The following is a 72,089-nucleotide window of genomic DNA, read 5'->3' on the forward strand; positions in this document are numbered from 1 at the left end:
TGAATTCTGGTTGAACTCTGTAGCTTTCCTTGGGCATGTAATTTTAACTGAAGGTATCAGGGGTTATATAAAAAAGATTGAAAAGGTAAAGACATGGCCTAGACCCACGACACCGACGGAGGTTCGTAGCTTTCTTGGTTTGGTAGGTTATTATATGAGATTTGTAAAGGGTTTTTCTTCTCTTTCAGTGGACTGAAGCTTGCGAACAGAGTTTCTAGGCATTGAAAGGCAGATTAACTTTAGCACCAGTTCTAACACTCCCAGAGGGAACCGACGGTTATGCTATCTATTGTGGCGCTTCAGGCGTTGGATTGGGTTGTGTACTCATGCAGCATGGTAAAGTTGTAGCTTATGCTTCTAGACAACTAAGAAAGTACGAGAAGGATTACCCGACCCACGATATAGATTTAACCGTAGTGATTCATGTACTAAAGATGTGGAGGCACTACTTGTATGGCATTTATGTTTATATCTATACAGATCATAAGAGCATTCAGTGTATCTTCAAGAAAAAGGAATTGAATTTACACCAAAGGAGATGGTTGGATCTACTTAAAGACTATGACATTGATATCTTATACCATCCGAGGAAGGCAAACGTAGTAGCCGACACCCTCAACCGTAGTTCTATGGGTAGCCTATAATATTTACAGTCAGAGAAGAGGGGAATAGCCCATGAGATTCATCAGCTAGCTAGTCTTGGAATTCGATTATTATATTTAGGTGATACCGAAATTACTATTCAAGACACGACAACATCCTCTTTAGTAACTGAAGTGAAGGAACGCCAATACGAGGATCTTGTGTTAGATCATTATAGAGATACAACCCCATTGAAGAAGAATACACCATTTGAAATCTCAGGAGATAGGGTCATCAAGTATCGAGGACAATTATGTGTCCTAAATGTTGCAGCGCTGCATCGACAGGTTATGGGAGAAACTCACTATTCTCGTTATTCCATCCATCTAGGAGAAACAACGATGTATCATGATATCAGGGAAGTATATTGGTGGGACAGAATGAAAAAGAATATCACGGAGTTTGTTGCTTAGTGCCCTAACTGTCGGCAGGTTAAGATTGAGCATCAAAAACCCGGTGGATTATTGGTGGCTATAGAGATTCCGACTTGGAAGTAGGAAGTAATCAATATGGATATCATTGTAGGTTTACCTCGTACCCAGCGTAAGTTCGATTCTATATAGGTGATTGTTGACAGACATACAAAATTAGCCCATTTTCTGCATGTTAGGACTACATATCCGTAGAGGATTATACAAGGCTTTCCATTAAGGAGATAGTACAAATTCATGGTATCCCTATATTTATTATCTCGAATAGAGGAGTTCAGTTTAAAGCTAATTTTTGGAGGTCCTTCCAAAAATGATTGGGGACTCAGGTAAGTCTTAGTACAACATTTCATCCCCAGACAGACGGACAAGCTAAGTGTACTATTCAGACCCTTGAGGATATGTTACGGGTTTGTGTGTTAGACTTCAAGGGCAGCTGGGATGATTATCTGCCGCTTATTGAGTTCGAAAATAATAATAGCTATCATTCCAGTATTCAGATGGCTCTATACAAAGCTCTTTATGGACGGAAGTGTAGGTCGCATATAGAATAGTTCGATGTTGGGGAAACCAAGTTAGTAGGACCAGAATTGGTATAACAGGCAATTGAGAAGATTAAGCTTATACATGAAAAGCTATTAGCAGCTCAAAGCCGTCAGAAGTCTTATGCGGATAATCGACGACGAGACTTGGAGTTTCAGGTTGACGATTGGGTATTCCTAAAGGTATCACCAATAAAAGGTGTTATGAGATTTGGTAAGAAAGGAAAACTTAATCCTCGGTACATTGGACCATATAATATTATATGCAAGGTAGGCCAGATAGCATATGAGTTAGACTTGCCTTCTGAATTGGAATATATACATCCAGTCCTTCATGTGTCTATGCTCCGTAAATGTATCGGAGATCCTTCCAGAGTTGTGTCAATTGACGATGTTCAAGTCACAGAACAACTATCATTTGAGGAAACTCCCATTACTATACTAGATAGACAGGTTCGGAGATTGAGGACTAAAGACGTAGCTTCGGTGAAGGTACTTTGGAGAAACAATAATGTGGAAGAAATAACTTGGGAAGCCGAAGAAGACATGAAGTCTAGGTATCCTCACTTCTTTCCTCTTCCAAAGAAGGATCCGACTGAGACATCACAGCCTTAAGATACGTGTATGGATTCTTGTATTAGTTATTATCATTGGTCGTGTGAAGCCATTATCGTGAGTGATAATTGTGGCAATATTTGGCGTTGAATTATTGAGTTCTCTACATGAAGGATTGATAGTAGTACTGTTACAAAGGGGACTCTGCCAAAATTTATATGGATACTGAGAAGTTAAATATTCGAGGACGAATGTTTCTAAGTGGAGAAGGATGTTACGTATCGCATTTTCGTACGTTAAAGTTTCGTCTTCAGTTTATCGACGTAGACTCGGGGATGAGATTATATTGAGGTTATAAGTATTTATGCTATTTATAACAAGCGATAAGAAAGTGTCGTGAAGGTTAAAAGGTAAACGAATCAAAGAAAGTGAGTTTTGTCGAAGTTTGTCAACGTGGGATAGAATACGGTCCGAGCTATAATACCCGGTATTTATGGACTAATGTCATACAAGGTACCCCATAACCACGATAGTAGGGTACATAAAGTGTGTTAAAAGTGAGTAGTATTTTAAGTAATTTGAGATAATTCTTAATTATATAAATAAATGGGTAATTAATTATTTTTAGTAGGAGATTAATTAAAATCTTTAGATAACTAAAGAACCCCAAACGTGGCAGCTCCCCCTTCCCATCTAATGTCTCTTAATAAAGAGTGAAAGGTGGCACATTTTAAGGAAAAAATGTGACACAAGTTGTCACGACCCGGATTTTCCACCGTCGGAATCGTGATGGTGCCTACTCTTGAAATCTAGGCAAGCCAACAGATACAGTTCTAACACATGCATTATTAACCCAAATAGTAAAGATAATGATAACTACAACTAAACAGATATAAGGTGCGGAAGTTTCATAACAGCTCAAAGTTCTAAAACAAGACTGACCCAATGATCTGGTGTCACAATTTCACAAACATCTAAGAATTTCTACAAACACTGGTTTAAAAGAAATACAACTGTTCCCTAAATGAAAAGAGACAGGAAATTCAAAACAGAAGGAAGGGGTCTCCAGGGTCTGCGAACGCTGGCAGATCTACCTCGGGTCTCCTATGGACTGAAGGCAGCCACACAAACTCTACTCACGAGGTCTGTCACCGAAATCTGCACAGAAAATGCAGAGTGCAGTATCAGTACAACCGACCCCATGTATTGGTAAGTGCCGAGCCTAACCTCGGCGAAGTAGTGACGTCGCTGGGACACGACAAACAACATAAACCTATGCAGTAATTAATATACTAACAGAATAACAATAATAGAATCTAAACAGAAATTAACGGGAAGGGGCAACATGCTATGGGGGTACCAGAATAAGGAATCACAGTAGTAACGAAAATTAAATAATTAGTGCACTTGAACCTATAACTGCAAATAATCACAGCAAACAGAAAATGCACGACATCACCCTTCGTGCTTTTACTCTCAATCCTCACCATGCAATCAATCATAGAAATGTGTACTGCATCACCCTTCGTGCTTTATCTCTCTTCCTCACCATATGAATAAATATAAATGTAAATGTGCATGGCATCACCCTTCATGCTTTATCACTCTTCCTCACCATATGCATAAGTATGAATGTGCACGGCATCACCCTTAGTGCTTTATCACTCTCCATTACCATAACAACAACAGAAACAACAACAACCCAGCAAGGGCTTCACAATCAAACAACTTGTTTCATCATTTACTTTCACAATAGAAATCTCAAATTGAGCCAATACTTGCCCAATATCCAAATCAGGAACAACATAGTAAAACTTGTTAACATGAACCATAACTAGCTTAAGCAGGAAGGATACGTATAGAAAAACACAATTGTCACAAGTATAGAACTCACTCGCATGCTATGACCCGACAACGATGTATATATACTCGTCACCACACTTATACGTCGTACTAAACATCTAACATGTAGAAAATAGGGCAAACAATACTTAATCCCTCAAGCTAAAGTTAGCCACAGCACTTACCTCGATTCCACGGCCACAATCAAACCTCTATTACCACTTTACCTCTCGATTTCACTTTCAATCCACTAGTATCTAGTCACAATTAACTTAATAACATCAATAAATGCTAGATAAATCAATTCCAGTTCTTAATTTAGGTTTCCCAACATTTTCCCCAAAAATAGTCAAAACCCGACCCCGGGTCCGCTCGGTCAAAACTCGAAGTTCGGACCAAAACCCTATTACTCATTCACCCCAGAGCTCGGATATATAATATGTTTTAGAATCCGACCTCAATTTGAGGTCTAAATCCCCAAATTTCAAAATTCCTAAATTCTACCCAAAAACACTCAATTCCCCCATGAAAATCCCTAGATTTTGTGATGAAATCTTGTAAAAAGATGAAATAGATTGAAGGAAATGAGTTAGAAATTGTTTACCTATGATTTGGGGAAGAACTCTTCTTTAGAAAATCGCCTATGGGATCTTAGGGTTTGAAAATTTGAGAAATGAAGTGAAAATCCCATCAAAACTTGTTTTTGAGCAGTTGCAGGTATTGCATTTGCGATCACAGGTTCGCAAATACGACCAATGCTTCGCAAATGCGAAGCTTGGCCTGACATGCTGGCTTTGCAAATGCGAACAAATGTTCGCAATTGCGGCCATTGTTCATGTCACATTTGCGACGATAAACTTCGCAAATGCAAAGGTCCCCTGCCCAGCCCAATCATCGCAAATGCGATGATTCTTTGCATTTGCGAGCCAGACTTCGCAATTGAGAAGTCTTTAGATCTGTAACACCAGCAAATTTCCTTAAGGCTCAAAACACTCTGTGGCCTATCCAAAACTCATTCGAGCCCTCGGGGCTCCAAATCGAACATACACACAAGTCTAAAAACATCATACGGACTTATTCGTGCTATCAAATCGCCAAAATAATATCGTAAACAACGAATTTAACACCAAAACTCATGAAATTTTAAAGATAGTTCAAACTTCCTATTTTCTCAACCAAAGGTCCGAATTGCGTCAAATTACTTCCGTTTCTCACCAAATTTTACAGATAAGGTTTAAATATTATAACGGACCTATACTAGGATCCAGAATCAAAATACGAGCCCGATACCATCAAGTTCCAACACTATTCAATTTCCATAAACTATTATATTTTACAGTTAACAATTTTCTTCAAAAATTCATTTCTCGGGCTAGGGACCTCGGAATTTGATTTCGCGCATAGGCCCAGGTCCCATATTTTACTACGGACCCTCCGGGACTGTCGAAACATGGGTTCGGGTTCGTTTACCCAAAATATTGACCAAAGTCAACAAAAATCATCTTTTAAGCCAAAATTCATTATTTCTTAAAAAAATTCACATAAGGGCTTTCCGGATATACGCTTGGACTACGCACGTAAATCGGGGAGAGACAAAGAGGAGGTTTTGTAGGCCTCGCAATACAGATTTGACTTTTAAAATAAGAAATGATCTTTTGGGTCACCACACAAGTCTTGAAAGGTGGGGCTCACACCACTAAGACATTAAAATTCATTCTCTAATTCACTTAAAGAGATGTGGATATATCTTTAGCATCTCTAATTCACTTCAGCAAATTCAAAATAAGAATTTGCATATTAGCATCTTTAGTAACATGAAATTTAGCTTCAGAAGGGATTCAAGCAAGAATTCAAGAATTCAAGCAAAAATTCCTTAAGCATCTTAGCAACGTGACTCTTTTTGCAATTCTAAAGAAGCCCGGTATAATCTTTTTTTAAGAATATCATATGGATTTTTACCTACTCTGATCTTGCCATCACGAGTTTTGTCACAATTGTCGTGTGTTAGAAGGATTGTCCAGAGAACCGGCTCAAGTATGTTAAGTTTATCCCTTCTTTTTGGCATGATCCATGCGATACAAACGAAACGAGCAAATTCACAACTTTCATAAATGACTCAATTCATAGAATTACTAAGGATGCCTATGTTCTTGATTTCCTATGTGAATTATTAATATATCTTTTGTTCATGGATCTCAGAAAAATACGTAGTTGATAAAGTTGTCTGAAAGGTATAATAATCTTATAACATTAAAATTTTATTAACGTATTTCTTATGAATTTCAATTATTTATACATGTACATTGACCCATGACCAGATAGCACTATATATGCGTATATTATATGTATATGGGATATGGAAAAAGGTTACGGTGTTATATACGCTCCACCACTTGATCAACTGGTATATATTGATGATTTTGCCCACAGTGGTCGAGATGATATGATGGGATGCCCTCAAAGGCTTGATGATGTTATGTACACATATATCTATGCATGACACGACATTTATACGCACGTGCATGACATTATAAATGTTTAAGGATTTACAAAGGTATTTAGACTTACATGCAGAATTCTTTAATTCATGCTTCATCTATGTCTTTTATGTACTAATTTTCATGCCTTACATACTCAGTAGAAAATTCATACTGACGCCCTATTTTCCGAGGCCTGCGTTTCATGCCCACAGGTGCAGGTAGACAAGCTGATGATCCCCCTTCTTAGGATCCTTGATCTGCGAGAGTTGGTGTGCTCCATTTGATTTGGAGCTGCTTTGGATTTTTGTACGATATGTTTGTATACATATATGGGTATGACGGGGCCCAGTCTCATTCTTGTACAGTACATTTTGTTAGAAGTCTGTAGAAAGTAGTGTATAGTTAGGTAGTATGTGGCCTAATCGGCTTCCAGTTTTGGATATATAGTTGTGTATAGCGGCCTTGTCGGCTCGCCCTACGTATTTCGCACATGTATGTATATACGTCTTTTGGACTATTTTCCCCCACGTATGTTATTCTTGTTGTTCAGTAGATGTTATTCATGTTTATATCTTAGACGCATGCTTAAGGGTGTTCGACAAGTAGGACTCGGGCACTCATCATGGCCCATCGGTTTGGGTCATGACAAAAGTGGTATCAGAGCAGCTCTGTCCTAGGTTGTCTACAGACCGTGTCCAATAAAGTCTTGTTCATTGGTGTGTTGTACACCACACTTTAGATAGGAGGCTACAGGACATATATGATGTTATCCTCCCTTCTTATCTTAGATCGTGCGATATAAGTGTCACGGCCCAAACCGATGGGCCGCGACGGGTGCCTGAGTACTACCTGTCAAACACCCCTAAGCATGTGTCTAAGATATGAACCTGAATAACATCTATTGCATTACGAAAATAACATACGTGAAGGAAACCTGCCATCAGGGCATATGTACGTATACATGCAGAATATAGTGGGCGAGCCGGCAAGGCTGTTATAGACAACTATACATCCAAAACTGAAAGCCGACAAGGCCACATACAACCCAACTATATATACTGTCTATATACTTATAATAGAAACATAATTGTACAAAGACGGGACTGAGCCACGTCATACCTATGTACATATATATATATATACAAACGTATCGTACCAAAATCAAAAGTAGCTCTAGATCAAGTGGAGCGCGCCAACTCTCGCTGATCGGGGATCCTAAGAAGGGGGACCGTCAACTTGCCTACCTGCACCTGCGGACATGAAACGTAGGCCCCGTAAAATAGGGCATCGAAACAAAAAATGTACTAAGTATGTAAGGTTTGAAAATTACTACGTAAAAGACATAGATGAAACATGGAATAAGGAAATACATATTTAAACCTGAATAACTTTGTAAATTCTGTAACGTTTATAATGTCATGCACGTGCGTATAAATGTCATGTCATGCATAGGTATGAGTGTACATAATATCATCAAGCCACTGAGGGAATCCCATTATATCATCTCGGCCATTGTGGGCAACATCATCAACATATACCGGCTGATCAGGTGGTGGTGCGTATATAACGCCGTAACCTTTTCCCATATCCCCCATATATATATATGTATATATATATATATATATATACATATATTTACATATATACGCGTATATAACGCCATCTGGTCATGGGTCAATGCACATGTATGAAATGCATGAAAAATACATAATAATCTCAATATTCCTTCCGGATAAACTTTTCCAACTGCGTATTATTCCGAGACCCATGAACAGAAAATAATAATACTTTTCATGGGGAATCAAGAATATAGACACCCCTAATAATTCTATGAATAGAGTAATTTATGGAAACTGTGTGTTTGCTCGTTTCTTCAGTACAATTTGGACCATGCCAAAAGAAAGAAGGGAGGGCCTTAACATACCTATTTCTGGAATTATTTGAACGAATCTGCTTCTGCGAAATTTACACACGACATTTGGCATTGAAATTTTTAGACGAAACTGCTTCTGTTTTTTTGAACCAAATGGCGTTCTGCTCTTTTTAAACCAAATGATGAAATAGGCTTCCTCTAGTTTGAGGAATTGAAATTGGAAAGATGGAGTGTGTTTCTTATCTTTGTAATTGAACGAAATGTTTCTGTTTCTGTTTCTTGGTTTCATGCCAAGGACATAAATTGAAACTAATTTAGCAAGAATTGGATAAAGTTTTACAAGTCTTTCCAAGACTTAACTTAACTCATAGGTGGCCACCTAGAATTATGACTACTTAGTCATTTTCTAGGTGTGTGGCTTCTTGCCACGTGTGGGGGGTTAATTTATTAATTTTATCCACTTATTAGTTAATCGGATAATATTCTGTTACCCGGTAATTAATTAATTACCCGCATAATTTAAAAATTACCACAAACTACTCAAAATTCTATTTATTTTTAAAATACTTCATATGTACTTTATATATTATATTACCGTGGTCATATGGTACCTTGCATGGTACTAGTTCATAATTATCGGGTATTATCGCTCGACCCATATTTTATTCCAAATTGGTCACTTTTAACGAAACTCGTTTTCTTTAATCCGTGTACCCCTTTATCCTTCATAACACTTATTTATCGCTTATTATAAATAGTGTAAGTACATTAACGTCAAGATGATCTCATCCCCAAGTCTACGTCGGTTAACTGAAAACGAAATTTTACCATACAAAAATGCGAGATGTAACATCCTTCCCCCCTTAGAAACATTTGTCCTCGAATGTTCAACTCCTCGTGATTCATATAACTTTGGCAGGGTCGCCTTTGTAACAACACTACTACCAACTCTCCCTGTAGAAGCTTAATAACCCAACGACACACAAAACCATAATTATGAATAACGACAATGGTCTCACATGACTAACGACAATAACAAACAAAAGAATTTATACTCGTACCTTATGATGATGTCTCAGTCGGACCCTTCTCTGGAGGAGAAAATAAGTAGGGATATCTAGACTTTATGTTTTCCTCGGGCTCCCAAATCATTTCTTCCACATTGTTTTTTCTCCAAAGTACTTTTACGGAGGCGACCTCCATATTCCGTAGCTTCCGGATTTGTCGGTCTAGGATGGCAACCGGAATTTCCTTGTATGATAAGTCTTCTATAATCTGTACATCATCCATGGGCACCACTCAGGTAAGATCGCCAATGCACTTCTGTAATATAGATACGTGAAAAATCGGATGGACAGAGTCCAATTCTGAGGGCAATTCTAACTCATAAGCTACTTGGCCTACTCTCCGAATGATCCTATAAGGCCCAATACACCATAGGCTAAGTTTGCCTTTCTTACCAAACCTCATCACACCCTTTATAGGTGACACCTTTAAGAATACCCAGTCATCAACCCCGAACTCTAAATCTTGTTGCCGCACATCAGAATATGACTTCTGACGACTCTGAGCTGTCAATAGTCGATCCAGGATAAGCTTTACTTTTTCTATGGCCTGTTGAACCAGGTCTGGCCCATGTAATTCAGATTCTCCAACATCGAACCACCCTATAGGCAACCTACACTTCCGTCCATAAAGAGCTTCGTATGGAGCCATCTGAATATTGGAATGGTAACTATAATTATATGTGAACTCAATAAGTGGCAGATGATCATCCCAGCTACCTTTGAAGTCTATTACACAAGCTCGTAATATATCCTCCAGTGTTTGAATAGTACTCTCAGGCTGTCCGTCTGTCTGGGGATGAAATATTGTACTAAGACTTACTTGAGTCCCCAATCCATTTTGGAAGGACCTCCAGAAGTTAGCTGTAAATTGAGCTCCTCTATCTAAGATAATAGATACATGGACAGCATGCAGTTGTACTATCTCCTTGATATAAAGCCTCGCATAATCCTATGAGGAATAAGTAGTTCTAACGGGCAGAAAATGGGCTGACTTTGTAATCCTATCAATAATCACCCATATCAAATCGAACTTACGCTGGGTACAAGGTAAGCCTACGAAGAAGTCCATATTGATTACTTCCCATTTCCAAGTCAGAATCTCCATAACTTGCAATAACCCACTAGGTTTCTGATGCTCGATTTAACCTACTGACAGTTAGGACACTGAGCAACAAACTCTGCTATATTCTTTTTCATTCCATCCCACAAATACACTTCCCTGATATCATGATACATCTTTGTTGTCCCTGGATAGATAGAATAACGAGAATAGTGAGTTTCTCCCATAACCTACCGACACAGCCCTACAACATTAGGCACACATAATCATCCTCAATAATCTGAGGACCCTATCTTCTGTAATTTCAAACGGCGTCTTCTCCTTCTGAAGGGTGGTATCCCTATAATGAACTAACACAGGATCCTCGTACTGGCGTTCCTTTATTTCAGTTACTAAAGAGGATGTTGTCGTATCCTGAAGAGTAATTCCAATGTCACCTGAGTCCAGTAACCGAACTCCAAGACTAGCTAGTTGATGAACCTCATGGGCTATTCCCCTCTTTTCTAGCTGCAAATACGACAAGCTACCCATAGATCTACGGCTAAGGGCATCGGCTACTATGTTTGCCTTCCCCAGATGGTATAAAATATCAACGTCATAGTCTTAAAGTAGCTACAACCATCTCATTAGACATAGATTCAATTCCTTTTGCTTGAAGATGTACCGGAGGCTCTTATGATCCATATAGATATCAACATGAATTCCATACAAGTAGTGCCTCCACATCTTTAGTGCATGAATCACCACGGCTAACTCTAAATCGTGGGTTGGGTAGTTCTTCTCGTGCTTTCTTAGTTGTCTAGAAGAATAAGCCACAACCTTACCATGCTGCATCAGCACACAACCTAATCCAATGCCTGAAGCATCACAATAGATAACATAACCATCGGTCCCTTCCGAAAGCGTTAGAACTGGTGCTGACGTTAATCTGTCCTTTAATGCCTGGAAACTCCATTCGCAAGCATCAGTCCATTGAAACCTTGCTCCCTTCCGAGTCAACTTTGTCAAAGGTGCTGAAAGGGAAGAAAATCCTTCCACGAATCTTCTGTAATTACCTGCCAAACCGAGAAAGCTACGAACCTCTGTCGATGTTGTAGGTCTAGGCCAAGTCTTTACTGCCTCAATCTTTTGTGTATCCACCCGGGTACCTTCACCCGAAATAATATGACCAAGGAAAGCTACAGAGTTAAACCAAAATTCACATTTAAAAAAAATTGCATACAATTTCCCTTCTTGTAGAACTCTGAGCACAGTACGCAGATGATCAGCATGCTCATCCTCTGAACGAGAATACACCAATATATAGTCGATAAATACAATTACGAACAGATCTAAAAAAGGCCTGAATACACAGTTCATCAAATCCATAAATACTGCTGGGGCATTGGTCAGACCGAATGACATAACTCGAAACTCAAAGTGCCCATATCTAGTCCTGAATATTGTCTTCGGAATATCTTCATCCTTAACCCTTACCTGATGGTACCCAGACCTCAAGTCTATCTTTGAAAAACACTTGGCACCTTGAAACTGATCAAATAAATCATCAATTCTCGGGAGCGGGTACTTATTCTTGATCTTCACCTTATTCAGCTGCCTATAATCGATACACATTCATAAGGAACCATCTTTCTTTCTCACAAAAAATAGGTGCTCCCCATGGTGACGTACTAGGTCTGATAAAACCTTTTTCAAGTAAGTCCTTTACTTGTTCTTTCAGTTCTTTCAGCTTTGCGGAGGCTATTCTATAGGGAGGAATAGATATTGGGTGAGTATCTGGTAGTAGGTCAATAGAAAACTCAATTTCTCACTCTGGCGGGAGACCCGGAAGCTCTTCAGGAAAAACGTCGGGAAACTCATTCACCACAGGGATGGACTGAATGGTTGGTGACTCCACTTCCACATCCTGAACCCGAACTAAGTGATAAATACAACCCTTTTCTAATCATCTTCCTTGCCTTAAGATAGGAAATGAATCTTCCTCTTGGCGATGCCGTATTACCTTTCCACTCCAAAATAGGCTCCCCCGAAAATTGAAATCGGACTATCTTTAATCTATAATCAACGTTGGCATGACAAGAATCCAACCAATCCATACCCATTATAACATCAAATTCTACCATATCTAACTCGATTAAGTCTGGTATGGTAGTTCAATCATGAACTACTATTATACAACCCCTATATACTTGCTTAGCAATCACCGAGTCCCCAACAGGTGTAGATACTCAAAAGGTTTAACCAATTCAGGTTTTATTCCAAACTTACCAGCAACTAGCGGAGTAACATATGACAAGGTGGAACCTGGGTCAATCAGTGCATATATATCATATGAGGAGACTGATAATATACCTATAATAACATCAGGCGATGACTCTTCGTCATGCCGTCTTGCCAATGCATAAATGCGGTTCTGAGGGCTGCTCGAGCTAGATGCTCCGCCTCTACCTCTACCACAACTCATTGGTACTTGGGGACCTTGCCTAGGGGGCGTACTGATGATGACGAACCAGCTGCAGATCCCGACGGCTAGCTATGCTTGCATCACCTCTCATCGGACAATCCCTCATAACGTGGCCTGGGTAACTACAAGTAAAACAAACACCTAATCCCATATGGCACTGGCTAGTATGCTACTTACCATATTGAGTACATCGTGGCAAGGGTGGCCTCATCTGATTTGACCCACCCCTATACTGAGAACCCGAGGCCCTAAAATTCTGACCAGGCCTTGAATATGTAGAACGATCAAATCTCTTACCGCCAAATTAAGGGGGCACGCTAGCCGAGGGCTGGGTTGGATACCTCGAGTACTGCTGCCTCTGACCACCTCGAAACTTACCAAAAGGACCCGAAGACCTCGCTCTCTTATTTTGGTCCCTATCATGCTCACGATCGGCCCTCTGTTTTTATTTACGCTCCTCTACACCCTGAGAGTATTCCTAAATGCGGGAAATATCTATGTCTAGCTGAAGTGAGACCGACATATAATCGTTAAGCAAGTGAGGCTCTAATCCCATCATAAACCGATGAACCTGGTCCTCCATCTTAGATACAATAGTGGGAGCATACCTAGCCAATGAATCAAACTGAAGACAGTACCCCTGAACACTCATTTTACCCTGTCGAAGGGTCAAGAACCTATCAACTCTGGCTCGCCTAAGCTTTGGTGGCATATAATGACGAAGAAAAGCTTCTGTAAACTCCTGCCATACTTCTGGAGGGGCATCCTCACATCTGGACAATTCCCAAGACTCGTACCAATTTACTGCAACATCTCGGAGTCTATAGGAAGCTAGCTCAACTGACTCGGTCGTAGTGGCCTTTATTACTTATAACATCCTCTGCACTCTATCAATAAATACCTGAGGGTCCTCGTTTGGATCTGCTCCAGTGAATACCGGAGGGTCTAAATTAATAAAGTCATGAACCCTCGCACTCACGGACCTATCTATGTGACCAATACCTAATTCCTAACACCGAGCTTGTGCGACTACTAATTGGGTCAATAACTGAATAGAATCTCTCATCTCCTGACCTGGTGCATCCGACTGAGGTGTTGAATGTACAGGGGCAGGCGCCGGAGCTAGTGCCCCTCGGAGCTCTTCTGGAAAAGGCGGGGTATGTGAAGTCTGAGATGGAACCTCACCATGAGACTCTCCCCGAGCCCTGGTAACTCATGGCGCTCGACTAGTAGTCTCACCAGCCACGGACTTTCCCTTCTGGGCGGTCGTACTCTTTGGAAGCATCGCTAAAAATATAACATATCGTTAGGAACATGAATTCTTGTATCGCACGATCTGAGATAAAAAGAGAGGATAACATCCTATATGTCCTGTAGCCTCCTGTTTATAAGTATGGTGCACGACACACCCAGAAACAAGACTCTACTAGACACGGTCTACAGACAACCCTAGGACAGAACTTCTGCGATACCACTTTTGTCACGACCCAAACCGATGGGCCTCGACGGTTGCCTGAGTACTACCTGTCAAACACCCCTAAGCATGTGTCTAAGATATAAACATGAATAAAATCTGTTGCATTACGAAAATAACATACGTGAAGGAAACCTGCCATCAAGGAATATGTACGTATACATGCAGAATACAGCGGGCGAGCCGGCAAGGCTGCTATAGACAACTATACATCCAAAATTGAAAGACAACAAGGCCACATACAACCCAACTATACATATTGTCTACAGACTTCTAATAGAAACATAATTGTACAAAAACGGGACTTAGCCACATCATACCTATACACATATACATATATATATATATATATATACAAACGTATCGTACCAAAATCAAAAGGAGCTCCAGATCAAGTGGAGCACGCCAACTCGCGCTGATCAGGGATCCTAAGAAGGGGGACCGTCAGCTTGCCTACCTGCACCTGCGGGCATGAAATGTAGGCCCCGTGAAATAGGGCGTCAGTACGAAAAATGTACTGAGTATGTAAGGCATGAAAATTAGTACGTAAAAGACATAGATGAAACATGAAATAAGGAAACACATCTTTAGATATGAATAACTTTGTAAATTCTGTAACGTTTATAATGTCATGCACGTGCATATAAATGTCGTGTCATGCATAGGTATGAGTGTACATAATATCATCAAGCCACTGAGGGCATCCCATTATATCATCTCGGCCACTGTGGGAAACATCATCAACATATACCAGATGATCAGGTAGTGGTGCATATATAACGTAATATTTTTCCCATATCCCATATACATATATTTACATATATACGCGTATATAATGCCATCTGGTCATGGGTCAATGCACATGTATGAAATGCATGAAAAATACGTAATAATCTCAATATTCCTTCCAGATAAACTTTTCCGACTGCATATTATTCTGAGACCCATGAACAGAAAATAATAATACTTTTCATGGGGAATCAAGAATATAGACACCCCTAATAATTCTATGAATAGAGTAATTTATGAAAACTGTGTGTTTGCTCGTTTCTTCAGTGCAATTTGGACCATGCCAAAAAGAAAGAAGGGAGGGCCTTAACATACCTGTTTCTAGAACTATTTGAACGAATCTGCTTCTGTGAAATTTACACACAAAATTTGGCATTGAAATTATTAGACGAAACTGCTTCTGCTCTTTTGAACCAAATGCGGTTCTGCTCTTTTTGAACCAAATGATGAAATAGGCTTCCTCTAGTTTGAGGAATTGAAATTGGAAAGATGGGGTGTGTTTCTTATCTTTGGAATTGGACGAAATATTTCTGTTTTTGGTTTCAAGCCAAGGACATAAATTGAAGCTAATTTAGCAAGAATTGGATAAAGTTTTACTAGTCTTTCCAAGACTTAACTTAACTCATAGGTGGCCACCTAGAATTATGACTACTTAGTCATTTTCTAGGTGTGTGGCTTCTTGCCACGTATGGGGGGGTTACTTTATTAATTTTTATCCACTTATTAGTTAACTGGATAATGTCCTGTTACCCGGTAATTAATTAATTACCCGCACAATTTAAAAATTACCGCAAATTACTCAAAATACTATTTATTTTTAAAATACATCATATATACTTTATATATTATATTACCGTGGTTATAGAATGGTACTAGTTCATAATTATTGGTTATTATTGCTCGACCCATATTTTATTTTGAAGTTGGCCACTTTTAACGAAACTCGTTTTTTTAATCTGTGTACCCTATTATCCTTCATAACACTTATTTATCGCTTGTTATAAATAGCGTAAGTACATTAACATCAAGATGATCTCATCCCCGAGTCTATGTCGGTTGACTGAAAAATGAAATTTTACCGTACGAAAATGCGAGATGTGTTAATAAGAATTCATGTTCCTAATGACATGTTATGTTTATAGCGATTCCTCCGAAAACTACAGCCTCCTAGAAGGGCAAGTCTATGGCTAGCGAGACTACTAGTCGAGCGCCACGAGTTACCAGGGCTCGGGAAGAGTCTTATACTGAGATTCCATCTCATACTTCACATACCCCTCCCTCTCTAGAAGAGCTTTGAGGGGCACCAGCTCTAGCACCCGCCCCTGTATGTCCAGCTCCTCATTTGGATCTGCTCTAGTGAATATCGGAGGGTCCAAATTAATGAAATCACGAACCCTCGCGCTGATGGACCTATCTGTATTACCAATACCTACCTCCTGTCGGCGAGCCTGTGCGGCTACTAATCGAGTTAATAGCTAAATAGCATCTTCCAACTCCTCATCCAGATGCATCCGTTAAGAGGTAGGTATTGGTCATGCAGATAGGTCCGTCAGTGCGAGGGTTTGTGATTTCATTAATTTGGACCCTCCCGTATTTACTAAAGCAGATGTAAACGAGGACCCTCGGGTATTTATTGATAAAATGTAGAGGACTTTGAGGGTAATGAAGGCCACTGTGACTGAGTCAGTTGAGCAAGCTTCCTATAGACTCCAAGATGTTGCAGTTCATTGGTACGAGTCTTGGGAATTGTCTAGAGGTGAGGATGCCCCTCCAGCAGTATGGCAGGAGTTTACATAAGCTTTTCTTCATTATTATCTGCCACTAGAGCTTAGAAGGGATAGAGTTGATGTGACCCTTCAATAGGGTAACATGAGTGTTCGGGAGTACAATCTTCAGTTTGACTTGTTGGCTAAGCAGTATGTCGGGCAATGCCGTAGGGGGTTGGGTGTTTGTTATACTTGTGGTTATCTAGGCCACATTATAAGGGATTGTCTGATGAGAGGTGATGTAAACATAGTTCATCAAGCGGGATCTGTAGTTGGTTCGTCATCATCAGTACGCCATATTGGGCAAGGTTCATAAGCACCAATCGGTCGTGGTAGAGGTAAGGGTGGAGCATCTAGCTCGAGTGGTCCTCATAACCGTATTTATACGTTAGCAGGACGACAGGATCAAGAATCATCACCGATGTTGTTACAGTTATATTATCAGTCTCCTCATATGATGTATATGCACTGATTGACCCAGATTCCACCTTATCATATGGTACTCCGTTGGTTGCTAGTAAGTTTGGAATATAACCTGAGTTGGTTAAGCCTTCTGAGGTGTCCATACTTGTTGGGGATCCAGTGATAGCTAGGTGGGTATATAGAGGTTGTATAATAGTAGTTCATAGTAGATCTACAGTAGAAGACCTAATCTATTTAGATATGGTAGAATTTGTTGTTATAATAGGTATGGATTGGTTGGCTTCTTGTCATGCCAACGTTGATTGTAGATCAAAGATGGTCCGATTCCAATTTCTAGGGGAGCCCATTTTGGAGGGGAAAGGTAATAAGGCGTCGCCGAGAGGTAGATTTATTTCCTATCTCAAGGCAATGAAGATGATCAGAAAGGGATATATTTATCACTTGGTTCGGGTTCAGGATGAGAAAGAGGAGTCAACAACCATTCAGTCTATCCTGTGGTTAATGAGTTTCCCGATTTTTTCCTGATGAACTTCCAGGTCTTCCGCCAGAGCGAGAAATTGAGTTTGCTATTGACCTACTACCATATACTCAACCAATATCTATTCTTCCTTATAGAATGGCCCCACAAAGATGAAAGAGTTGAAGGAACAACTAACGGACCTGCCTGAAAAAGGCTTTATCAAGCCTAGTACATCACTGTGGGGAGCACCTGTGTTATTTGTGAGGAAGAAAGATGGTTCCTTGCGGATGTGCATTGATTAAAGACAGTTGAATAAGGTGACGATCAAGAATAAGTACCCGCTCCCAAGAATTGATGATTTATTTAATCAGTTGCAAGGTGCCAAGTGTTTCTCAAAAATAGACTTGAGGTCTGGTACCATCAGGTAAGGCTTAAGGAGAAGGATATTCCAAAAACAGCATTTAGGACCAGATACGGGCACTTTGAGTTTCATGTTATGTCATTCGGTTTGACTAATGCCCTAACAGTATTCATTGATTTGATGAACCATGTATTCAAGCCCTTTCTAGATCTGTTCGTAATTGTATTTATTGATGATATATTGTTATATTCTCGTTCTGAGACTGAGCATGTAGATCATTTGCGTATTGTGCTAAAAGTTATAAAAAAGGAAAGTTTTATACAAAATTTTCTAAATGTGTATTCTGGTTGAACTTTGTAGCTTTCCTTGGGCATGTAATTTTAACTGAAGGTATATGAGGTTATACACAAAAGATTAAGGTGGTAAAGACATGGCCTAGACCCACAACACCGACGGAGGTTTGTAGTTTTCTCGGTTTGATAGGTTATTACCGGAGATTTGTAGAGGGATTTTCTTCTCTTTCGGCACCATTTACAAAGTTAACCCAGAACAGAGCTAAGTTTCAGTGGACTGATGCTTGCGAACGGAGTTTCCAGGCATTGAAGGACAGATTAACTTTAGTACCGGTTCTAATACTCTCATAGGGAACCGATGGTTATGCTATCTATTGTGACGCTTTGGGCGTTGGATTGGGTTGTGTACTAATGCAGCATGGTAAGTTTGTAGCTTATGCTTCTAGACAACTAAGAAAGCACGAGAAGAATTACCTGACCCACGATTTAGAGTTAGCCGCAGTGATTCATGCACTAAAGATGTGGAGGCACTACTTGTATGGCATTCATGTTGATATCTATACGGATCATAAGAGCCTTCAATGTATCTTCAAACAAAAGGAATTGAATTTATGCCAAAGGAGATGGTTGGAGCAACTTAAAGACTATGACGTTGATATCTTATACCATCCGAGGAAGGCGAACGTAGTAGCCGATTCCCTCAATCATAGATCTATGGGTAGCCTGTAATATTTACATCCAGAGAAGAGGGTAATAGCCCATGAGATTCATCAGTTAGCTAGTCTTGGAATTCGTTTATTATATTCAGGTGATACCGAAATTACTATTCAGGACATGGCAACATCCTCTTTAGTAACTGAAGTGAAGGAATGCCAATACGCGGATCCACTGTTAGCTCATTATAGAGATACAGCCCCACTAAAGAAGAAGACACCATTTGAAATCTCAGGAGATGGGGTCCTCAAGTATCGAGGATGATTATGTGTCCTTAATGTTGCAGGGCTGCACCAGCAGGTTATGGGAGAAACTTATTATTCTCGTTTTTCCATTCATCCAGGAGAAAAAAAGATGTATCATGATATCAGGGAAGTATATTGGTGGGACAGAATGAAAAAGGATATCGTGGAGTTTGTTGTTTAGTGCCCTTACTGTCGGGAGGTAAAGATTGAGCATCAAAAAACCGGTGGATTATTGCAGGCTATAGAGATTCTGACTTGGAAGTGGGAAGTAATCAACATGGATATCATCGTAGGCTTACCTCGTACCCAGTGTAAGTTCGATTCTATATGGGTGATTGTTGATAGACTTACAAAATCAGCCCATTTTTTGCCTGTTAGGACTACATATCCGCAGAGGATTATGCAAGGCTTTCCATTAAGGATATAGTACAAATTCATGGTATCCCTATATCTATTATCTCGGATAGAGGAGTTCAGTTTATAGCTAATTTCTGGAGGTCCTTCCTAAAAGGATTGGGGACTCAAGTAAGTCTTAGTACAACATTTCATCCCCATACAGACGGACAAGTTGAGCATACTATTCAGACACTTGAGGATATGTTACGGGCTTGTGTGTTAGACTTCAAGGGCAGCTGGGATGATCATTTGCCACTTATTGAGTTCGCGTATAATAATAGTTATCATTCCAGTATTCAGATGGCTCCATACGAAGCTCTTTATGGACGGAAGTGTAGGTCGCCTATAGAATAGTTCAATGTTGGGGAAACCAAGTTAGTAGGACCAGAATTGGTACAACAGGCAATCGAGAAGATTAAGCTTATATAGGAAAGGCTATTAGCATCTCAAAGCCGTCAGAAGACTTATGCGGATAATCGATGACGAGACTTGGAGTTTCAAGTTAACGATTGGTTATTCCTAAAGGTATCACCGATGAAAGGCATTATGAGGTTCGATAAGAAAGAAAAACTTAACCCTCGCTACATTGGACCATATAATATCATACGCAAGGTAGGCCAGGTAGTATATGAGTTAGACTTGCCTTCTGAATTGGAATCTGTATATCCAGTCCTTCATGTGTCTATGTTTCGTAAATGTATCGGAGATCCTTCTAGAGTTGTGTCAATTGACGATGTTCGGGTCACAGAACAACTATCATTTGAGAAAACTCCCATTGTTATACTAGATAGATAGGTTCGGATATTGAGGACTAAAGACGTAGCTTCGGTGAAGGTACTTTGGAGAAACAATAATGTGGAAGAAATGACTTGGGAAGCCGAAGAAGACATGAAGTCTAGGTATCCTCACTTATTTCCTCTTCCAAAGAAGGATCTGACTGAGACATCATAGCCTTAAGGTACGTGTATGGATTCTTGTATTAGTTATTATCATTGGTCGTGTGAGGCTATTATCATGAGTGATAATTGTGGCAATATGTGGTGTTGAATTATTGAGATCTCTACATGAAGGATTGATAGTAGTAATGTTACAAAGAGGACTTTACCAAAATTTATATGGATCCCAAGAAGTTAAACATTCGAGGACGAATGTTTCTATGGGGGGGGAGGATGTTACATCTCGCGTTTTCATACGTTAAAGTTCTGTCTTCAGCTAATCGACGTAGACTCGGAGATGAGATTATATTGAGGTTATAAGTATTTATGCTATTTATAACAAGCGATAAGAAAATGCCGTGAAGGTTAAAAGGTAAATGAATCAAAGAAAGTGAGTTTTGTCGAAGTTTGTCAACATGGGATAGAATACGGTCCGAGCTATAATATCCGATATTTATGGACTAGTGCTATAGAAGGTACCCTATAACCATGATAATAGGGTACATAAAGTGTGTTAAAAGTGAGTAGTATTTTAAGTAATTTGAGATAATATTATATGGATAAATGGGTAATTAATGATTTTTAGTGGGAGATTAATTAAAATCTTTAGATAATTAATGAATCCCAAATGTGGCAACTCCCCTTCCTATCTAATGACTCTTAATAAAGAGTGAAAGGTGGCACATTTTAAGGAAGAAATGTGACACAAGTCTTGAAAGGTGGGGCCTACACCATCTAGACATTAAAATCTATTCTCTAATTCAGTTAAAGATACGTGGATATCTCTTTAACATCTCTAATTCACTTCAGCAAATTCAAAACAAGAATTTGCATATTAGCATCCTTAATAACGTGACATTTAGCTTCAGCAAGAATTAAAGATTTCAAGCAAAAATTTCTTAAGCATCGTAGCAACGTGACTTTTTTTGCAATTCTAAAGAAGCCCGGTATAATCTTTCTCAAGAATATCATATGGATTTTGCCCTACTCCGATCTTGCTGTCATGAATTTTGTTGCAATTTTCGTGTATTAGAAGAATTGTCTAGAGAACCGGGTCAGGTATGTTAAGGCTACCCCTTCTTTCTTTTTGGCATGATCTATACGATACAAACGAAACGAGAAAATGCACAACTTTCATAAACGACTCTATTCATAAAATTACTAAGGATGCCTACGTTCTTGATTTTCCATGTGAATTATTATTATATTTTTTGTTCATGGGTCTCAGAAAAATCCGTTGTTGATAAAGTTATCCGAAAGGTATAATAATCTTATAACATTTCAAGAAAATCTTAGTAATGTATTTCTTATGCATTCCATTCATTTATACATGTACATTGACCCGTGACCAGATGTCGTTATATACTCGTATATTCTGTGTATATGGGATATGGAAAAAGGTTACGGCGTTACATACGTACCACCACCTGATCAGCTAGTATATGTTGATGATTTTGCCTACCGTAGACGAGATAATATGATAGGATGCCCTCAAAGGCTTGATGATGTTATGTACACCTATACTTATGCATGACACGATATTTATATGCACGTGCATGACATTATAAATGTTTCAGGATTTTCAAAGGTATTTAGATTTACATGCAGAATTCTTTAATTCATGTTTCATCTATGTCTTTTATGTACTGATTTTCATGCCTTACATACTCAGTACATTATTTGTACTGACGTCCTATTTTTTGGGGCCTACGTTTTATGCCCGCAGGTGCAGGTAGACAAGTTGACGGTCCCCCTTCTTAGGATCCTTGATCAGCGAGAGTTAGTGTGCTCCATTTGATCCGGAGCTTCTTTGGATTTTGGTATGATATGTTTATATACATATATGGGTATGACGGGGCCCGGTCTCGTCCTTGTACAGTTGTATATTCTGTTAAAGGTTTGTAGATAGTCATGTATAGTTGGGTAATATGTGGCCTTGTCGGCTTCCGGTTTTGGATATATAGTTGTCTATAATAGCCTTGTCGGCTCGCCCTACGTATTTTGCACGTGTATGTATATACATCTTTTGGATATTTTTTCCTCACGCATTTTATTCTCGTAGTTCAGCAGTTGTTATTCATGTTTATATCTTAGACGCATGCTTAAGGGTGTTCGACGGGTAGGACTCGGGCACTCGTCATGGCCCATCTGTTTGGGTCGTGACACCCTCGGTCGCTACCCTCGATTCTACCCTCGATTCTGCCCTCTCGATTCTTCCCTTGATCATGGCCTCGATCATGACCTCAATTTTTGACAGAATAAGGAAACCAGAAGAATCACACCAGCAGATATCAGCCATCAACCAAAGTCCAAAATTGATCCGTTAACCACCTGAAACTCACCCGAGGGCCTCGGGACCTCAACCAAACATACCAACAAGTTCCAAAACAACATACGAACTTAGTCGAATCCTAAATCACCTCAAACAACATTAAAAACACGAAATACCCACGGATTCAAGCCTAATGAACTTCGAAATTTTCAAATTCTACAAACGACGTCAAAACATATCAAATTACGTCTGATTGACCTCAAATTTTGCACACAAGTCATAAATAACACCACGAACATAATCCAATTCCCAAAAATCCAATCCAACCCCGATATCAAAAAGTCCACTCCCGATCAGATTTTTTAAAATTCCAACTTTCGGCATTTCAAGCCTAGTTCTACTGACCTTCAAAACACAATTCGGACGTGCTCCTACATCCAAAATCACCTAATGGAGATAACGGAACCATCAACATTCAAATATGAGGTCGTTTGCACATAAATCGACATCTGGTCGACTCTTCCAACTTAAACTTCCAATTAAGAGACTAAGTGTCTCAATTCACTCCGAAATTACTCCCGACCCAAACCAACTAACCTGGTAAGTCATAATACAATTGTACAACACAAAAGAAGCAGAAAATGGGGGAACGAGGCTATAACTCTCAAAACGACCGGCCGGATCGTTATATTAATAATGTTCTTTCAAATCAGCACTTTTAGATTAACTTACATTGTCAATAAATTTTTGCATCCCCGGTTTGCTCTAATGGTTGTTTCTTACAATAATCATAAGAGGAAATATCCGTGAAACTTTAGAAAGTTGCTGCATATTCTGTTAAAAAGCTAAGTGTTGCACTTGCTAAGAAGCAAATGTATAGGTTGCTTTTTTGGATTTAACAGATGAGTGTTTGGTGCCTTATGAACTATTTTTATGCAGTTTCAAGTGATTATTTACATAGTTATTCTTTATTTGTTGTTATGGTAGGTCGATGGAGTTTAAGGGTGACTTTAATGAAGGTTTAGAGGTGATTCATGGAGGCTTAAGAGCTGCATTTTTAATGGGTTTAGGAGACCTTTCGGACTATTTTTTTGTGCAAATTTTTGCTACGGTTATCTTTTGGTTTTCATGGTTGATTTGACAAAAACTTTAAAAAGTTGCTGCATATTATGTTAAACAGCTAAGTGTTATAGTTTCTAAGAAGCAAATTTATAGGTTGATTTTTTTTGGATTTAACAAATAAGTTTTTGGTCCCTTGTGAACTGCTTTTATGTGGTTTCAAGTAATTATTTGTATGGCTATTCTTTATTTGTTGTCGTGGTGGGTCGATGGAGTTTAAGGGTGGTTTTAATGGAGGTTTAGAGGTGAATCATGGTTGGTTTGCAGCAATTATGGTGGCTTTAGAGCTGCATTTTTTAGGGGTTCAGGTAACCTTTCGGACTATTTTTTTTTTTTGCAGATTTTTGCTGCATTTTTCTTTTAGTTTTCATGGTTGATTTGACAACAACTATGGTAATTGGAACTCTATGTATTTAATGGTTGGTATTATAGTTTAACCAAATGCTTGAGCAGTTATTTGTACATTAACATAATTGTTTTCACTAGAGTGGCAATGCGTTGTGGAATTGGAGTAAAATTTAAAGAAAATGATGTCCAATAAATTATATCCAACACTTAACATTGTAATAGACTAAAGTAGGATATAGATCTAACAAAATGGGATAGAGGTAGTTAAATTGCAGGGATTCTGCATAAACCATGACAGTCCAGCTGATAGTGTTGATGTATTAATCAGGTTAATTTATAACCAGAGACAAACATAATGTGTGCACAAACCATGACAGTCCAACTGATCAGAAAATGGTACAGAGGTAGTAAACTGCAGGGATTCTGCATAAACCATGACAGTCAAGCTGATAGTTGTTGATGTATTAATCAGGTTAATTTATAACCAGAGACAAACATAATGTATGCACAACAAATTTGCAAAATTGTAGACATCATTAATGTTCAAACCATTGAAATATGCAGTTAAAATGCAATAAAATTTTATAAAAATAAATGAAGCGAATGACATTTTGTATCTTACCAATTTGGAGTCCGCTGAAAATTCGGTAGAAGTCCTTGGAAGTGGTAATATCAATAAATCGTGTCTTTCGTGCTGCACATTCGTTCATCAGTTATTTGTACATTAAAAAAAAGGTTTTGATTCGTCGATGATAGCTGGCTTACTAAAACATTTAGAAGTCGTAATCATATTTGATAATCAGCATTTGCTCCAAATTACTGAACGAGCAATCAGTCTTCTATCAAAAGACAAACAATTAAACCACAAATTCTTGTGGTAATCTTTGAATCTGATATTCCTTTCCTTCTATACTCTTGACATTGTCTCCTAATGACATTCACAAATATGAACATCTTTTGGCAGTACTCTGTTTCAATTTTATAATAAAGTAGCCAAAAAGCTGAATTTGATCTAATCAGTGTCTATTATACTTTCGGAACAACGTCCCCACTCAAATGAGTTGTGTACAACCACAGCGGCGTGTATCTCAGTACTATTAGTATGTTTCTGGTTTTTAAAATTTTGATGCCTACATATCTTTGGAGTCTCGCTTTCCCCTTGAGGTTGATTATTAACACAAAATGCAGCATTTAGCTTTAAGCTCGAACTTTTTGTCAACATCCTACTATTGACTCTACAAATATTAGTTTTGTCATGTAAAGTATATAAGCAAGATTAACATCATCTATGGTTAAACTTTTGCATTTTGCTTTTGGTAAAATAATCTGGTCATTTGTAAATTTATTGTATTAGGAATTGCTCTACTTATTCAGTATGTACTTGAACGCAGATTTATGCTTAAGTTTTGCTGTTTGTAGATATAGTGAGAGTCACTAATTAAACCCAGCAAAGACGATTCAATTAACGTTTTCATTTTTTTCACTCGCACTTCTATAGAGTTACAACTTGAGTTTACTATCAAGCTACCATGGTGCACTTGAAATATCAGGAGATTCCATATCCATATCATGGAATTGCGGATGATAAAACTTATCTAATGCCAAATTTATTCAACTGAAAGTCAATTCTCCAGTGATTGGTGGTTTTCCTATAATGAAGTAATCCCTTGAGTCTTTGCTTCACCTTTAAGAATGATAAACAAAGGAGACATTTAATGTTCTCGAAATTTTGTTCAGTAAGGCCACTAACATGAAGGTTCTTGCATTCAAATCTTCTACTCATGATGAGATAGTTATGCCTGTTAGCCCCAAAGTGAAGATCATTCCCATGAAGTCAAGTAATTTGTGAATACTAACATTTTTCATTTTCAGAGGTTTCACAGGTGAAAGAAATCATCGATACAAGTCGCGATGAGGTTCATACCTATTGACTAATTTTTATTAACTTCAGATTAACTATTTTGGTATTGTTGGTTTTGTACTAAGATTGTAACGTATTTTCAGACCTTATGAAGTAAGTTTTTGTTGTTGATCTTGACATAAAAAGATTAATGCAACAATGTGGAAATTTAATTTTTAATAAAATTATTTTTATTAACTTTTGAAAATATTATTGCAATAATTAATGGTTGGTGCTGACCTTTGTAGTTTTACTTGCTTGATTGATGGAATTGTTAGTTGATGGAGAAATAACAATGTGGCTATAAGTTCATAGACTGTTAACTAATTGAAGGAATATGTTAGTGAAATTAAAATTAACTATCAACATACAATTTAAAGACTTAATAGCTTGTGATATATATGTTTTATTATAGATAACTAATAAATTAAAATATTATTACTTTGTAGCTATAACTTGATTGCGTTTGAGCATTTGTTTATGTTTTGTTGGGCCGGTCCATGAAAACAGTCAGTAATATCTCCGTGCTATTTTGACCATTACATATGGTGGCAGAAGACCGACTTGATCTCCTCCATCATTCGGCAAAGCTTGCTTCTATTTTTGTGGTATATTCTCCTCCTATTCCTTAATAGTTATAGTTGTACGTCACTTCGTGCGAGTGCAAATTACATTGATATTACTTTTTATTTCTTAGGCAGTTGAATTGTTCCTGAAGAAGCTTTGCTATTTGTCATACCTTTACATTATTACTTTTCATTTCTCAGGCACTTGAAATATTGTATTGAAACAAAGCTGTTCTCTCAACTGAAAACTCGATTGGTGGGACCATCCACTTTAACTACTATAATTTACTTCACTAGCTTAAGCTTCATAGTATTGGAGAAGTTCAATTAGTTATTAACAATTGAATTTTTGAGATTGCGACGATTCAGGAAAGAAGAACTAAATCGTGTCGTTCGCCACGCTCAGATAATTGTTTAATTTAATTTATTCAGAAGAATTTTTTGTGTCCTTATTAATTGTGAGAGGATACAAAAATATTATATAAAGTATAGGGGTTGCGTTAGAACTGTAATTTGATGGTTGATGTTCATCAAGTGGATATTCAAAATAAGCTTTATGGTATTCGAATGTCCAAATAAAACCAACCATCAGACCAACCAAGAAGACCACAAAAATAAAGGTATTATTACTAACAAATTATCAGAATCTTCACTGTTTTTATCACAAGTTTTTTGAGGGAAGGGCTCTAGGACGATCGCCATTGAAGGAGATAATTAAAAATTCAAGATAGTATATATTTCTAAGGTTTAAGGAGAGCTAAAATCTAAGGGTTAAAGGGGTACACACGTATACACATATATATATATATATATATATATGTACACGTAAAGCTTCTTCCCTGCAACTGTGTTGAAAAATTCAATACAAAGTTTAACAACTACCATTAATACTCTCACTTTTTTTTACAGATGATTCAGAGAGCAATTGAGCAATTGAATAAAGAAGACGAAATTTTTTAGAAAACAATATTAAAGTACATTATGACAGTGGAGTGACTTGTCATGGGCTCATATTGCATACTCAAACACCATTTGAGAGACTTATGTCAAAACAGTAAATTGTAGAGACTCATTTGTGTTGTTATAAGGCTTTGTGATGCAATTTATTATTTTATATGTATACTGATAATGCATTTACATGTTCATACAATAATAGTATTTATATGCTTCTTTTGTTTATCGTATTTTTAAAGTAATATTTTTGTATGAAAAATTATATTTAAGATTCTTCGCGCGACGCGCACGGATAGTAGTGGTTGAAAAAAACAAAAGAAAGAGTGAAGAAAATAAAATGAAAGAACTTTGACAGATAAATTCGGAAATTTCTTCGCCGGTTGAGAGTGAAATCCTCAAAGCTGTAAGAAAATTACCCACTAAAAATATTCAACGGCAGAGACCTGGTCTTAGCCATTTTTATTACGTGGCAGTAAAACAGAAGACCTCTCTTCACATACATCCACGTCGCTATTTGTCCTCTCTAAAGAACCGCTCTGTCAACTTCCAAAGTTTAAACGCTCTCTTATATATATCTTCATGTTTTACTCTCACCCTTCTGTAATTCGAAAAAACTGAAAATTACGAATAAGAAACTGGAAAGTAGTCTTAATAATAATACAATAATCAGTAAGTATAAAAAATGGGGAAGAGGACAGCATTATTTGTAGTGTCGGTGGTGGGGATGTTGGCCGTGAGCTGGTGTTGGGGAGAGGAGGCGGCGGAGAAAGCAAATATGGCGGCGGGAGAGATGAATAACAAAGGTCAACAGGTTAAGCAAAGTGCTTCTGAAGCAATGGACGATGCTAAAGAGAAGACTGGCTCTTGGGCTGATTGGGTCGCTGGCAAATTCTCACAGTAAGTAAAATTATTTCCAACTTACTCTTTGTCATTCTTCTTTGAGGAAGTGGTTCCGTACAAATGTTGGTTACTTTATATCTGCTGTGACATTGTCTAGGCTTATAGACGGACCATTTAGATTTTAATTAGACATTAATTATCTTTTAAAAAATTAATTCCTGTAATTATACACTGTACTTCCTGGAGTCTCAAAGCATTCGATATAGAACTGCTTTTCAACTTCTCGAGATGACCCGTAATAACTTACGTAAGAGTGAGAGACATAATGAATCAATTGTCAACCTTTTAGAAGGGTTAAACTAAATTGCAAGGGCAAATGACGACCTGGCCTCTTATAAAAATTAGAACTTTTGATAAAAAAATTTATCAAACAAATTGCTTTGGTGGGGGGGGGGGGGGACTAACATTTATTTCATCTTTTTAAAATAGATCGGAAAATATCGAAACAAGGGGTCAGCAGAGATCAACTTATTTCAATTTTCATTTCATTTATTAATCGGAAAAGTCTTAAGAGTGTTAAAAAAAATTGAAAAATGAAAGAACTAACTCAAATATGCCAATAATCTGAGAGAAGGTTTATAAAATTAAATGGGCTATGCGATTTATCGTTAGGTACTCACTGTTACAAAGTAAACGTAGGTTCCTTCAGGTCGAATGACCTATATGTTTTTTCAATATTTTGAAACAACACATACGTAACTAGGTGCATTGCATTCGATGAATCAACCATTGCTAAATTGTTGTTCGCAAGAGACTGCTCTAAAAGATTTGCGGGATTTATTCACCCTTATTTTCAGGTGTCAAGACGAGGCCCAAGGGTTAATGGATAAGGCTAAGGATACCGCATCAAATGCAAGAGATTCCATAAATACTGCAGCACATGGTAATTTTTCCTCTTGAATTCAAAGCTTTAGTGAAGCCGAGGGAATGAGCTCAGCTACTTCCTTACCTTGTAGTACGTTGAAAGAATTACTACTAATACTCAGCGTTTTTCTATGCAGGAACCCAAAAGTATGGTTCTCAAAAGGCCAGTGAAATGGCTGACATGGCATCCGACAAATATGGTGATGCTAAAAATCTTGCTTCCGAGAAGGCCAATCAAGCTATGGATGCAGCTGCAGATACCACTCGTCACGCCAGTGAAAGAGGAAAAGAAAATGCATATGACGCTTATGCCTATGCATCGGAGAAAACTGGTAAAGCCACAAACATGGCTACCGATTTCGCCAAAGATAAAGCTCATGATGCTTATGCCTCCGCATCTGCTAAGGCAGGTCGAGCCACTAACGTTGCTTCTGATATGGCTGCTGACGCCAAAGAAAGAGCCAAACATAAAGCTTTTGATGCCAATGATTTTGCCAAAGAGAAAGCTCATGATGTTTATGCCTCGGCATCTGATAAGGCAGGTCGAGCCACTAACATTGCTTCAGATATGGCTGCTGACGCCAAAGAAAGAATTAAAGATAAGGCTTATGATGCCCATGATTTTGCCAAAGAGAAAGCTCATGATGCTTATGCCTCCACATCGGATAAGGCAGGTCGAGCCACAAACATTGCTTCAGAGATGGCCGCTAACGCCAAAGATAAAGCTTATGATGCCAAAGATTTTGCCAAAGAGAAGGCTCATGATGCTTTTGCCTCGGCATTGGATAAGGCAGGTCGAGCCACAGACGTTGCTTCAGATATGGCCGCTAGCGCCAAAGAAAGAGCCAAAGATAAAGCTTATGATGCCAATGATTTTGCCAAAGAGAAAGTTCACGATGCTTATGCTACCGCATCGGATAAGGCAGGTCGAGCCACAAACATTGCTTCAGATATTGCCGCTGACGCCAAAGAAAGAGCCAAGCATAAGGCTTATGAGGCCAATGATTTTGCCTCTGAGAAGGCGCACGATGCAGTAAATGCAGCTTCCGAAATGGGTAGTTCAGCTAAAGAGAAGGTTAAGGATAAAGCTTATAATGCCTATGGTTTTGCAAATAACAAAGCAGGTCAAGCAATGGAAAAGGCTTCAGACATGGCCGGTGATGCCAAAGAAATTGGTAAAGACAAAGCTTATGATGCTTATGGATATGCATATGACAAGATGGACCAAGCAAGGGACGGGGCTTCTAACATTGCTGGTAATTCAAAAGACACTATGAAAGCCAAAGCATCCGATGCATCATATGATTTTGCCTCCGGTAAAGCGGATAAAACCATACGAATGGCTACTGATAGAGCCAACGATGCGAAAGAGAAAGCATTTGATGGATATGAGGGTGCGAAATCAAAGGCTTATGAAACTTATAGGTCTGCTAAGCATAACATGAATGAACAAGTCAAGGATAAGTATGAAACTGCAAAAGAGAAGGCTTCGGAAGCTACAGGCAAAGTTGGAGCAAAGATGAGAAGTGGCGGTAAAGAATTATGAGCAATTTAGTACAATTAACAGCCCCTGAAATTAAAGGAAATCTCACATGCAAAGAGGTTCCTATTAGGTGAGTGGCTTAGATTTCACTATTGTTTTCTTCTTTTTTATTTTTTGGTTACCTATTCTTTTTAATTTGTAGGACAGATGAAATTCTTGACCAACTCAATTCCGCATGGTCATCGCTTAGGTTATTACTTAGTTAATAAAGAGAATATGTCATTGCAAAAGTGAACACGCTGCACGCATGCTAACAAAGCTGAAATTTTTTTTGTACCAAATGTAAAATCTTAGTACTGTGTTGAAAATGCTGTTACTATCGTTGAATTTCTGTAGTACTGTGCGACAATTCTATCATTTCAAATTAAGACATACTGAATGATAAGACCTATGCGTAGATATTGATCAGACGTGTCATTGTAGGATGACCCAGGAACTGTTCCACAGTCACGTTTCGGATAGGAATGAAAGACCTTCTAAAAGGGAGCCTCCTACGATATCTCCACTCATATTTGACCTTTTTAAAAGGAACTTTCAATAACCCGTAGATGCTAAGGGCTTTAATAAGCGCTTATTTTCTTGACGCCTATAGATAATGAATTCAAATTTCACACTTAATTGAGTAGTAAAATTTCTATTACACTTCGTGTGGCTCTCGGGAAGTTTTATTTTGTGTCTCATGCAACTTACACTAGTTGTATGAGGCTCCTTTTTGTCTCACAAATTTGTGGACCCCAATCTTACACTTTTGGGTCCACAAAACTGTGAGACAAAAAGGTTGCCTCATACAACTGGTATCAGTTGTATGAGACACAAAATAAAATTTTCAGTGGCTCTCCGAGCTGGAAAACTCCACGTTATCAATGCAATTTTCTTTTCGAGAATTCATGTTTTATATCTTATACGAAGATTGTCTAAAATAAAAAGTTGTGTATGTACTAGAAATGCTTGGATAATTAGCAAATAGAAGAAAGAAGAAAAAAAAAAACTTCTGATAGAAGCTCTTAAAATGACAGATGTATCATATGATGCGTTTATGTAAATAAAAAAATGTCTCGACTGAAGTAAAATGTCTGATAGAAGCTCTTAAAGATCTTGACAGAAGTAAAAGACAAAATTTATGATAATTCTTTCTAACTTCAATTTAAGGTTCATTTAATAAAAATACTTTACTAATTAGGGAAGTAATGTCTTGATTTTAGTGTCATTCCTACATAACAATCAGTCAATCACTATATATATTATTATTCATCTATAACATCTGTTATAATCTTGTATAACTACGAGTTTTGCCGGATGATGGCTTGATCTAATTTAAGTTATTTTTTCTCTTTTATTGTGTACCTGTTCATGTGTAGTGTTAATATTAACAACAGTCGGTTCAGTGTGTGACTATTCAAATTGAATTACTCATACTCCGTTTGACTACTAATTGCATTTTACATGTAGAGAGGAGATGAAAACATAGAATGTTTTCATTGTAAACTACATTACTATAATGGAAAAAGCAGTGTCAAAGTAGGAGAGGCAAACGGGCGGGTCGGGTAGGATATGGTTCGGGTCGAAAATGGGTAATGAAAAAACGGGTAAATTATCCGATCCAGCCCATATTTAATACGAATAAAAAACGGGTTAACCGACGGATAATATGGGTAACCATATAATCCATGACTTCTTGCATATGATCATTTTTGAGAGAATTCTTAGTCTCCCTAACTTGAGGAACCCCCAATTTGAGGCTTGATAAATGTAAAAGTTAGACCCATTGGTTATCCATTAGTTAACCATTAGTTATCCATTTTCTTAATGGATAATATGGTTCTTATCCATAGTTGACCCGTTTTTAAAAAATTCATTATCCAACCCATTTTTTAATGGATAATACGGGTAGTTAACTGTTTTCTTTTAACCATTTTGTCACCCCTAATGTCAAGATACTAGTGTATAGCACCCCTAGTTTGTGAACAAATACTTTGAAACACCCAAACTTAAAAGTCTAAGAAACAATTTGGGAGTAGGTGAAATAAATCATCGAGTTCATTCAATGGATTGCTTATGGAACTGAAAACTAATTAATGTTCTTGAGAATAACAGTACGTACATATATCCTCTTTTTGCTGAAAGAGTTAGTAGGTTTCATTAATACCTGCTGTTCTGTGACTATTTCATGTATAAGCAGTTTCTTTTGTCGTCCGAGTGATATATTATATCTATGATCTATCTATAGAGATATGGATACTTAATATGCGGAAGTAGTAGAGACTAATAAGTTTTACTGTTGTATCATAATAATGTCACCATGGCTTTGGTCTTATGTTCACCAGCCATTTACTGGCATGGTTTGGTTCCTTTTTTTGACGTAAGGATTCTGGGATATAGGGTCTTATATACCAGTTCATTGTGGGTTGATGAATTAATGCACCAAATTATCTATTATAAGTACAAGGCTCAAGCACTATGATAGTAGTTTTTAATCATGTATTGAACTTCCAATAATTACCTACGAAGGCATAGTTTGCAAGCTTTACTATATTGTAATTTTCATTGCAACAGCTATTACCGCATAAAATCCCCAGTCCGAAAGTCATAGAATTGTCTTTTTTTCAGTATAAGAGACTGCAAATTAGATCCTTTCTTTTTTCTCATTCTCGTCTCACTTATACTAATTGAAACTGGTCGATGAAGAAACAACGATATTCTCCTTCAAATTAAGAATACCGCAAGTAACCTAAATGAGAGGGGTAATACACTCCTAGTCCTGGCAATTGTATGTTTGTTTGATTTGTCTTCTTATTTCCGTGATAGGAGCTGATTGATATGTGGACAACACAATAACAGAAAAAACAAAACATAAAAAGCGGGACTGATTAGAAAGCCAACTAGCAACCCCAATTTAATGCACAGAAAGGGGAATTATTTTGAGACTTTTGGATCTAACTTATAAAAAGGAGTAAACCTTGGATCAATTTCTAGTTAGATTCTAAATTACTAGGATTAGCTGATACTACTAACCTATGCGCTCGGATTTTCCGAAAATGTTACTGGGTGCGTGTCGGATTCACCAAAAATAGTGCATTTTTGCAGGATGATTCGACACGGGTGCAATAATGTTTTGGAGAGTCCGCGCAACATAACTACTAACAACATAAGGTAGATAAATTTACTAAATTCCTTCATTGTATGCTTGAACGGGGAAAGACAAAGACTAATAAACACTGAACAGTCCGGCCTTTGAAGCTGCTAATTAGAGTTTAGAAATTGTGCGATCAAAGAATTAATTATTTGCCTAAACTCTTCCTAATCAGATTTATGCACAAAGAAATAAGTCTCTAATGAGTCTAATTTAATCAAATACGGGGTTTGCAGTCTTGCCTTAAGTTTGTTTCCTCTTGATAGCTTGTTTGCAGTTGTGCATAAATACCTTAAACACTTGTCTCTTCACGCCCACTTCGTTACAGAACTGCTGCACTTCTTGCTCATCTTGTTTCTGAATCCTCCATTCCAGCTTCTCAGCAAATTCTTGCATTTTCTCCTTCTGCTGTTGAGTGAATTTCGTTCGAAATCTCTTCTTTGACACCGAAAAAGCACAAGGTTGAATCACCCCTTGTCCTCCGGCGTTCGAGTGAAACATGTTCAGATCTTCACTCGATGATTCAGCCGGAACTCCGGTGTTCCCTCCGAAGTTCATCATCACTGGTGGCATCGGACCTCTAGAATAGTTGTGAGAGTACTTATGATGGTGTTGCTGCTGCGGCGGAACTGGAAGAGAAGGCGGAGTCTGGATGTGTACACGGTGGCTGTTGCTATTATTTCTATACACACCAGCTGTTTGTAATTCGTCCTCAGTCTCTTTCCGATGGAAATTGCGGTGGCAATCACAAGCTGCACATTTCAGGTATTCTGGGGTTCCTTCTTCTCCACTTGGCATGAATTCTCCGCAACCATCGAGGACATGTCCTCCCATGCTTGCCGCATGATTCTTGAGACATTCTTTGTATCGGATGGAGCTGTTCCTGTCGCTTGCTGAGGTTGTCGATTGTTGTCGAAGCTGTGCTGCAATAATAGTCGGATCTGGATCTGAATTTGGAGTAAGATTATGCTGATGATCTAGGGTTTGGTTAGGACTGAATATGGTATTTCCATGGCTAATTTGTTCATTTCTTGTTCTATCTGGTAGACTTGAAACTATAGGAGCAGTGGGGAGTTTGGCTGCAGCAAAGGGTGTTGATTCTTGCTGGTTGAGGTGAGATGAATTAAAACCGATACAATTGGGCATGCCCATATCCTTGTCTTGACCTGTGTGTTCCATAAATCCTAGTATCTGAAATGACTCTGATCTTAGACTTCACCTTCTGGTAATCTGTCCTAACTTAGAAGAAATATCTTCTCAACTCTTTTAGAAAAAAACTCAGTAATATATCATAATTGAAGAACTAATCACTTGAGTGATCTAAGACTTGTCATTTCACCCTATAAAGTGGACATTTTTAGTGCTAACTCCTCAGTTCTCACTAATTCCCTATACGTAAGCTAATTTAAGACGCTGAGAAATGGAGAAAAGATTGACCCAATGACTTGGTTAGCTAGGTAGTACGGAGTACTATTCAGAGATGGGGTAATTTCTAGAAAATTGAGAGGGACCCCTTTCTAAATTAAACAGCCGGTCAACAAGTAGTAAAACTAGATTTTGAAGTCACTGACAGTAAACATCAGAGATTAATTGATTAAAGGGACATGATTTAGAATAATCAATAAATACTAGACTAATTAGCAGTATTCTTTATCTGCTTAGATGGATTAGCAACATATATTTGAAGAAAAGATGCAATCAAAGAGGGGAAAGCACGAGGGTTGGAAGCCAAAAGAATAATTAACGAGGAAAGATGGTCTTGCTGTCTCCTTAGAGGCATCAACCAAGAAACCACACTTGAGAAGGAGGCAGTGGAAATAGTTTTGTAGCTAAAGAAAGAGTAATGAGTGACGACTTGCCATAAGATAGTGATGAAAGTAAGACTTACTCCACTAAACAACCGACAAAGTCATGTTCGTCCTCTTCTGCAGCCTGCACACTGGTCCAACAATGTCATTATTGGCTTAGCTTTTTTTCAGTATGTCAGAATTTAAAAAACCGGAAAACGTGGAATATAGAGGAGAGCTAGATGAATACAATGGTGATGTGACTTAACTATGGTCCCTGGAAATCGTCCTGCGATCGGTATAAATTCTTTTCAAAACGTGATTTAATTTCAAGAATCTAGAAACTAGATGAGGCTTACACCCGTAAACAAGATAAGACAAAATGGTTAATCAAAACAATTAGGCGGCCAATTCATTGATTATACGCTGGTTAAAAAAGAGAATAGTATTGGGGTCTTTTTGGTACTGTACGTAAGTGTGGAAAAATAAAGTGGGGATATTATATATGGTCCACGGTAAAGCAAAGCAGCAATTTGTTCCCGTTAGTGTGTGTGTCAGATGTTACACACACCAAAAAAAAAAAAAAGCTCTCTCCAAACCTTGTTATCAAGAGAATCTGTTAGAGATTTGCCTTTAGTTTTCTGAATGATAGTAATGTTACTGTTTCCACACACTGTTTTGGTATTCCAAGTGAGAACATTATTAAAGGAAGAAAAATGAGGGAGAAGAAAACATCTGGAGTATATTTGTTTTCTAATATTGTCCGACTGTGATAATCTGAAGCAAAAATTAGTGAAAACGGCTAATTCATATATTTTAGCAAACATAATGCTCCCTCAGTTTCAATTTAGATAATATATTTTCCCCATTAGTCCGTTGCAAGAATGAAACTTTTTACAATTGGAAATAATTCAACTTTAAAGTTTTCATTTTACCCATTTTAACATTAATGAGAAGTTTTTATAACGACGCAAATGTCATATCCCAACAAAGCTTCTACCCCTATAAGCTTTTAAAATTATAAGTTTTAAAAGTCTTCTTTTTTTTCTTAAATTTTGTGTTGAGTCAAACTAGTTTATCTAAATCGAAGAAGGTAATAAAATTATCATTCAGGATAAAAATAAAAAAAATAAAAAGGTAACTGTACATTTAAAATTTCCTCTATTGGACCTCAAACGAATATGTAGAATGTTCAACTGGTCATTTGGCGACAATATATTTTCTGGCATTGTAGAGATAAAACACTCAACCTAGCTGATAGTTAGTTAGAAGCTGGAAATGGGAGAGAGAGAATAAAATATAATTTCTGTAATTGTTGCTTTTGATTATCTGTAGCACGGTAGGGGTATACATAGGTCGAGTTGGATCGGATTTTACAATTATCAAACCAAACCAATTGTGTCGGGTTATTAAATCTAAAGACCAACCAAACCAATAAAACTCGGATTTTTCACTCTCGGGTTTTTCGGGTTTTTTCCGACAAAATCTTCGTAGAACAGAACATATAAATTGTGCTCAAAATATTTCTTTAATCCTAGTAAGATACAACTATATAAAGTATTTTCCAAGAAAGTAATACAAAATGTGAGATGTGTCATGGCATTATCCTAAAATATTCAACAATAAAGACAATAAAATTATGTAATATAAATATTGCTAATTAAAAAGTCATAATAAAAATAAACATATCTAAAAGTACTAAGTCATGCTAAAATAAGTAGACCAATAAGGGAATATTAATTACATGACTAAACATTAAAGAAAAAATAAAAATAGGTTATGCATTTTTATCTAAATTATTGCAAATCAAAAAATAAATATTCAATACATTCTCGTTTGTAGTATTGAATTGAATGTCTTCTGTTAGCATTAGTATTGATTTGATTTGATTTGATTTGAGCTTTTGTTAGTATTATTTAATTTATTAATGTTAATGGCTATAAAACTTATTGGAACATTTAAAAGTTCTAAGTCCAACCTTGAAATAATACCTTAAAAGATAAAATTATGAAAAAATTAAAGAAATATTTATAAATTACATCACAATAAGTATATTTATATATTAAATATATCTAAAATTTCTATATATGTAATGTCGGGTTGGTTTGGTTTCGATTTGACTTTCTTTAATTAAAATCAAACCAAATCAGTTATGGTCGGATGTTTTTTCCAACATCAAACCAAATCAAATCAAACTGTAGTCAGGTTTTTTTTTTATTTGACTCGGATTATCGAGTTGGTGCAGTTTATGGTTTCGCTTGTACAAATTGTTGCTGGCATCACTGCATCACCGTCCAATTGAAACTTTAGGGAAGATTATATTATTAGACTTACTGAAATTAGTATACTAACAATAAAGCGTCCAGGATTACTGTTTGTACCTTTTTCTTGTTTTAACCAATTAAATAAGTAATCTTTAGTCCATCCAGTTTAATCATTGATGATTGGAGCTTTTGTTCCTAAAAACGAAAAGAAAAACGATTAGTTTAATTGCTCTGAAGACACCTCTTCTCTTGATTGCTGGAACAAGTTCCAACTGGCTCCTTGTTTAACTAATGTCGGATTAGGGTTACAATTATTAAACTAAGATAAGGATCTTACTCATTAATTAATTTAATTAGTACAACTAGTAGGTTCCTATGGATAAACGTGGCAAAACCCTAGCCATTTTATCACGACTTTTCTACGATATTTTACGACAAATTTTCAATTCCTTGCATGATACTTCTCAACCGTGTCTCCTAGACCGGAAGTAGAAGAGTAAATTTGTACTAGTACAATAATTAAAGGGGTGCTAACTTCTTTTATTTTTAATTTTGTGGACTTAAAAGGTAGTTAATAAAATTGAGAAAGCTCTATCATAATTGTGTTGGAATTAGCCCCACTGCCAATTTCAGGAAAAAAGGTATTTTTTTTAAATAAAAAAAAAGTTTATGCAAATACGTAGAAATTTTGCTTGGTTAATTGTAATCTTTTTATGGAGATTTTTGAATCGCTATTTTAACAAACTAAGAGCTTTAATTTTAAAAACACTCTAAAACTACTTATTCATAGATTTTGGGGAAAATATGCAAAAAATTAACTAAAACTAGTACTTACTACGGGTTTTGAATTTCTAGACGAAATCTAGGAAGGAAAAAAAAAAAAAAAGGAAAAGTAAACGCCACCTAAATATAAATTCGTAATACTGTATTCCCGTTGTTTCTCAATATTATTCTGTCAAGTTTGGCCGAAATGAGAAATGGATCTTTATGCCTGTTCAGGAGTAAGAGTCAACAGGACATGTCAACGTGTTCTCCTGTGATTGGTCAATGTGGCGGTGTCTGTGGCCGTCTTTAACATTGCACTGTGTTAATTACTCCTCGTTTCATATTATATGAGATAATTTGACTTGGCACGAAATTTTAGAAAAAAAAAAGAAGTCTTTTAAAATTTGTGGTCTTAAAAGCTTAAGGGGTAAAAAGTTTGTGGGGTCATGACATTTGTATGGCTATAAAAGCTTCTCATTAAGGGTAATATGAAAGTTTAAAGTTGAATTATTTCTAAATTTAGAAATGTGTCATTTATTTTGAAACAGACTAAAAAGGAAAGTACCTTATTTAATATGAAATGGAGGGAGTACTTAATTTGATGAAAAAGCTCTTCTATTAATTTATTACATCAAGTTTTCTTTCCTTCCAACCCATAAATATATAATGGATCATTATAATAAAGTAACTAAATAAATCCAAATGCCTTTATTGCAAATGTATAAATGTCTTCTTTGTAATGTATTGAAGTGGGGGCAACAGCTTCTTCATTAAAAAAAATTCTGTCAAAGAATTAATTAGAAGCAAACTTGAATGGTGATCGTTTAGTCTAATTGAGTGGAATATTTTCTCTTTTATCTCAAAATGGGAGTTGAGCTATAGTATTTTTATATATACCTAAAAATTTTGGTAAGTGATATCAATATTTAAAGAAGTGAACAATAAATAAATTTTTGCAAGGACAAGTGATGTCTCTTTTTATATTTATATCTAATATTTTTATTTTATTTATTATTTATACATATATTACAAAAGGTAAAAATCGACAAAGCGGTGATACCGCTTCAAGCAGATGCCTACGCCCCGAGTATTACCGGTATAATACTTAAAGTTGAAAAGCTAAAAAAGTAGAGTGGGTGCATGTAATGTTGGTAATGACACTTCCTAAGACATTATACAGCAAATTAAGGAAGTTTACTTCATATACTATATCGTATAGTATGTACAGTAGTGGTTTGTGTGTTTGGTTGACTTGTATCGGTTTTGTCAGGGGTGTTCATCGGTCGGTACGGTACGGTATTTAAAAATTTCGATTCGATATTTTCGGTATTCGGTTTGTTAAAATCCTATACCATTATCGTACCAAATTAAATTCGGTATGGTTCGGTTTTTCTCTTTTCGGTTTCGATTTATTCGATTCGGTAACTTCGGTTTATTCGGTTTGAATACTAATTAGTGCATAGAGCTATAGACTCTAATATTCTTAATTAAAGTACTCAAAAATACAAAACTGAAAATGTTTGTTGACAAAAAATTTGTCCAAAACTAGCAAAATCGACCCAAATAGAGAAAATTGTACATAAAAGAATATTTGATCATTAGAAATGTCTTGTTACTTGTATAGAGTTAATTGATGAACTTAGAGAATAAAGAAAAGTAAAATTTTAGATTTTTATATTTATGTTATAATTGATAATATATGTTTTGTGTAATAAAATATATATATTTCGGTACGGTATCAATATTTCGGTATTTTATTTTAAAATATCAAATACTATACCTAATACCAAATTTTTATTTAAACTAAATACCATATCAAATATCAAAATACCGTATACCAAATATCAAAAAAATTTATTTCGGTACGGTAATTTGATATTTACCAAATTATGCACAGCCTTAGGTTCTGTTGGCGAACAAATTCTGTGATACTAGGTTGATGAAAAGTTGGAAGCAGCTGTCCGAAAATAGATAGCAACTAGAGAATAATATCCGAACTCTCGAAGTGTAAACAAAAATGGGATCACTACCTATGAGGAAACTGTAATTAATTAGGTAAATGCTTCACTTTCGTGACAGGTACTAGAGGAAACTGGATCGCAACTCGAGAAAGGAATGCCATAGGTACTAACAAGAAAAATGGATTGAAAACATAATATGGGGTACAATATTGGGTAAATCAAGAATTGAAATGAGTTTATTTCTGATCCCATAATATGACGGATCTTAATTCTAATTCAATTACAAATGCTAATTCAAGAAGAAGATTGCATCGCCTAAAATCATAGACCAAAGGATTACAGTATCGATGTGGGATATCCAACCGTACCATATCAAATTGAAGTGACATTTTGAGTGCGTTTGGTAGGAAGGAAAATGTTTTTCTAAAAAATGTTTTCTTGGAAAATGACTGGTTTTATCATTTATTTTTTCATATTTGGTTGGTGAGTGGAAAAAAAAATTCGAAAAATATTTTCTAGCATGTGTTTAGACTTTAGAGAGTAGAAAATATTTTTTAGAAAAATAATTTTTTATGCTACTTTCTTTACCCCTCCCCCCCCCCCCCTTCCCCCAAATCTCCATGTTTCATGTTCATTATCCTCTTACACCCCCCCCCCCCACACACACACACATCCACTCAACGTTATCAGGACTCTATTTTCTTTAAGAATTTAATTATTCTTTTAAAAAATTACAGAAATCCAAAAAGGACTAATGTGCTGCTTTACTTTTTCAATAAAAAACTATTGTAATTTGTGCTACATAACTAAAAAAGTACTTTTTTGTTGAAATGATAGAAGATACTTTTTACTACTTGATTTTGTTGAAATGAAAGAAAATATTTTTCTACATCATGAACATAAAGTATTTTTTTGTTGAAATGAAAGAGATATTTTTTACTATATATACTACATCATTTTGTTGAAATGAAAGAAAATACATTTTCTACATCATGAAAAGAAAATACATTTTCTACATGTTGAAATGAAACAAAATACTTTTTTTATATCATGAAAAAAACTCATTTTGTTAAAATAAAAATAGGAAGTACTCTACCTACAATATGAAAAGAAAGTATTCATAATAATATTTCTTTTTAGCGTTGGGGCAGCATGGGTGGGGTAGGAGTGGGGTGGGCGGGATGGGTGTGGGGGTTGGGGGAATGGGAAATAGGGTGGGGCCTGAATAAGAGTTTTGGAAAATATTTTCCCTTCTCTTGATAGGGAAAATATTTTTTATCTAATTGGAGGAAAATGAGTTCATGAGGAAAAATATTTTCCAAAACATTTAAGCCAACCAAACATGACAAAATTGAAGAATATTTTCTTTCGTACCAAACACACCCATCGTATCAAACTTTTAAGAAAGAACCAATACATTCAAAATTAGGGGTGTTCAAACCGAACCGGAAAACCGCACCAAACCGATTAAAAAACCCGACTAGGTTTGGTTTGACTTGGTTTGGTATTGAATAAAAAAAACCGAACCAAACCGACATATAAATATATAAATTCTGTTTATATGTTTAAGAGTTTATAGTGATTTTTCTTTAGAACATGTAGAAATATTTGGGATCCTCTCATATATTAACCCTGAAAGCATAAATTAACGAAAAATTATTGTTAGACGACTAAGAAAATAACTATCATGTGTTAGTAAAAAAATTCTGCTATTAGAATATTTTAATAGATCATATGTTTGTCAATTTTTTCCATATTTACTAAACGTATATTCACTTATCAAAGCTTTATCTATAATTTTAACAAAGTAAGATTGAAGTAATATTCATGTAACAAAAAAAACCCGAAAAAAACCGAACCAATCCAAATCGATATAGTTGGTTTGATTTGGTTTTGATAAAAACCGAACCAACCCGGTCCATGTACACCCCTATTCAAAATAAACTAAAGAAATTGTCGTCCATATATTGATTTGGATCTAGCTTAAGACAATGGGTAAGTTAGTTATATTTTTTTCAAGAACAGATCAGTTAGACTAGATATCAATTGGAGCACTTTGCTAACTTAAATTAGTTTTGGGTTAAAACTATATATGAAGAATAGTTTGACATTGACGAAACGAAAAATTGCAGATATTTTTACCACGAAAAACTTTGATTCCATATTTGTGAGTCTTCTTTTCGGTTGATAAATACGATAAATTAATACTAGTATATATCATCATAAGACTTACAATCATTGGATCAAGTTGTCATGGGAGGAAAAAAGATCCTCAGTTCAATTTTTTTGGATAAAACAGAGGAGTTTCTAGTTAATGCTCCAATGCAACACAGAAAAAGCTAGAGAGATACATACATACATATATATGTACATATATGTATATATACATGTATTTCTTAAAGCTCTTTCGCTTTGGGTGAACTACTATATACTCCATCTCTTACCATTTTTGCGATATGGTTTATCTTGATACGTAGTTAAGATAAAAAAAATTGTGAAACTTGTGGTCTATAATACACCATAATATTTGTATAGCTACAAAACAATTTGAATTTTTTTATCTTAAATATGTCATAATTTTGTGCGGCTATAAAAAGACTTTAAAAAAAAATTAAAATTAGTTGTTCTCAAATATATAAATATATTGTTCTCTTTTTAACATACTACTCAGGAAATAGTAGTACTATTACATGAAACGGAAGGATATCTTAAAAGGGGTAAAAAGGCCTAGTCCAGGAAGGGCAAAACAAATTAAAGGAGGTCAGGCAAAATCTAATGGAGATTATGGTCAAGTCACATCACTAGCTGCACGCCTGCTACTCCCAAAAAGCAAAGAGACTTATGAGTAGCAGAGATTAGTGGAGTCTGCATTATGGTGAACAGAACTGGGTTCCAACCAAACACACACACAGAGAACTGAAAATGTGCTATTTACTCTCCACAACAACATCTCACGTAGGAGGTTTGGCAGACCTCGTATGCTGTTAATCACATTTACGATTAACCCCATGTTCTCTATAAATACAGGGGAGGAGGGGAAATAGATTTGAAAAAGAAAGAAAAAGGAATGGTGCAACTACTGTGCTAACAAAACCAAAGGGAAGTTTCATAAGGTAATGTTGATGTTTGTCTGCGGAATTGTTTTGTTAAAGATATGTTAGAATACTCAAGATTGTTACTAGTAGTATTTTTCATGTTAGAGAAAGATAGTAACAAAACTAATTTGGTATTATTTAAATGTTAAAGACGACAGATATTGTTATGGTCAAAGTAATATTGTTTCTTTTTACCTAAAATACGCATATATATGTCACTGTGATATCAACACTCGGAAAAATCAATCTAAAGACAGCAACCCCTTTTCTGTGCTAAAGGACTACTTGTTTGACCAAAAAAGAAGAAGATAGAGGGTAAATCCTAGTTAAGGATAATTAATTCTAGATTTGAGATAAATAATATGAATAGAAAAACATAACTGAGTATAAATGCTCGCAGTAATTATGGCAAGATTTAATAGCATCAAGAAAGGTGAATTAAGTAACATTAAATGGCAATAAAATGTAAATAAAGGAAAAGATTCACCCAATCTTGAGTGAGGCGGATGCTCTTTCATTCGATAAAGATGAATGATAGACAAATACAAGAACCTTAGGACCCTCTTTGGATCTGATGGAGGATATGAGATCACAGATCCTCTAATCCCTTTATAGAGATGTGTTTATTTATTTTCTAAAGAGAGAGTCTACCCCCCTTGGGAAGTCCTCTCTTCCTATTTATAAGGGGTATCCCTAGAAACCCTAAAAAAGTACAATTAGAGGGAATATCCAGTAGAATATTCCCTTTGAGGATTCCAAAGCAAATTAGCTGTTACATATATCTTTACTGCTTGACCTCGACCTTATTGATCACTACTCGACCTCGGCCTTATTGATCACTACCCGACCTCGGCCTTATAGATCACTGCCCGACCTCGGCCTTATAGATCACTGCTCGACCTCGACCTTATAGATCACTGCCCGACCTCGACCTTATTGATCACTGCTCGACCTCGGCCTTATAGATCACTCATGTCGAATTTCTCTTATCTGATTTTGACCCATACAGTTAGTCCCTTCGCTTATCGAGGTCGTCTTTTAGTCGTGCTCGGTGAGCGGACTTCATTAATCGTAGTTCGAGAAATTCGGATGGGGAGGTCGACTAGTGTGTATCGCAGCTGAGGGTGCCGATCTTCGAGTCAAAGTGGTATCCCCGCGGGCTGAATTTGAGCAAAGTTCGATCAGGGCCAATGACTCGAGTGATGAGTTAATCGAGAAGACGGTAGAGTTGGAGAAGGCCGACGAGGCCGGGATGGTGGCTTTGGCAAGGACGGCGGCATCGGAGGAGGTCATTCGCGTCCTCAAATCTGGACGGGCGATTCGGCCCTTGTAACATGCTTCTTCTGATACTTCTTTTGATTTGGAATGCTACTTTTGCTGCTCATTCCTGATTCTATTTTTCTTTTCTTGAACATTTTCCTCGATTGATGGTTTCAAAGGAATCGTTGGTAGGTGTTAATTCGAACGTCATCGAGTGTCTTTGATTGGTACGAGCGAAGTCAAACGTTGCCCTATTCGACTCGAACGAGGTCTAGGTGTCAATCAAGTTTGAGCTAGGTCGAATGAGAGTTGAATTCGAGTAAAGTCGAATGTTAGTTCGGGCGAGGAAGCCGAATGTTAATTCGAGTGAGATCGAATGAGAGTTAATTCGAGCGATGTCGAATATTAGTTAATTCGGGCGAGGAGGCCGAATGTTGATTCGGGCGAGGAGGCCGAATGTTGATTCGGGCGAGGAGGCCGAATATTAATTCGGGCGCGGAGACCGAATGTGAATTCGGGCGCAGAGACAGAATGTGAATTCGGGCGAGGAGGCCGAATGTTGATTCGGGCGAGGTTGAATATAACCTCTTTAATTGATGCGGCGTCGCTTTGGCGAAAATGCGGGTGAGCTTCATGCACTCATGCTTTGCCTACATATATCGGAGAGATTTACATGTTTTTCTTGTTGGCAGTCCAGTCCCAGTCTGGGAGAATGCTCCTGATTCTATTCCACTTAGAAGAACAGTCAATTAAAACCAAATGAAATCGGTAACGAATTTAATCGGTCGACGAATGGAGGGGAGTGACCACGTTCCCTTCTCTGGTTACGCTTTTAGTACGCTTTTAATTGTCTCCGCATGTCAAATTTTTCTGATCTGATTTTGACCCATACACTACTATCATAACTGCTCTAAAAAAAAATTACTGTTGAGCCAATTTGGCACACTTGAATGAAGGCCGCTATCAATCATTTCATTTTCTTTTTTATATATAACGTACTATAATATATTCTCCGGATATATACAAAGGTCCATACTGGAAAAGCTCATACCGGGCTGAAAATTTTAGTCACCTTTGACATTATTAAAGCTGAAATATCCGACGTTTGGTTCGCGTAAAAGATGGTAAGAGAATGAAGAGAGTTTTGTCGTTTACTATGGTAATAATAAAAGTATAAGCCATCACTCCCGTACTTAGTACTGTCAATCACATTATATATGCACATATGATATCATAAAGGTCCTACGCTTCCCTTTTCACCTTTTGCCAAATAGCTCGAGGGTAGGATGAATTAATTCTCCCTACAGAACTAAAGTTGGTGTTTATATATCACATGCAGATCTTTTCCCACTTAATCAACACATTCTTGGGCCCTTAAGCTCTTTCAACCAAAGATTGTGACTCATTTGTAATACCAAAATCCAGAACATGACGTGAGAATGGTCATTCAGAGATCATTATCATTCTATCATTAAATCTATCCTCAATAATTGCAATTATTGAAGTAGTCTTAAGGAATAAGATTGCTAACACTTTTTCTGGATGGTGGGTAATTTTCCATGGGCATTGCAAAGTTAAAAGGAATGAAATCAGGTTTGGATTTCTGTATCTCCGCCAAAAGCAACGGAATAAGTTCCTCTGCAAGATAAGGGTTATCACCGATAGCTTAGCAGCTTTTGAAGATGAGATGACACTGACACAACCCCATCCCCATTATCTTATTTAGTCTTTAGTTTTAGCTTCCCATCGCTCATAGTAAAAAATTTCAGGTTGATGCAAGAAAACCCTGCTTACACAAATTTGCTACGAAAATACATTACCCAAATGGATAATCCTCAATAGCTCGTATGCCAATAAAGCCAGTTTAAGAAAATATAAGTTGATGCTAATCTCTTGATTATTCTATTGAATACTTGCTGTCTCCTACTAACATAGCCAACGAATTACTCTGCCCATCAAAATTCAGGCGAATAGGGAAAAAATTGTCAAAATCTTTTGTCTCAACCGGAGCTGGGAACTGAAACTAACCTATACTTTTCATCCCACCTAATTGACTACTAGACCACACCCCTTGATTGCTTAATTTGAAACCTTTTAAATACAGCAGCAACTAAAACACAACCCAAAATTGGCATGCCACAAAACCCATACCAACATGTGTCTCATACCCAAATAGCAAGACTAAGAAGGGAAAAAACGAAGACGAGCTATATCACTCACTGCTAAAAATTACGAAGACACAATTCACTGCAACAGGTAAGGATGATAATTCCTGACAATTCAGCTAAAAGCAATTCATTCCACTGCCTTCTAAATTGCATTGGCCAAAAGAAATAAGAGCAAACCAAAATTTTAAAAATAACAATATTAAGCATTATATTACCCTTTTTACCGTGATAATGCAGTTACCTCCAAATATCATGAGGGTCTGCTATTTACAAATCCTTTACAGTAACTACTTTCCTGCAACTCTACTGACAAACTTGAAAAACTGAAGCACAATTGCTTGTCAACGTAACTTCAGAATCTCTATCATAAAAGCTCAATACTAACATAAGAGACTATTGGCGCCCAGATACCACAGAAACCTCTTCTCTACTCGCTTTGTTTCCCGACTCAGCCCTTCAATCATTGGCCCCAAATGCAAGCCCTAATACCAAAATGTTAATGACACAACATCAGTATCCTGGTATGTCCCCCAAATAACTAAAACATGGAAAGAAATCAAACATAACAACCTGCCATAGTTAAACAAAATAAAAGTGAAAGGAACAAAACTTCACTCCTTAGATCAGAATTCCTTCTAATGCCGGAGGAAGGGTAATCATACTTTCAGACTAAAAGAAATAACTTCTCCATACGGATAAAATAGAGAACAGCAACACATCATCAGACCAGTCGGGCGGGCTAACTCCACAAGAAGAGAAATAATTTATCTATAATTCAAGGATCAGAGCTAATAATATTCATGCCTTGAGAGGATAAAACTCCTCTTCTTTGAACAAATAATATAAATTCCTGCCTGCGTCCATTTTGAGTGGTGCAGTTAGTAGGAATATAACAATGACAAATATAAACCTGCTGGACTTCGTTCTAGAAGTAAGAGTGCAACGCATGACGTGTGGATTAAGTGCACGTTACAGGTTTGAAATGCTACAGAAAAAAATTGGTATTTAAGCGGATAAGGACAGCAGGGAGCCCATTATCTGTCAGAATTTCGAACAATACATCACTTGCCCTTGGAGATTTCTAGATTATTCCCCAAAAAAACAGTGAAAAATATACGTCTTTCCTCACTATGTTAGGTGGAAGGAGAGCTCAATCCCTACCAAAATGTACATGGTACTCGTAGCACAAGTATCAAGAGGATGCTATGTCAAATCCTTCTCCATCTATGCAAGGCGAAGGAGTACACAACTCCACTTGGATCCCACAAGCCATTAAGCAGATGTTTAGGCTTCTAATATTAGGGTTGCTTGATGTTATTAAGCTTTTGTTTCTTTTTTCTTTCTTTTTTCTTTTTTTTTTTTGGGCGGGGGGGGGGGGGGGGGGGGGGGGGTCTATTTGGCGTTTAGCTTTCGTCGTGTGTCCCTTTTTGTAATTATGAATATGTAAATTGGTCCTTGGTAATGGTTAAATGTCCATGTATTAAATGTCTGTCCCATATTAAGCTTTATTGTTTCAAAATTGATGATGCTGAGGATGACATTGCAACTCTTGATCCTTCTTGTTTTACTGTTCAGGAATATGGTCCATGGTTTCATCTACCATTAGCCGAATAGTGTGGAGTTGTTGGGCCTGGCCCATAAAAGGAGGCGTTAATATCACTTCTTGGTGGCATTTTTTTTTCTTTTTGGAAGGGAATTTAGTATATGAAATCGGTGAATATAAGCATTGTTGCCAAAGGTGAAAAGCTCTAAAAAGCGCTCCAGATCTATTGGGGCTTTAAGCACAAAGCGCAATTTAAGTGTGAGCTTTAGTTAAAAGAGGCGCTATAAATTTTTACTCTTTTCCTAATTTATATATATATATATGTGTGTGTGTACAAATTAAGAAAAGAGTAAAAATTTATTCATAATGTTTCCTCAACAACTAATACACTTATTTGCCGATTATATTTGTTGTTAATGCTTGATTCAAAAAGAACTCACGGGCAATGAGTGTGCACGCCTTAGTCAGTGGCAAAGCTAGGAATTTCCCCAAGGGTGTTCAAATTCAAAAGAAGTGGAGAACATTTCCGACAAAGGGTGTTTAATATGTGTTATATACTTCTAAAACGTTCCACCTTTTCTTGAGCCGAGGGTCTTTCGGAAACAGCCTCTCTACCTCTCCAGGTAGGGGTCTGCGTACTCACTACCCTCCCCAGATTCCACCTGTGGAATTATACTGAGTATGTTGTTGTTGTACTTCTAAAACATAATATTTTACCTATGTACATAGTGCAATTTTTCGACGAAGGGTGGTTAGTTGACCACCCTTATCACCATGTGGCTTCGCCACTGGCCTTAGTGTCTTGCCTACGCTGAAGCGCAATTTAAACGAGGCGAAGCGCACTCCCTGAAGCTTTCAAGCTTCAGGGCTTAAGCTTGCCTTAAATGAGCCTTTGACAACATTAAGGGGATGGTGAGAGGTGCGGTACGTTTTACAGAGAGGAAAAAAAGGTGTAAGGGTGATAATTTATTTGAAGTGACAGCTAATGGCAAGCGATGGTGAAAAGTTATGAATGAATTGAAAGGGGTGGTTTTAAACAGACGTTGATTCAAAAATGTATAGTAGACATTTAACAACACTCGAAAATTAGTCCCCATGGATGAATGTGTTAAAGTTCAACAGCTACACCTTTAAAAGTAAATACATAACTCCAAAACATTTAAATTTTGTTTCAAATAAGCTCATATGCACCACATGTTACATCTAAATTATTTATAAAAACGGCTACATCTAATCATGAATTTCATATCTACTTCTTATAAGATTGTGATGCCTAATCGGATCCTTATTTAGTAGTTGCAATGGCCATTATTGGAGCTTATTTTCATTTAATATTTATCACTTCATCTCTAAACACGGGATAAATATCATATTTAGTTTTCATTTAATGCATATTTACTTGCTATGTTACTCGGACTTTCCGAAAATGTCGTCGGGTGTTTGTCGGATCCTCCAAAAGTAGTGTAATTTGGAGGATCCGACATGGGTGCGGCATCATTTTAGAGAGTCCGTGCAACATAGTTTATTTTTGCTTCGTGAGATTAGGCAAAGTAATCCGACATCAAAACCCAAGTCTTTGCAAAGTAATTCTAGAATCAACAATGACATAACTGGAAAAACACGGATACGTAAGAAATTAATAAAAGATAGTGACCCCCCCCCCCCAGGGATCCTTTGATTTATAAAAGACATTGACCATGAACAAAAAGGAAAATTACTACACACAGATATCTAATCAATCTCAACAGTATTGACTAAGGTACCTTCTTCATTTTGCTTCAATAATTCCTCGGGGAAGTCACCTCTAAGAATTTGAACCTAGAACATGACACTCTTATTTGAACTTTTAAGAAGTTCAAATACAAGAGCATCTCCCTCCTCCAGGTTATTGTCTTTAACAAATTCTTTTATCCCCTATTAAGTCTCTTCTTTTTTCGCTATTAAGGGACATTGTCCATCGATCCCCTTCACAACATATAACAGAAGGCACCGCAACATCTTGAAGATGATTATTGACTTTTCCCCGCAGATTTTTGTGGAGCAAAGGAGTCCCAACCAAGTGTGTAAGTTGTTGTATCTTAATCTTACCCTCCTCATTTTTTTATGCTTTGTGCTCAAAAATACTATCTACCCAGTCAATGATGTTCCTAATCTGGAGGTTTTGGCAGAAAACTTATACTGCAGCGCTGATTCTTTCCTAACAACTTATGTAGGACAAAAACTTGGTACTAAATTCAGATCAACAGAAATCTGGAATGGTGTAATTAAGAAGTTCCAAAAAAGCCTTGCTACTTGCAGATGTTATATCTTTCAGTGGGAGGCAGACTTACACTTATCGACACATGTTGGATAGCATTCTTACCTACTACATGTCACTCTTTTCCATCCCAAGTAAGGTGCAAAAGCAACTGGACAAGATAAGAAGAACCTTCCTGCAGAAGGTAAACAGCAAGGAGCACAAGTGCCACTTGGTAAAGTGGTCAAAAGTCACAGCCTAACTCTCAAGGTGGTTTGGGTATTAGAGATCTTGCTGCTCAAAGCAAAGGTATGTTAATGAAATGGCTACGGAGGTATGGCCAGGAGGAACCTAACCTTTGGAAAAAGGTAGTGACTGCAAAGCATGGAGTTCAAAGTCAACGGTGCACCATGCTATCAAGGGCCCCTCATGGTGTTGGTCTCTGGAAGTGTATGCAAAATCTTTGGGACGAGCTCTTTCAGAACATTTCTCTTTGTAGGCAATTAGACATCAATATTTGGAAAGACAAATGGCTGGATAACTCAACTCTAAAGAATGACTTTCCAAACCTTTTCCAGTTTCCTGTGCCTCATATTCTACCATTTCACATAATAGAGAAGGCAGCACCTGAAACCTACACTTCAGAAGATATGGACATGATTGGGAGCTTGAGGACCTACTTGCAAGACGGGAAATTTGCACAGTAAATGAGCAGACGGCTGATACTTAAGGTGGGGCAATAAGACTGATGGTACATACTCTGTTAAAGCAGGCTACTCACACCTGTGTGCTCAAAATGAGATGGTTGACACTCGGCCCTGGAAACTAATCTGGAAAACAAAGTCACCATTAACGGTAATTTTTCTTGGTTTGACAGAGCTTTATGAAGCATGTGACCCAGGACAACTAAGCAAAAGTGCCATATAAACTGTCGATAGATGTTATATATGTCACCAAATTACAGAAACCAATAGACACCTCTTACACCGTACAGCTAGAGCATGTTCCTCTCAGTGTTTGGACTCAGTTGGGTCATTCCAGAGAATATTAAGGATGCCTATGAATGCAAGAATTCTTGGAAAGTTGGTTGATCTATCAGGAAAATCTGGAAAATGATGTCTGCTAGCAGTTTTTGGAGTGTTTGGACATAATGGAGTAATAGACGTTCCTATGGAATATCAACTCCAAACCACTCCCTTAAGCCAAGATGTCTTTTATGTCTATTTAGTGGTGCAATCTATCTCCTGTAAATACCCTGTTAAACAGTTTGGACTTTGTTAGTTCCTTAGATTTAGCATAGAACTTCATGTAATGGACCTAACAAACTCTCTTTTGTACTCTCTGCATCTTCTTGATGCCATATATGAAACTACTTACTCCATAAAAAAGAAACACAGACGCACACAACTCTTTAAGCCAAAATCACCAAAGGAAAGCTTTAATTCTTTGCTCTTACAAAGATTCTAAGTGCAGTTTGTCGTCTTGAATCACACCAAATATATAATATTCATGCATATATATATATAACCCTCAGGGGTTGGCCTGGTGGCAATTGACTTGAGCCTTGAGGTTTGCTCCCTTTCAAGGTCTCAAGTTCGAAACCCACTGGGTGCAAACAATTTCTGAGGGCCATCGGACTGGGTAAAACCTGAATTAACCGTGGTGCACTTGCGGGAAACTCCTTGCCGGGGGCCTGTGCAACCCCGGGATTAGTCGGGGCTCTTAGAGACTAGGACACCCGGTGCATATATATATATATATATATATATATATATATATATATATATATAAGAAAAAAGATATTACTTGTGCAATGTGCCATGAATAACAAACTGATCATATGCACAGAATATCATATAAACGTTCGGAAGCAAAATTGGTAAACATACCCGAGGCTGCCAATGCCATCAATAGGCTCCAGAAGTTGCAATTGATGTTGTTGTTCTGGCTGCTGTTGAGGCTCAATTTGCTGCAAAGGCTGCACACTACCACCCTCCATAGCTGCTGCTGCAGTAGCTGGGGTCCCCTTTCCCTCAATAAACCGCCACATATACCATGCCCCAATGGACCGATATGGCCTCCATTTCTCACACAATTGCTCCATTTGTGAAGGCCTAGGCAATTCCTCCAACCCATACAGCATTTGTACTCCTTTCCTAACCCCCAAGTCGCTAACAGGCAACACGTCCGGCCTGTGCAGGGAAAATATCATGAACATATGCACTGACCAAGAACCAATCCCTTTCACCATCGAAAGCATTGTAAACAAAGACCTGTCATCCATCTTTACAACAGTATCGTCCGCTAAAATCCCGGTTTTATACTTATTCGCAAGGTCATAAAGGTAACTCGCTTTTCTCCCCGAGATACCAATCTGCTTAAGCTGTTGAGCAGATAGTGAGAGAACCACGTCAGGGCAAACGGCATCCTCGCTGCCACAAAGGGAGACAAAACGCGTGTAAATGGAAGTGCCCGCTTTATAAGCTAACTGTTGATAGAGAATACTCTTGCAAAGCGCTAGAAATGGAAGTTGGTGTGAATCAAATGCAGGTAAAGGAAGGGTATCTATTAAGGAGCAAAGAAGTGGGTCCGCTAAGCGCAGATGGCGAAGGGCATTTTCGATTTCTCCATTAGCAGATAATGGTTTGATTACTTGAGGCAAAACCCTTGTTAATTGCGATGCACTCCTCCGACGATTTTTGGTGATTGTCACTTTGCCGTTTGATGTGACTACGGATTGCGAGGAATCCGCGGGTTTTGGATTGGTAGATTGAGGGGAGGTAGTGGAAGAGAGTTTACGGATTTTCTGGGGGCGAATGGGGATTTTAGAAGGGTTTGAGGGATTTGGGGGAATATCGACGGGAGGGTTTGTTGATAAAGTGGTGGAATCAGAATTGGGTTGAGATAGGGATGGAGTTTGGGGTTCGGTTATTGTTTGTGTTTGGGTTTGCTCGCCCATCAGACAATTGCTAGTGTTATTTTCCCAATGATGGCGGAGGAGGAGGAATCGGTGGTGATTGAGAGAGGACACGGCGGCGGTGTAAAGTAGAAGTCAATGCAGTGAATAGTGTTTTTTAAGAGCAAAAAGTAAAAGGGGTTCCGATTGGCTTCCTTAAGATCGTTTTACGGTACTTCGCTTCGCCTCTTATGTCATTTAAAATTAAAATGGTCCCCCAAATTTACATTTGGCACAATCGTTCTTATTTTACTTACTCCTATTTTCTAACATGCCAATTGCATGATAGAACTTAGAAGCACTTCAATTTTCATAAAACTTTGAATTCAATACAAAACATTTTATTCCTAATATAAGATTAGTGATTAAGAAATGACAACTTGAACCACAGTATAAAACTAGCGTTTGGACATAAATTTTGTTGAAATTTGAGAAAAGAATTTTTGAATTTGTGTTGAGAAATAATTTTTGGAATCTGAAGTTGTGCTTCGATATGCATTTTATTTGAAAAAAAAAACTTAAAGTTTTGTAAGTGGAAGAAAAATTTCGCCTTGTTTACCCTTAAAACGGATAGCAATTAAATTTGTATACAATTTTAAGGATATTAGTATCTCGATACGTGCGTTGCACGTATATACCGAGTTATATAAGAAATTTTGAGTATTGCAGATTCAAATCTTTAGTTTTCTTAATAAAAATAAAGAACTCACTAATGACTTTCGTATAGCGCTTGCATTCACAATCTAATTTAGCCGCAAATCCTCGATTATTCTTAGTTACTTTGATACTTCGGTCAAGCAAAGCATCGACTTCTTTTATGTTTAAGTTCTAATTTATTTAGCAAAGATTGATGAATACATAATCCCCACTATATATTTTAATCTTGATGCCTAATATGGTATTAAATTTTTCCAAATCCATTATTTCAAATGTGGAAGATAGTTACAACTCTGTTTCTATCATGCCAAACATATTATTGCTTAGTATCAAAAATAGACAAAATAACACAAAATAATTACATATTCACTAAGAATTTTTCTAAGAAATGAAGAAATACAAAATTTAAATAAATTTTATATCTCAAGTTTATTAAATATTAAATCAAATATTGACTTTTTAGTCATAAGTCAAACACCCTTATATTTTGATTATTTCGAGTGACTTTTACATAAGCGTATTGATCAAAACTAATTCACTACACGATTTCATTGTCTAAGTTAAAGCACGGAAATGCTATAACACATATTTCTTTTAAAAATGTACTACTTTTATAGAAAGTTATTACTCTGTAACGAGTAAAAATGGTGTTTGACTCAAAAGATATTGGAACCTTTTTGAGTAAATCAAACAAAGTGAATGAAGGGGTAAATCTTAGCTTAGTATAATAAAACTCTAGAACAAAAGGTATAAAAGATTAACACAATAAATAATATTTCTTAATCTTGCGAGAATGAGTGACCGAACTTTAAGAATGCCAATCTTTTTTGTAGAAAAGTATTACAGTCAGTATTCTTCACTAAAAAGGTAAAAAAGCACCCCCTACAAAGTTGTTTTCCTGCTATATATAAGGGACAAACCCCTTCTGAACCCTAAAAGACATATCATAGGGAATATTCGAAAGAATATTTCTAATGCCCCCTGTTGGGCCTACACTACTGTAAAAGTCGTGCATCCTCTGTTCGATGTCTGTCGTCCTCCACAGGACGTCGAGCTACAAAGATCTCGTCATTTGTCCTATTCGTCAATGGTCGTGGTCATCCAAATTTGGACCCATACAGTTAGTCCCTCTGCTTGTCGAGGTTGCAACTTGGTGTATCCTTGATAAGCGGACACCACCCACTCTTGTGGAGGAATTTGGTTTTACGAAGCGTTATGGCTCAGCCAACAATGGGAGGTTAGCGTGCTCAACAAGACACCAGATAGTGTGTCTTATCGGTAAATGACGTCATTTCCACGTGCGTCATCATTATGCGTGTTTTCGAGACAGTGGTTGAGGGCTTGTCGCTTTGATTTCGGTGCCATTCTGCAGCCTTCCGCTACGATTCTGGCGCCACCCAATCCTATAAATAGGTGGAGGGTTTGTTTTTACAAAAACTCTTGGCCATTTCATTTCTGGTTATCCTTTCTCATCCCTCCCGTGTTTGCTCCAACAATTTTTCTACTTCTTCTTCTCCCATTCTTCGTTCATAGCTTTCTCTGTTATTTTAACACTTTTTCTGCCGAAGAGATGCCTAGAACACATCGATCTCGTGCGGGGGTTTCTGACGCCACCCCGTTGTCCGTGGCACTCCCCTTTGGCGGTGAGGACATGACGATGGAAGAGAGGGACATCTTTCCCACCGTGGAGGAGTTGCTGCCGAGACACCCCATGTCTCGAAGCAACTTTCTCAAGGATCCTCCTACTACTCATATCCCCGTGCTCTCTGAAACGGAACAAGTTCATATTGATGCTCTCCGTACAAAATATAGCATCCACGCTCATGTTGATATGGTTCCAGCAGGAAGGGACTTTGTGGAAGTTCATAGACCTGGGTATTGTGCTTTTTATGAGTACCCCTTCGTGATCGGTCATTTCTTCCCCCTTCTCCTGTTAGCGGAAGAGTTCTATCGATTTTATCAGGTTTTCCCGGTGCAACTTTTCCCATACACGCTTAAAATACTCCTGCTGTTGACAAAGTACGCAGAGTTGGCGGGGTGCGAGGTTACCGTTCACCACCTTCTGCAATTGTTTTCACCCAGTTTTCATAGGGGCATTATGGTGCATTTGAGGCACCGTGGGATAAAAGGGCTGGTGGTTGGGACTGACGACCGAGCAAATCGCAAATTTTGGCGTAAGTACTTCTTCGTCAGAATTGAACACATCGTGTCTGACCCTGCTAGGTTCCCGGAGTGGTGTAACGAGAATCGTAAGTGTCGCCACTTATTTTACTCTTTATTTTCTTCTTCATTCCTTATAGTGTTTGTTCGCTTTTCGTTTGCAGCTATGGGGCATCCACCCACCCTATTATAGGTATAAGGGATTAGGTAGCTCGTCTAATGCCCCATACCACGGAGACTCGAGATTAGGTCGCTTTCATGAAATGCTTTGGACCGAGAGTTTCATCTGGTAAGTGTCTTCTCTTGTGTTGCTCCTTGACTATATACCATTGTCTTATTGATACGACTCTTTACGATGACAGGTCGAGAAGCTTCTAGGCGGAGGGCCTTGATCCCTGCATTTTGACATGTTGTTGCTGCTGCAGGAATGCAATTTACCTTGAGTGAATCCGTCCGGAAGGGTCATGCTCAACCTATACATATGGGAGATCCTTCTCGCGATACGGTCGTGAGGGAAGAGACCTCTTTCGTACCGACCCGTCACCTTGTGGACGAATTCTCTAATGGGGATGAGTCGTTACTGAGGAAAAGGAGTAGGGTTGAGCTTGGGAAGGATGTGGCCGTGGACACTGGTAAAAGTAGGACGGGTGCATCGCAGACGGCGCCTGTGCCTACGTTTATGGCAGTGCCATCTGTCACACCTCCTTTTTCAGCTACACCCCGCAAAGGGGCGTAAAAAGGAGTTTTTCCAATTAAAGGACAATCGAAACGGGATTTTATTTAAAGATTCAGAGTCGCCACTTGGGATATTTGTGGTGTCCCAAGTCACCGGTTGAATCCCGAATCGAGGAAAAGAATGACTCTGTTTAACAGTCTGCGCACCAGAAATCCGGATAAGGAATTCTGTTAACCCGGAGAAGGTGTTAGGCATTCCCGAGTTCCGTGGTTCTAGCACGGTCGCTCAACTGTCATATTCGGCTTGATTATCTGATTTTATACAATTATGAACCTACGTGCAAATTTAACTATTTACCGCTTTTGTTATTATTTATTCAAAGAATTGCAACGTCGTGAAAATGGATCTCGAATTGTGCCACATAAATGTACCCGCAATTTTCGATACGTTCTAACTTCGTTGAGATTTGGATTTGGGTCACATAAATGTGCACCCGAGTTTAGGAAGATAACATTATTAAATACGCGCCTAAAGATACTAACGCGTTGTTATTTTGAGAAAAGCCGTAAAGTTTGCTATGCGGCCTGTCTCGAAATCTAAGCATTTGAAATAACTGTCCGTTGAGGGCCCCGCAGTTTGTGTATTCTTGTTTGTCGAGGCTCGTCTCATTCATTATTTTTTTAAAGGAATTTGCAATGTCATGGAAATACATCTCAAACCACGTCACAATCAATGTACCCGTGATTAACGACACATTTCGACTTCGTTGAGATTTGGATTTGGGTCACATAAATGTGTACCCGAGTTTAAGAAAGTAAATAATTTAAAGCGCCGGAAGTGACTTGCGCGTTGTTATCTTTTGTGGAAGGCCGTGGAATTGGCTAAACGGTCCGTCCCTAAGTCTAAGTATTTTAAAACAAATATTTATTGAGGGCCCCGCAATTTTGTATTTTTTATTCGGCGAGGCTCATCTCATTTTTTATTCAAGTATATCCTAAAGCAACTATGATTTTCTATTCATTGGTCTCTAAGAATAAAGAAAAATCCTATTTAATTAGCATTAAAAGTTCGAGCTTCAAGTTCAAGTCCGGGTCCAAAAGGAAACACCTTCTAGTTTGAACCCGCTACCTAACTTAAGATCCGCTGCCTGCCGTTGTAAATATTAACAAACCAGCTACCATTTCGAACCAGTTCAACTTTAGCTTTATCATATGAATTGAATTATTGGAGTTAACTATGTGGAATATAAAGCCATTTTTGAGCTCTTTTTACGATTTGTTGAAAAATGCATCAATGCTTAAAACTGACATCAAGCTAACATTAATCACTAACATTCGAGAACTAGCATTAGTTAATAACCTTATTTACATTGCTATTTAAAATGATGTTATTTACTCAAGTGAACTCGCGATTTCAGAATTAGACCTATTAAACTAACATGCTGATTTCCATAAACTATTTGAACCTGTTTTGTGACGTAAAACTATTTGAAACTGTTTCACGACTACTGAACAAAAGAATTAAATACAGTATATTTCATAACTAGTAATCACCAACTAAGATTAATTACAATTGATATTCCTTGTTTGTAGAAATAGATTCAATCAGTCCAGTTTATGCATTTCAAAATAATTCCAATACATACTATGAAATATCAAATGAATTACTGCTTATACATCAAATTAAACACAAAGAAACAGTTATTTTCATAAATCCATTACAACAACTCTTTACTTCCTTTCCTTTAAATTTGAGAGCTGTAGAACATGTACCTGGATAAAGGAAATACAAGAAGATGAAGGTGCGGTCAACAACAGTAATAGCCAGCAACAACCAGTAAACAGAAACCTAGTGACAGATTTGAAAACCAACAGGATTCCAGCACACTCAATGAAACTGCACCCACACTAACCAACGCAGACCAGAAATAACAAACTCAACAACCACTTAAAACCTCAATGAAAATCCAGAAATAATCAGCCTCTTTTTTACTCTCAAATTATTGAACTTTTATATGTTAAAAATCCAGCCTAGACTCTAAGAAAAATTGGAAGAGAAACGATTTTCTTCCTCCAAAAACCAGCCCCTCTGTGTAAAACCTGTACTGCGTAAAACCTATCCTCTCCAGATTTTTCAGAAAATCCTCTTATCCTCTCTAAAAAAACTCCCCCCTTTTTGGTATTGAAATGACCATATTTATAACAAAACTCTTGCCTTGAAAGACTTAAACTAATCCGAAATATTCTTCCCACACTTGCATGCCTTGTTCCCCACTACTGCATGCTTTGCCTCCCATTATATTAAACAAATACATTAATTCCCACCACCATATGTCTTGTCCCCCACTATATTAAACAATGCATTATTTCCCACTACCATACGTCTTGTCCCCCATTATGCACTAAATAATGTATTAATTCCCACCATCATGTTTTGTCCCCCACTATGTATTAAATAATATATTATTTTAATATTTTTTAGTACTTAGTGGACATAGCACCCATTAATCATTTTTTTTAAAACTTAAAATCCCGAAAATGCCCCTGAAAATACTGAAATTACCATTCTACCCCATCAACTATATCCAATCCTCCTAAGTCAATTAACCAAACTTTAGCAGCTATAACCAATTCATCTAATCAATTTCCAATTAATAATCAAACTCTGAATAAACAAACTCGCCAAACAAACTCCTAATCGACAACGTTCATGAATTAATCAACAGAGTCAGATTCATATCCGAACAAACTTAACGGAACAAGCGAGTAGATTTCAATCACTAACTTGAGCATCAATCGAACTCAAATCAGTAGGAAAGTCGTCTAAAACGCGCACACACAAAATTTCAACGAATATGCAGTGGGAATATCATGCGAAAATGTTCAAAAATGAAACCACATATTAAAGCGAAACCAAAGACAAAGCAACAAAAATCCATGAACGAATTATGGTTGACCTTTATGCTAATGATCCGACGTCGAACAATGTTGAACTTTCGATGAAACACAACTTCGTTCGCAACACTGTTTCGACGCTTGACTAACAGACACGGATTCGAACGGAACCTCGACGAACGGTGAAGACCTCAAACCAACCTCAGCTTAAAACTGTTTTGCGTGTGTGCTGGTTGGTGTTGCGACTGACTGGTCGTGAGCTGGACGACGACGGATGAAGCAGTAGCAGCCCTGATGAAGGGGACGAAGAAGATGCAGAAGGGCAGCCATGGGAGATGGAGATGGAGGGGTTGTTTAGGACGAGGGGCGAAGCAGCTGTGGCTTGGAGCTATTGCTGCTCGACGGAAAAGAAGGAGGGGGCAGCTGGTGACGCTGACGAAGAAGAAGAAGCAACGGCCATGACGTTCGTCGCTTGGTTGTTCCGACGAAGATGGAGGAAGCAGCCATGGGGGTGGTCGCTTGGAGAAGATGAGGATGGGAGGTTGGGATATTGGTGGTAAGCTGGAGACGATGGGTGAAGCAGCGGCCATGACGAAGAAGAAGAAGCAACAACGTTTGGTTTGTTTTGTCGCCGGCTTGGTGGTTGCTCAGAAGCGATGGGGCTGGCTGGGGTGTTGGTCGTCGATGGCTGGAGCTTGACGACGATGGATAAAGCAGCAACAACTGGTTGGAGCTCGATGAAGGCAGCCATGGAGGTGAGGGGGCAAAGGAGGGTGGTTTGGAGAAGATGAAGAGGGGAGGGGGCGGGTGACTTTTTTTAGGGTTTTGGGGTTGGAAAAATGAAAATGGGGGGTTGGGATTTGTTTGGGTTATGGGGAGGACTGGGTCGGGTCAACCCGGTGGGGGTTATTTGGTATGGGCCTGGTTGATTTAAATTAAAAGGTGGCCCAATCCGATTTTTTTCTTATTTCCATTGCTTCTTTTTTCTTCTTTTATTTTTTCTTAAACTAAAACTAAATTCTAAAAATCCTAAATTATCCAATAGAAATAAATTAATTTATAAAAGTGCTAATTAACTCTTAATAACAATTAACACACAATTAAATAGCAATTATGATAAAATCACACAATTTGGACATTAAATGCTAAAATGCGACGTACATTATTTTTTTGATTTTTGTTCTTGTAAAACAAACTTAATTGCTCCTAATTGTAGAATTAAATCCTAAATGCAAATGCGACATATTTTGTGTTTTTTTATTAATCTAATCAATGAAATAATTATCCAAAAATGCCACGAAAATCCTCAAAATTGCGCACAAAGGAAAATTATTTTATTTTGAAATTTTGGGAGTAATTCTCACATATGGCAAAAATCACGTGCTCACACCATTTTGGCGGGGAGGTCTCCCTAAACGGAAGGGGTTTACCCATGAGGTGGTTCCGTTCGCTCCGCTGAATGTGGTGCATCATCTAACGTCAGAGGGGGCCTACTGTCGAAGGCGGAGGCTCGGGTTCGGACGTCGACCTGGAGGATGTTTTTGAGCTTTTAGAATGCCATACTCATGTGGAGGTCAGAGTGGAGGGTTCTGATCGTCATATAGTTGTCCTAGGGGACTACAACTTGTTGTCGAACTATGATCAGGTGGCGTCTGCTTTTGCCCCTTTATGTGTTGCCCCCGAGAGCGAGGCGCTTAGAGCGATGAGCGACATGGAGTTGTCTTAGAACGTCGTCGGCATGGCCTTGCGGGTAGATGTCTTTATTTTCCTTTTCATCGTTGGGTATGCATTGTTATTGTCGACCTGTCTTTTTATTTTAACTTTTTTCTTGTTGTGTCAGGCCCTTATCAAGGAAATCGAGTGCAAGCGCCGGGAAAGGAAGAGGAACGGGAAGATGTCTTCCAAATATCAAGAATATCGCACTAAGCATCGTGCAATGACCAACATCTACAACCAGGACCCTGACTTCCAACTGTTCCGCGAAGGGCTTAAACAGAGGGAGGATCAATTGAAGTGCAAGGTCGAGGATTTGAGGGAGCGAGACGAGGACCTTATGAAGGCCTTCGCCCGCAACAGTGAACGTGAGGCATCCCTTAAGGTGAACTGTTTACAAGTGTACTGTTTGGTTGCACAAGCGTAGTTACACAAGTAGATTAAATTTTAAATATAAAATTAATTATCAGAAAATAAAAAGTTAAGATTTAACAAATATATGCATTTATAAATAATATTAAATTTGACATTTAAAATAGATATTGCTTCTTGAAAATATGTTTGTTACTTATCATATATCTGTAACTAATATTGTAAAAATAATTGATATATTTTAAATTAATAATATTTTACTTTAATGTAAGAACATCATGTACTGCATGCTTGATAAAATAATTAATATTTATAAATATAATGTCATAACATTACTCAAATATTTTACAAAAAATAATCTATCAACTTTAACTGAAAAATGAATGACATGCGATCTGGATTACTAAGTGAATACTACTGAAGCAAATAAAATAAAAGCGAAAATATAACATAAAATCCAAAATCTAATTTTTTCAACGTAATACTCTTATGTAAAATTACAACATAACATAAAATAAGTTTCAACATAATTTAAGTAAATATAATCCAAAAGAAAAGAAAAACATAAGTTTATAACCTCATTCAACAATGAGATCCTATTTTAATAAACATCACTCATTATATGCTAAGTTTATTAATGATTCATTATTTCTAATATTAGGAGGAGTTTCAAAACTAGAATAATAGCACAATTATGCTAAATGAAGAAGAAAAAGTATGAGCAACTACATGGAATGACAAAAAATAAAGGTTGAAAAATGAAAATATTACTTAAATACTAAAAAGTAATATATCATTTTAACATAGTTAAGTTTGCATATAACCTCATCCAATAATAAAGTTTAACTTTAATGACATCACTCATTATAAGTCAAGTTTATGGACGACTTATTTTTTCTAAGATTACGGGTATAATTTTTTAGGAAAATTAGAATAATAACATAGCTAAATCTAATAAAAAAAATAAAGAAAAGTAATTAAGAAAGAAATAAAATATGAGAAATTGTATAGAAACACGTGAAGTAAATATTGGGAAATGAGAAATAAGGAAATAAAAAATAAATAATACAAAAATAATATTTGAAAAAAAGAATTTAAAAACTTTTAAAAAATTAAAAAGAAAAAAGAATAGAAATCAAAAAGTAAATTAGAAAGAAAAGATATTCAAAAATAACATGGTAATTACACTATGTAATTACCCGCAATTCTTAACTCCCCGTTAATAATTATAGAATATAATTACACCTAATTGCATGGCAAAATAATTACTTGGTGAGCAAACATACGTAACACCCAATTACACCCAAATGAATAGATTTCAAACCACAAACAAAAAGGAAGTAAAATAAGAACGGTGTCCGTCCCGCTTCTATTGCCGCTCGAATGCTGCACCGTTATTTTAGAGTCAGTTGCGATATATACGCCATTGCCAACTTCATGAATCCCCTTTGATCTTACACCTTCATCCGAAAGGGAAAGGGAAAGGGAAAGAGAAAAGAAGGAAGGTGGAACGATGAGTTTCCGAGATGATACCAGCGCCGAAGATGGGCTTCGGAAGCCGTTACTGCACACTGGAAGCTGGTATCGCATGAGCTCCAGGCAATCCAGTATGATGGGCTCCTCCGCCCAAATCCTCCGCGAATCCATCTCCATTTATCTCTGTGTCCTCATCGTTGCATTAGGCCCCGTTCAACTTGGCTTTACCGTATGATAATTTCTTCACCATCTTTCGAGATTAATAATTTGCTTTTGACTTGAAGTATTTATATATATATATATATACGGAAAATTATTACCATTAATCCGCCCCTGACCATCTTGCATTTGCATTCTGTCTTTTAATAATTAATTATTGTGGTTGCTTTTGTAATTTTGCAGTGTGGCTACTCTAATCCTACGCAGTCCGAAATTACCAGCGACCTTGGACTTACCATCTCAGAGGTTTGGGTTTTCTTTCTTTGCCGCCTATTTTTTTCTTTCTTTCTAATTACTAATTAGTACTTTTCTTCACGTTTTTTTGGGGGGTACAAAACCAACAAAAGGTGGTTTCTCGTTTAGCTAAGCTACAAGTTCTAACATGAAAGAATTAGAATTACATTTGGATGGTTGTTACCTGTTGTATTGTATTATATTGTTACTTTAAATACAATGTTTATTTTGATTGTTATTTAAATTTTTTGTATTGTATTGTTAAATATGCCGATGAAAATATCCCTTTTATGTAACGACCTATTTGGTTTGGTCAGGTCGTTACCTTATACGATAATTCTATTTTACTCTTTACCCTACCTTTTTAACAATTACTTTACCAAATACTATACTTTATCTTTGTAATATTATAAGCTTATTCTTCAATTGGAGTGTGACATTATGATACAATCTTTTCAAACATTGTATTCATTAAAACAATTCAATACAATACGGTACATGGATCGGTGTGCTATCGATATAGTCCTTTCTTAAAAAAAGTTCATAGGTGGCCGGTTTTATTTATCGTTTTACTGATGATTTGTTAAACATATTGTTTCCTTTCATGGACAGTTTTCGGTCTTTGGATCTTTAGCAAATGTTGGTGCAATGGTTGGCGCAATTGCAAGCGGTCAAATATCAGAATACATTGGAAGAAAAGGGGTATAGTTTTAAAACACTTACAATTACACAATCTTGTTTTCTTCATGCCAATAAAGAAAGTTTGATAAGGGCAATGTGCGAGTATATCGCGAACTAAGTTTCCCCTGCATTTCTGCAAATAGATTGTATACACACAAGGAATCCGTTAGCTACATGAGAGCAACTCTACCCTTGCACTAAAACTCACAAGTTTGCTACTATGATAATAGTTTCTTTTTCTTTTGCCGGTTCTTTAGTAACTTACCAGTTACCTAGTCTTCTTTCTGAAATGCAGACACTAATGATTGCATCAATTCCTAATATTATCGGATGGCTCGCCGTTTCATTTGCCACTGTAAGTGATTCGTTGTTATATCGTGCATCTTCTGGTTGCATTTGCATCTTTTATACGTAATTAACTTGAAAGTATGTGCCTTTTGTTCACTCTTAACAGGATGTCTCATTCTTATACATGGGAAGGTTGTTGGAAGGTTTCGGTGTCGGCATTATTTCCTATGTGGTAATCTCAAGTGTTTAGCTCCTGTAATTGTTCTTGTTGAAGCTATGAATAGTACTGCTTGCTGCAATCTTCTTGCTTGCTATCTCCAGGTGCCTGTATATATAGCAGAGATTTCACCTAAAAACATGAGGGGAGTTCTTGGATCCATTAACCAGGTTGGTTTTGTTTTGGCTTTACACTTATACCTGGTCATTCTTTCATCTAAGTTTTATGGTTTTTTTATCATGGCTAATCATTTGATCTCTTGGATTTAGCTCTCTGTAACAGTGGGTATAATGCTGGTATATCTGTTGGGATTATTTGTAAGCTGGAGAGTTCTTGCAGTTTTAGGTGAGCAATATGTGTCCCTAATCATTTGGTTGTTGACAAATTGATTGTTGTCTTATTTAATTTTTCTGTTCTTACGGTGGTAGAATTAGTTGGAAATAGTTTATCAAGTTAGATTGATGACATTCATCTTGCTGAAATAAGTTTCCTAAATTCTAAAATCACTCCTTTGAGAACTATATGAAGTTGTTCTTCAACTGCAAGTTCATTGAAGCAACTTAAAAATATTGAATGAGCTGATGCTTTTCTGTGTATCAAATAGAATCTCCATTCTTCTGTTTGGACTGTTGAACTTAATGTGAAGTCACTCGTATCCTTGATTCGAACATATTTATTAACCTTTACATTAGTTAACTTTTTTCAACTTATAATTCCACTATGCAGGAATGTTGCCATGCATGATTTTGATACCTGGTCTATTTTTTATACCTGAATCTCCTCGTTGGTTGGTATGAGTTCCAAACTTATGTTTTTCATGACCACATTTTCATTGTTATGTTGTACTGATTGCAACACCGTATTATGTAGGCTAAAAACGGGCTGAATGAAGATTTTGAGACTTCTTTGCAAGTTCTACGAGGATTTGACACAGATATATCCTCAGAAGTGAATGAGATCAAGGTAATATAGTGAACATGTTTAATGCTGGTTTCTCAACTATTTTGAACCCTCAAATTGCACTGTAGAAGCTTCTTGAAAAGTAAACTACTACGATGTGTTAATGCTCATTTGTTTCTCCTGTCATTTGTCTAGAAATCTGTGAGATCATCAACTAAAAAAGTTACCATTCGGTTTTCCGAGCTTAAGAGACGGCGATATTACTATCCTTTGCTGGTACACATTTCTGCTGAATTCTAAGTTTCTAAATATGCTGATTTATATGTGGCATCCTTGAATAGCTAAAGATTTGAAATCCCTTACTCTTGTCAAGGCTCACTTTATGGGGTGATTTTATTCAGGTAGGGATTGGACTACTCGCACTCCAGCAACTCAGTGGCGTTAATGGTGTTCTATTCTATTCCAGTAACATTTTCAAATCTGCTGGTCAGTTCCGTTCCTTCATTATCTGTAGAAATGCATACCAGGATCATCAAATGACTAGATACTGGCAAATACAAGCTTTATTGTGCCATTCTCTTTGTTCTTTACTCTGTTTGTAGAATCCGAAAGAAAGTAATAATCTGGACATCAGAAATGGGAAAAAGGAATTCCATGTTTTGCAGAAAAAGACCAATGAATCGCTTCCTCTGCGTCCTAGATAACACTTGCAATAGAATGGGATGAGGAGGACTCCGTTTTGTGGGAGAGGGGATGAAACATAAATATATGTGTATCTTTCTTGTAGTTTTTGTTCCCTCTTGTTTAATAGCCATGTTTCAGCTCTCTGGAAGAAATAAGGAAACTAGACAGCTACTGAGAACTGTAATTGGAGCCAATAACCAACTTTACATATGTGATGCTAAATGAAGCCGAAGAGAATTTGCAGCACCAGAATCTATCTCAGAAGACAAATTTTGAACTGTTAACTTATTAATAATAAAAATTTTAAAGCTATTAACTGCAAAGAAATCCTAAATCAACTCATAAGAATCAAGCCACCTTTTTTAGGTACTCTAGAAAACAAGCAATAAGATGACTATAACATGATAAGCAGCTTATTTTTTTGGTTGTGTTGAATTTTTTTTGTATGTTTGTGAAAATGGAGTTTTAATATTTATGTCCTTTTTTAAATTCCATCCAATACCATTTATCTCTTTATCAGGAACCTTAAAAGCAAGACGCATCTTTCTTTTTACTTAAGTGTATGCCTGGCAAATCTGGTTGATGGAACCGATATGGGAACTCTCTTAGTTAATGAGTAACTACTCAAATATGCCATGCCTTGTGCACTTTTCAATTCACTTTATTGGTTCCTGAGAAATGCTTCCTATGTGATACATCCCACAATCCTCATTCAGTTATTTCTTTTTAATAGCTAAAAAGTATGAAGTGTCATCTGTAATGATCTCTCAATCTAAGGTAATATGCCATTATCCAGATTCACATACACCACAGTTCCCTAAGGTAATATGCCACTATCCAGATCCACATACACCACAGTTCCCTAAGGTAATATGCCACTATCCAGATCCACATACACCACAGTTCCTTTGGGTGCGTATTTGGCAAAAAACTTTACAAAATACCAGGTAGATTATATACATAACCCAACCACATTGTAACATGATGTCCATCTAGAACATAATTGTTCATTACACTGTCCAAAAGAGATGATGAATTGGAGAATTAAGGGCCCATTCCAGGATGGATTTTTGTAGTAGAATCAAGTAGAATAGACCAGTTACTACGAACTGTGATCTTTATCTTCACGGTATGCAGTTGTCTACTCTTAGAAAGTATCATGAGCCTTTTCTTTCATTTGCCAAATTAATTCCATGTGTATGAGAATTAGATTGTATGCATAGTATCACCTAATCATAGAGAGGTTATAGAATTTTACAACTGGTTCAACATATGATATTAACTGTAATGCTCTTCAAATGTGCAGGAATTTCATCAAATAAAGCTGCGACATTTGGTATCGGGGCTATTCAGGTAAGTCTCCTTCCTTGGATCTAATGTTAGCTTATATGCATATATTATTCCAATTTAATATACATCTTTTATAGGTCATTGTGACTGGTATCTCTGCATCACTGGTGGACAAGGCGGGACGCAGGCTACTCCTTATTGTGAGTCTTCCAGAATTTCACATAGAAGTTTCTATTTGCTGAAAAAGAAAGCAAATTATAACTTTTCTATACTCTTTCTTCAGGTATCCTCATCCGTAATGACCCTTAGCAGCTTCCTTGTGGCAATGGCATTCTACCTGAAGGTCAGTTAGTTAGATTTACATTTGTAAGAATTGATCAACCAATTATCTGAATTTAATGAGATTTCTTTATTGGTGTTGGGATCGACTCTCTTTATTGTCACTCCACTATTCTTTTCTACTTAACCCAGGGTTTTACGCCTGAAAATTGGCATCCCTTCCTTGCAGTATTGTCTCTGGTGGGCCTTGTGGTAAGTTCCTGCCTCACCTTCTATTGTGCCCACACTACTATCCCCTGCTCTCATCTGTTATTTGTTGTTACATTCTGTCAGTCCTGAGACCATTTACCTATTAACAGGTCTTGGTGATGGCATTCGGTGTAGGATTGGGCTCCATCCCTTGGATCATAATGTCTGAGGTATAATAAAGCTAATTTGTGGTTCATGAGATCAGAAAAGATATATTTTTCTAAATACGGTTGAAGATAGAGCTTAAATTAAAAATTCCTATTCCACTCTGTAACATTCTCAGGAGACTGTAGTTGACAAATTTTAAGCAAAGCTAACAATAAAGATCTCCCCTGTTAAAGGTGATGATGTTAGTGTTACAGGAAGATCAAGCATCATTGACACGCTTTCTGTGCCATCCTTACAAGCTTTTGATTCAGATTTTCTTCCTGAAAATATTCTTATTGAATTTGAGATATTCTTCAAGGATGCTAGCATAGGTTTTAGGATTCAAGAGCCTCAACTGCTCTAATAGATACTCCGTTTGTATGACTATAGGAAGTGTATTCTGCTTACCTTCTTTTGAGACATCGAGATTTTTTATTGGTTGTGCAGATTCTGCCAGTGAGCATCAAAAGTCTGGGTGGCAGTGTTGCAACGCTGGCCAATTGGTTTTCAGCATGGCTTGTTACAATGACAGCAAATTTGCTTCTGACTTGGAGTAAAGGAGGTTCTCTCTCTCTCTCTCTCTCTCTGCACAATGCTAGGAGTGAATCTAAAGACGTCTGTATTTGGCAGGAACATTCACTATTTATGCACTGATATCAGCTTTTACGGTGATTTTCGTGAGGCTTTGGGTTCCAGAAACCAAAGGGAAAACACTGGAAGAAATTCAGCAGTCCTTCAGATGATGCCAAATAAATTTGCAGTAAGACGGTTAAACGGAACAAGTGATGAAATTCTAGCTTCACTGAGAACTTGTTTTGTTCCACATTTACCATGTACCATTATATATTGTCACGTCCAAGAAGGGTTTCTCGTGTCAAGTGACTGATAATGCATGAGGAGCAAAAATATGCAGTTTGCAATATGTATTTGTATATATGTATATACGTTTATATTATCCTGCGTTAAAGCATCAATTTTGATTCTGAACCCCGAATTATATGACTAATATTACAGAGGAAATACGAAGTTCTTTTCCTTCTGATAAGAAGACAAAAAGTACATGGTATTAGATAGTGGAATTTGTGGTAGTGTCCTTCAGTATTGGGATTTTTCTGCATGCAGGGAAGTAAGAAACTGCTTGAGACACCTGTTGTAGACGCAAGGTCGCTCTAGGTGAACCAGATGCCCTGCCTTCTCTATGCCATGAAATGTAGTCTTGTCACCTAGTTGACTGCCATCATGTAATGCAAAAATATCATCAGGTTTTGTCAACTTCTCTGTGGCATTTCTACTAAATTATTGATGAACTAGTTTATTGTAAATCCGGGGACCATATATCAAATGGCGCATCGCGAAACTACTTAATAACTTCTTTGTAAATATGTTTGAGTTTGTCTGTAAGAGCATGTCAAGCCTGTAAACTTACTCTTTCATGTTCTGAGCAAGCTCCAAGTTGAAAATTTGATCATTCTCACCCCAGAGGAGATGTATTCTCTATAAAATATGGCACATTAATACATGTGAAGAAAGATAAGTTACTAATGTAGAAGTTCTCCTCGTAAAATATTGCAGAGTAGAACTCATGAAATGCAAATTACCTGTGGAAATTTTGGAATATTGGTATCTTTGTTGCTCACTACCAAGCCTTCTAGCAGTTCTCCTCTTTCTTTTCTGTTGGTGAACATTACCTGACATCAGTAGCATTATTGTCAAGTGGGGTAAGATCCTTTGCTCGGGTTGAACTTTATTACATATGAATTACATAAGCATGAAAACTGTGTTGCGTTATATGGTATTGTATAAAACAAACATTCCTTCTCGACTAGAGATTATTATTCCTAATTTCACCAAATTATGAATTTATTACTTCGGTATTCTCGAAATAAACTTGAGACATCCAAGATTTTGTTTTAAGAAACTTGGAATTTGACTTGCTCTAGCTGGTCTAAAATCTGAATCTTTACTCTTCTAAAATGGGTTTTCAGTCATTTGGCTTATTCAAGTCGTTGGCATATGTGAAAAGTTATTAGGTGTAGTTGGTTGAGCGAACTGGCGCTGATGTCAAGAATGAAACATATGGGTGGATGCCGTGTTAGAATTAATGTTATGTATATTATAGCCAGAAATGGTGCTATGCGAACACCGTGGTGTGGTGCCTCCTTTTAAATAAGTGGGGACTGGAAAATGTGGACCAATCTGCACTGACATATATAATTAACGTTTCATATCTTCAAGTAATGAAAAAGTTGGAGACTTATTGCTGCACATATCAAAACTAATAGATGTATAACACGTATGTCAATCTCTTGATATAAACATGCGCTGGTGCGAGATTTTCTGCATTTATAATAAGGGACGTGATTTGGACTCTAAACAATTGGGCCCACTGATCTTTGATTAAGGGTTAGCTGATTACCCCACAAAATAATTTAGTCAATTATTCATGCATAGAAGAACTTTTTATATTAATGACTCTATAGGCTTACAATCTCCTCTATTATCTTCTTTGTCTT

The 72,089-nt window shown here is 37.2% G+C and overlaps 6 protein-coding genes across 9 annotated transcripts in view; 2 read left to right on the top strand and 4 right to left on the bottom strand.

The window, feature by feature from the left end:
• Positions 1-9,661: 9,661 nt before the first annotated feature.
• Positions 9,662-12,953, bottom strand: LOC138885185 (uncharacterized). Its single transcript, XM_070166095.1, has 5 exons — positions 12,758-12,953; positions 11,314-11,667; positions 10,584-10,676; positions 10,045-10,311; positions 9,662-9,933 (listed from the first exon to the last, which is right to left on the bottom strand). The coding sequence occupies exons 1-5, from the start codon at positions 12,951-12,953 to the stop codon at positions 9,662-9,664; spliced, it is 1,182 nt and encodes a 393-aa protein (XP_070022196.1).
• A 15,611-nt stretch (positions 12,954-28,564) lies between these two features.
• On the top strand, positions 28,565-31,602 carry LOC104249881 (late embryogenesis abundant protein At3g53040). 3 transcript variants are annotated; one of them, XR_716865.2, is made up of 4 exons: positions 28,565-28,865; positions 29,666-29,751; positions 29,870-31,345; positions 31,418-31,602. XR_716865.2 is itself a non-coding variant. In XM_009806394.2 (3 exons), the coding sequence occupies exons 1-3, from the start codon at positions 28,651-28,653 to the stop codon at positions 31,276-31,278; spliced, it is 1,710 nt and encodes a 569-aa protein (XP_009804696.1). In that variant the 5' UTR covers positions 28,565-28,650; the 3' UTR covers positions 31,279-31,602. The 3 variants fall into 3 exon arrangements, 1 of the variants encoding a protein (XP_009804696.1); XR_716866.2 differs by having other exon boundaries at positions 31,423-31,602; XM_009806394.2 differs by having other exon boundaries at positions 29,870-31,602.
• Positions 31,603-34,484: 2,882 nt separating this feature from the next.
• On the bottom strand, positions 34,485-36,333 carry LOC104249882 (zinc-finger homeodomain protein 6). The gene has a single exon (XM_009806395.2). It carries the CDS (start codon positions 35,582-35,584, stop codon positions 34,649-34,651), a length of 936 nt encoding a protein of 311 aa, XP_009804697.1. The 5' UTR covers positions 35,585-36,333; the 3' UTR covers positions 34,485-34,648.
• An 11,554-nt stretch (positions 36,334-47,887) lies between these two features.
• On the bottom strand, positions 47,888-54,597 carry LOC104249883 (alkylbase DNA glycosidase-like protein mag2). Its single transcript, XM_009806396.2, has 2 exons — positions 53,374-54,597; positions 47,888-48,187 (listed from the first exon to the last, which is right to left on the bottom strand). Exons 1-2 carry the CDS (start codon positions 54,441-54,443, stop codon positions 48,166-48,168), a joined length of 1,092 nt encoding a protein of 363 aa, XP_009804698.1. The 5' UTR covers positions 54,444-54,597; the 3' UTR covers positions 47,888-48,165.
• Positions 54,598-64,318: 9,721 nt separating this feature from the next.
• LOC104249886 (sugar transporter ERD6-like 6) lies at positions 64,319-70,531 on the top strand. Of its 2 annotated transcripts, none has more exons than XM_070168039.1 (18): positions 64,319-64,617; positions 64,791-64,853; positions 65,454-65,543; positions 65,818-65,877; positions 65,977-66,042; positions 66,132-66,197; positions 66,297-66,372; positions 66,754-66,818; positions 66,898-66,990; positions 67,123-67,203; positions 67,329-67,413; positions 68,918-68,964; positions 69,039-69,101; positions 69,185-69,244; positions 69,373-69,432; positions 69,540-69,599; positions 70,024-70,138; positions 70,237-70,531. In XM_070168039.1, the coding sequence occupies exons 1-18, from the start codon at positions 64,426-64,428 to the stop codon at positions 70,317-70,319; spliced, it is 1,425 nt and encodes a 474-aa protein (XP_070024140.1). In that variant the 5' UTR covers positions 64,319-64,425; the 3' UTR covers positions 70,320-70,531. The 2 variants fall into 2 exon arrangements, with proteins under 2 accessions (XP_070024140.1, XP_009804700.1); XM_009806398.2 differs by having other exon boundaries at positions 64,322-64,617; positions 70,207-70,531.
• LOC104249885 (uncharacterized) overlaps positions 70,485-72,089 on the bottom strand; it is a 3,111-nt gene continuing 1,506 nt past the window's right edge. The window contains exons 2-4 of the mRNA XM_009806397.2: positions 71,175-71,264; positions 71,003-71,070; positions 70,485-70,807 (exon numbers count right to left, since the gene is read on the bottom strand). Coding sequence (XP_009804699.1) covers positions 70,672-70,807; positions 71,003-71,070; positions 71,175-71,264 — 294 coding nt within the window. The 3' untranslated portion in view covers positions 70,485-70,671. The remainder of the gene's footprint in view (positions 70,808-71,002; positions 71,071-71,174; positions 71,265-72,089) is intronic.

This window comes from Nicotiana sylvestris, chromosome 2, assembly GCF_000393655.2.
Source record: "Nicotiana sylvestris chromosome 2, ASM39365v2, whole genome shotgun sequence".
NCBI lineage: Eukaryota > Viridiplantae > Streptophyta > Magnoliopsida > Solanales > Solanaceae > Nicotiana > Nicotiana sylvestris.

Excerpts from the sequence above, each read along its gene's own strand:
- LOC104249883 (XM_009806396.2), bottom strand. The coding sequence starts at position 54,443 with ATGGGCGAGCAAACCCAAACACAAACAATAACCGAACCCCAAACTCCA. Across the intron at positions 48,188-53,373 it reads GATGGCATTGGCAGCCTCGG|GGCTTGCATTTGGGGCCAAT; the intron begins GTATGTTTACCA and ends TTTTGGTATTAG.
- LOC104249886 (XM_009806398.2), top strand. The coding sequence starts at position 64,426 with ATGAGTTTCCGAGATGATACCAGCGCCGAAGATGGGCTTCGGAAGCCG. Across the intron at positions 66,819-66,897 it reads CTGAATCTCCTCGTTGGTTG|GCTAAAAACGGGCTGAATGA; the intron begins GTATGAGTTCCA and ends CGTATTATGTAG. Across the intron at positions 69,600-70,023 it reads CTTGGATCATAATGTCTGAG|ATTCTGCCAGTGAGCATCAA; the intron begins GTATAATAAAGC and ends TTGGTTGTGCAG.
- LOC138885185 (XM_070166095.1), bottom strand. The coding sequence starts at position 12,953 with ATGAGTTGTGGTAGAGGTAGAGGCGGAGCATCTAGCTCGAGCAGCCCT. Across the intron at positions 11,668-12,757 it reads TGTTACTCCGCTAGTTGCTG|CTTTCCTTGGTCATATTATT; the intron begins GTAAGTTTGGAA and ends TTAACTCTGTAG. Across the intron at positions 10,312-10,583 it reads TGTTGCTCAGTGTCCTAACT|ATAGAGGAGCTCAATTTACA; the intron begins GTCAGTAGGTTA and ends CTATTATCTTAG.
- LOC104249882 (XM_009806395.2), bottom strand. The coding sequence starts at position 35,584 with ATGGAACACACAGGTCAAGACAAGGATATGGGCATGCCCAATTGTATC.
- LOC104249881 (XM_009806394.2), top strand. The coding sequence starts at position 28,651 with ATGGGGAAGAGGACAGCATTATTTGTAGTGTCGGTGGTGGGGATGTTG. Across the intron at positions 28,866-29,665 it reads GTCGCTGGCAAATTCTCACA|GTGTCAAGACGAGGCCCAAG; the intron begins GTAAGTAAAATT and ends CCTTATTTTCAG. Across the intron at positions 29,752-29,869 it reads CATAAATACTGCAGCACATG|GAACCCAAAAGTATGGTTCT; the intron begins GTAATTTTTCCT and ends TTTTCTATGCAG.